This window comes from Girardinichthys multiradiatus, chromosome 14, assembly GCF_021462225.1.
Source record: "Girardinichthys multiradiatus isolate DD_20200921_A chromosome 14, DD_fGirMul_XY1, whole genome shotgun sequence".
In the NCBI taxonomy this organism is placed as follows: domain Eukaryota; kingdom Metazoa; phylum Chordata; class Actinopteri; order Cyprinodontiformes; family Goodeidae; genus Girardinichthys; species Girardinichthys multiradiatus.
This window is the reverse complement of record NC_061807.1, coordinates 26813455-26883031: the sequence shown is the minus strand read 5'-3', so window position 1 is coordinate 26883031 and position 69577 is coordinate 26813455. Positions and strand designations below refer to the sequence as shown.

At 39.9% G+C, this 69577-nt stretch overlaps 6 protein-coding genes and 1 long non-coding RNA gene across 12 annotated transcripts in view; 4 read left to right on the top strand and 3 right to left on the bottom strand.

Moving 5' to 3' along the window:
• Nucleotides 1–7101, top strand: part of polr2a (RNA polymerase II subunit A) — a 16352-nt gene extending 9251 nt beyond the window's left edge. Inside the window, exons 18-29 of the mRNA XM_047385623.1 lie at nt 454–559; nt 793–998; nt 1082–1345; nt 1443–1650; nt 1749–1849; nt 1926–2030; nt 2145–2327; nt 2413–2616; nt 2715–2901; nt 2998–3111; nt 3202–3351; nt 3904–7101. Coding sequence (XP_047241579.1) covers nt 454–559; nt 793–998; nt 1082–1345; nt 1443–1650; nt 1749–1849; nt 1926–2030; nt 2145–2327; nt 2413–2616; nt 2715–2901; nt 2998–3111; nt 3202–3351; nt 3904–5054 — 2979 coding nt within the window. The 3' untranslated portion in view covers nt 5055–7101. The remainder of the gene's footprint in view (nt 1–453; nt 560–792; nt 999–1081; nt 1346–1442; nt 1651–1748; nt 1850–1925; nt 2031–2144; nt 2328–2412; nt 2617–2714; nt 2902–2997; nt 3112–3201; nt 3352–3903) is intronic.
• Nucleotides 7102–14509: 7408 nt separating this feature from the next.
• Nucleotides 14510–30677, top strand: capgb (capping protein (actin filament), gelsolin-like b). Of its 4 annotated transcripts, XM_047386942.1 has the most exons (10): nt 14521–14659; nt 14762–14952; nt 19357–19550; nt 24458–24612; nt 27558–27716; nt 27928–28077; nt 28190–28276; nt 28365–28497; nt 30098–30189; nt 30290–30677. In XM_047386942.1, exons 3-10 carry the CDS (start codon nt 19358–19360, stop codon nt 30353–30355), a joined length of 1035 nt encoding a protein of 344 aa, XP_047242898.1. In that variant the 5' UTR covers nt 14521–14659; nt 14762–14952; nt 19357; the 3' UTR covers nt 30356–30677. The 4 variants fall into 4 exon arrangements, with proteins under 4 accessions (XP_047242896.1, XP_047242898.1, XP_047242895.1 ...); XM_047386940.1 differs by lacking the exon at nt 14762–14952 and having other exon boundaries at nt 14510–14659; XM_047386939.1 differs by lacking the exon at nt 14762–14952 and having other exon boundaries at nt 14541–14659; nt 19354–19550.
• A 3329-nt stretch (nt 30678–34006) lies between these two features.
• si:dkey-219e21.2 (E3 ubiquitin-protein ligase TRIM39) lies at nt 34007–40523 on the top strand. Its single transcript, XM_047386785.1, has 10 exons — nt 34007–34147; nt 34542–34595; nt 34897–35051; nt 36273–36371; nt 36803–36937; nt 37051–37170; nt 37279–37407; nt 38183–38261; nt 38374–38400; nt 38498–40523. The coding sequence occupies exons 2-10, from the start codon at nt 34544–34546 to the stop codon at nt 39085–39087; spliced, it is 1386 nt and encodes a 461-aa protein (XP_047242741.1). The 5' UTR covers nt 34007–34147; nt 34542–34543; the 3' UTR covers nt 39088–40523.
• LOC124881242 (CD209 antigen-like protein C) lies at nt 40346–49497 on the bottom strand. Its single transcript, XM_047386786.1, has 6 exons — nt 49388–49497; nt 47130–47231; nt 43986–44105; nt 43630–43790; nt 43215–43339; nt 40346–40747 (listed from the first exon to the last, which is right to left on the bottom strand). The coding sequence occupies exons 1-6, from the start codon at nt 49437–49439 to the stop codon at nt 40630–40632; spliced, it is 678 nt and encodes a 225-aa protein (XP_047242742.1). The 5' UTR covers nt 49440–49497; the 3' UTR covers nt 40346–40629.
• On the top strand, nt 43357–44137 carry LOC124881243. Its single transcript, XR_007041584.1, has 2 exons — nt 43357–43494; nt 43641–44137. It is a non-coding gene; the product is annotated as an uncharacterized LOC124881243 (long non-coding RNA).
• Nucleotides 49498–50554: 1057 nt separating the features above from the next.
• LOC124880554 (receptor-type tyrosine-protein phosphatase H) lies at nt 50555–66949 on the bottom strand. Its single transcript, XM_047385774.1, has 12 exons — nt 66830–66949; nt 66621–66723; nt 65922–66010; nt 61558–62260; nt 59192–59443; nt 56346–56618; nt 55919–56039; nt 55396–55553; nt 55044–55310; nt 54644–54907; nt 53369–53466; nt 50555–53266 (listed from the first exon to the last, which is right to left on the bottom strand). Exons 2-12 carry the CDS (start codon nt 66670–66672, stop codon nt 53189–53191), a joined length of 2355 nt encoding a protein of 784 aa, XP_047241730.1. The 5' UTR covers nt 66673–66723; nt 66830–66949; the 3' UTR covers nt 50555–53188.
• A 70-nt stretch (nt 66950–67019) lies between these two features.
• The window catches only part of tp53 (tumor protein p53), a 9830-nt gene continuing 7272 nt past the window's right edge, over nt 67020–69577 (bottom strand). For all 3 annotated transcript variants that reach the window (XM_047385775.1, XM_047385777.1, XM_047385776.1), the window contains exon 11: nt 67020–68586. In XM_047385775.1, coding sequence (XP_047241731.1) covers nt 68508–68586 — 79 coding nt within the window. In that variant the 3' untranslated portion in view covers nt 67020–68507. The remainder of the gene's footprint in view (nt 68587–69577) is intronic.

The following is a 69577-nucleotide window of genomic DNA, read 5'->3' as shown; positions in this document are numbered from 1 at the left end:
AGCGCTCTTGAAATCACATGTAACTACAGATTAAATCAGCAACAGTTACACAGCGACAGTACACACGACAAACAGTCGGCAATATGAAATTCTAGAAACATTTCCTAATGTAAGGAAATTATGTACAAAAACAGGAGGAAAAACAATTCTCAATCAGGCTTTGCAGGTAAAGACAGTAGCAGAAATACTGAGCCACGGCGGCTGCATGCAGATCAGTTTCATATGCATGAATTCATTTTGTGAGATCAGCTTGAGATGGGTTTTGCAGTTGGATCTTAGTAAATGTTGCATGTAATTTAATGCTGCTCTCAGACGTTACACATGTGTATCTGAGTAACATCTTCTAGGTTCGCCATAAACCTCAGCTCTGTGATAAATGTCTAGTAGCCTTCTAAGCCTCAAAGCATAGTGGATCAGCTGCTCATCATCTGCATTGTTTCTCTTCGCCTGTAGGTGGTGCTGCCGTGCAACCTGGCCAGAATGATCTGGAATGCTCAGAAGATCTTCCGAATCAACACCCGAACCCCAACAGACCTGAATCCTCTGCGTGTGGTCGAAGGTAAAGTAGAAAAATATAGAACCTAGCTATCTTTGAACTTGAGAATTGTACAAGTTTCCTGTCTTTGTACTTGGAGTTGCTAAATCACATGAAAGAAGTTGTGGAACTGGAGAGGAGATTGTGACATGACTTCAAATGGCGTGTAAAGCTGTAATATAATCTGTTTAACAAATCTTTTTGAAATAGTTTGTCTCAAAGTCACTTCAATCCATATTCATGTTTACCCTCCTCAGGTGTTCAGGAGCTGAGTAAGAAGCTGGTTATCGTCAACGGTGATGATCCTCTAAGCAGGCAGGCCCAGGAGAACGCCACGCTCCTGTTCAACATCCACCTGCGGTCCACGCTCTGCTCCAGACGCATGACAGAGGAGTTTCGTCTGTCCACCGAGGCTTACGACTGGCTGCTGGGAGAGATAGAGACCAAGTTCAACCAGTCCATTGTAAGTTCAGCAGATGCTGTTAGGAGCTCTCATTTTCACCTGACCTCTGAAAACATGAAACAATTTATCCTCTCCTCCTCCAGGCCCATCCTGGTGAAATGGTCGGCGCCCTAGCTGCTCAGTCACTGGGCGAGCCGGCCACCCAGATGACTCTGAACACCTTCCACTACGCCGGAGTGTCGGCCAAGAACGTCACGCTTGGTGTGCCTCGTCTGAAAGAGTTGATCAACATCTCAAAGAGGCCCAAGACGCCCTCGCTGACAGTTTTCCTGCTGGGCCAGGCGGCACGTGACGCAGAGAGGGCCAAAGACATCTTGTGTCGACTGGAGCATACAACGCTGAGGAAGGTAACAAATCCGTAGCTTTTCTCTACCATTTTATGTGTGATGCCGTTTAAAAAAAAACAAAAAAAAAAAAGGGATTAAAGTGAGCTGTGGCTTTCAGGTGACTGCAAACACCGCCATCTACTACGACCCCAACCCGCAGAACACTGTGGTGGCCGAGGATCAGGAGTGGGTGAATGTCTACTACGAGATGCCAGACTTTGATGTGACCCGCATTTCCCCGTGGTTGCTGCGCATCGAGCTCGACCGGAAGCACATGACCGACCGCAAGCTGACCATGGAGCAGATCGCAGAGAAGATCAATGCTGGTGGGTTGGGTCACGGTTCACTCAAGGTTTTTTACAGATAAAAAAAAGCATCTCCCCTCTGCCCCTCACTCAATTACGCTGCGGTTTCCTTATCTTAGGTTTTGGAGATGACCTTAACTGCATCTTCAACGATGACAATGCTGAAAAACTGGTTCTGCGAATTCGAATAATGAACAGCGACGAGAACAAGTTTCAGGAGGTGAGCACAGATTAACAATAAAAGTAAGAGAATCCATTGTTGGTCGAGATTCTAAGAATCTGCTCTGCTTGTCCAGGATGAGGAGGTCGTGGATAAAATGGACGACGATGTGTTCCTGAGGTGCATCGAGTCCAACATGCTGACGGACATGACTCTGCAGGGCATCGAGCAGATTAGCAAGGTGAAATTATCCAGAATTCTTCTGTTTATTTATTTTGTTTCTTTAATGTAAAATAAACGTCAAAACTAAATTAAACCTCTGTACAAATGTGGTGTTTTTGCTCATCTCCTTCAGGTGTACATGCATCTGCCTCAGACTGACAATAAGAAGAAGATCATCATCACGGAGGACGGAGAGTTCAAGGCCCTGCAGGAGTGGATTCTCGAGACGGACGGCGTGAGCCTCATGAGGGTGCTCAGTGAGAAGGACGTGGACCCCGTCAGGACCACCTCCAATGACATTGTGGAGATCTTCACGGTACAAATACACTTCAATTCTTTTCATTATAAGTGTACAATTCAATTTTTGGGATATCCATTAAAAATGCTTTGCTGTTGAAAAGGTTTTGGGTATCGAAGCTGTCCGAAAAGCTCTGGAGAGGGAGTTGTATCACGTCATCTCCTTCGACGGTTCCTACGTCAACTACCGTCACTTGGCTCTGCTTTGTGACACCATGACCTGCCGCGGTCACCTGATGGCCATCACGCGTCACGGCATCAATCGTCAAGACACGGGACCCCTTATGAAGTGTTCCTTTGAGGAGACGGTACAAAGTTGTTGTTTTTTCAACGGAACTTCATCAATCCTGTTTTTCATGTTCAGTATTTACCAAAAATCCTATATTTCTTGCCATTTCTTCGGCAGGTGGATGTGCTGATGGAGGCATCATCTCACGGAGAGTGCGACCCGATGAAGGGTGTGTCAGAGAACATCATGCTTGGCCAGCTCGCCCCAGCAGGAACCGGCTGCTTTGACCTGCTGCTGGATGCTGAGAAGTGCAAGTACGGCATGGAGATCCCAACAAACATACCTGGCATCAGCGTGGCAGGACGTGAGTGAAGGAATCGTTCTTGTTTTTGGTGTTTGAATAGTAGGTAAGTTGCAAGAACAGTAGTATTTACGTTGTATGTATTGATGTTGTTTCCAGCCACTGGAATGTTCTTTGGCTCAGTGCCGAGTCCCATGAGTGGCATGTCTCCTGCCATGACGCCGTGGAACACCGGAGCTACCCCAGCCTACGGAGCATGGTCCCCCAGTATTGGTAGGTTCAAATATACACATTGCTTTGGCCCTTATGTTTATATTTTTCTTTGACATCGGCTCATTGACTCTTTGTTATTTGGTCTTCTAGGAAGCGGTATGACCCCTGGAGCTGCAGGCTTCTCTCCCAGCGCAGCATCTGATGCCAGTGGCTTCTCTCCGGGTTACTCCCCAGCCTGGTCTCCCACACCGGGGTCACCAGGGTCTCCAGGACCCGTCAGTCCATACATCCCATCTCCAGGTTAGACACATCAGAAAATGGGCTTTTACAATATTTAAAGGTTTTACACCTTGACAGTTGAAGCGTTCATATCAACCACAAATGTCAAATCCAATATGGCGCCTCTCACATAAAAACTAATGACTGCAGAAATAACCAGTTTATTTGCACCACCTAAATCAGTTGCACATACTTTACTATTCCACTATCTGTTAAGGATAGGGTTGCTATAGTTTGAAAATATAAAATGTAGGGCAGCACATATATCGCGATGTAATCACCTTGTAATCAGGCTCAGTGCAGCTTAAAATGTTTTACATAAAATTTCCTTTTTTCAACTTGTTTTGAACAAGTTGAGGTCACAAATATTGGGATGAAGTGATTTGGAAGGGGCGGCTAAAAGAATATGGGAACTGAAAACTTGGCTGATGCAACATGAAACCATGTCAATAACTCTGAGACTTAAAAAATTAATCTCGTCACTAAGGATGTTTTACTAAAGTCATAATATTAGATTTATATTTAGTTATTCATCTGTACTTTCAAATGATTTTTGTTTCCTTTCTTCCTCAGGTGGAGCCATGTCACCAAATTACTCACCCACCTCCCCTGCTTACGAGCCTCGTTCACCGGGGGGCTACACCCCACAGAGTCCAGGCTACTCTCCAACATCGCCTTCCTACTCCCCCACCTCTCCCTCTTACTCCCCCACCAGCCCCAACTACAGCCCGACGTCTCCATCGTATTCCCCCACTTCGCCCAGTTACTCTCCGACATCTCCCTCCTACTCCCCCACATCTCCCTCCTACTCCCCCACGTCCCCCTCGTACTCCCCCACGTCCCCCTCATACTCCCCGACGTCTCCTTCATATTCTCCAACCTCTCCGAGCTACAGCCCAACGTCGCCGAGCTACAGCCCGACATCACCCAGTTACTCCCCTACTTCGCCCTCCTACTCACCAACCTCGCCCTCTTACTCTCCCACGTCTCCATCCTACTCCCCCACTTCCCCCTCCTACTCCCCTACCTCACCTTCCTACTCACCGACCAGTCCGAGCTACAGCCCCACATCGCCGAACTACACCCCAACATCCCCCAGTTACTCTCCTACCTCCCCTTCATACTCTCCAACTTCACCTTCTTACTCCCCAACTTCTCCCAACTACACACCAACCAGTCCAAACTACTCCCCCACTTCCCCCTCTTATTCCCCAACATCTCCATCTTACTCTCCCTCCAGTCCACGTTACACCCCTCAGTCACCCACTTACACACCCAGCTCGCCATCGTACAGCCCCAGCTCTCCATCGTACTCCCCAACATCACCAAAATACACACCAACCTCCCCCTCATACAGCCCCAGCTCCCCAGAATACACCCCCACCTCCCCAAAATACTCCCCAACGTCGCCGAAGTACTCGCCTACATCGCCGAAGTACTCTCCCACCTCTCCTACCTATTCCCCAACGACTCCAAAATACAGCCCCACTTCCCCTACCTACTCCCCTACCTCTCCCACCTACACCCCCACCAGCCCCAAGTACTCCCCCACCTCCCCCACGTACTCCCCGACCTCGCCCAAGTACTCGCCCACATCTCCTACGTACTCGCCTACTAGCCCCAAAGGCTCCACCTACAGCCCGACCTCCCCCGGGTACAGCCCCACCTCCCCTACCTACAGCCCGGCCATCAGCCCCGACGACAGCGACGAGGAGAACAACTGAGCTGCACAGGAGGCAGTGGGGCAGCTGAGGGACAGCAGCTTTAATCGGCTTGAGAATGTGGAAACATCGTTAAGATCCCAACTGTGGGATCTGTGAATCCACCGGGAAGCTGCTTCCCACTCTGAGATGTTCAAAACTGTTTGTGAAAGACTTGAGCTGCTTTACCTGACGGGGTGAAAATGTTGCCTTTTGAAGTAGTTTCTTTATTCTTTAATTTCAAGACTGGGTGTTGAAGAAAAACTGATAATCCCCCAGAGGGAAAAAAAGTGGAGGAAGATGTGAACATTTAAATACTCTTTTTAACTTTGTTGTCCTGCATCCAGTCCCTCTCTCTCTTTCTCTCATTCTATAAATGCTGGTTGTGTAGTTGATGGTGTACATGTTGCCAAAAGCCTGAGAAGTAAAGATTGTATTCACCATAAAGACATAAACCATAAATCACAAAAAGCGTTTCTTGTTAAGCATTTAGGGAAACTTTTTTGGGGGTTTTAAGTGAAAACGTTTGTATCATCAGCATAAATGTACACCTTTAAAAAAAGAGAGAATCTGGTTTGTAAAGAAAGGCCATTAAAGTCTAAACTTACATAGACCTATGTACACATTACCCCCATCTTCCTCCTTTACACCCCAAAAACCTGAAAGATGTCACTAAACCACCCACCAGCATCCTTTTGTCTACCATTTTAGAGATTGTATGTCAAAAACCGACAGGAAAAAAAAAACACTTTTCCAGATGCTAATATTCCATAGGAACTGGGAATTTCAGATAAGAAATTGTAAAAATTATTACTCTGATTTTTTGATTCTGAATCTGATAAAATGAAGCTCCGAATAGATGAGGGATAATAGTTTAGGTCTTGCTGCTTTTGTCCTTGTTTTCAGAAGTAGTGCACGTCTATACATTTTAAAAATCCCTCCTACAGTTTGCAAATTTTTGTCCCGTTTCTAATTGCTGAAGTATACTTGTGTTCTATTCAGTTTATTTATGAAGTTGCTACTCTGTATGAGTATGAATAGAGAAAATAAGAGCTTCATTTGTTTTCCTCTTACTTGCTTTCAATGACTTTGCAGTCCTGTTAGCAGGATGTTCATCTGCTCTGGATGAAGAGGCAGGGGACAGATCTTAATTTTCTGCCTCATTCTCCTCATTTAAGGTTTTTTGCTTCAGCTAAAACAGCCTGAAAGCTCAAAGAGGGAATCATTTTCTAGCCTGCTTTCTACGCACGTCTGGGACGGTATATTTGAACCCTATTTTCAAGAAGAAATGGTCCAAAGAAACTGCACTGTTAGTCTTTGTCTTAAAAACCCACTACAGTAGTGTGAACATTTTTTTGTTATTTTTTTACATTTTCACACAGTTTGTACCCTCTGCTGGCCTGATAAATTGGGAAGTTATTTCACCCTTCCTTGTTTTTTTTTTTTTTTTTTTTGAACAAACTGGTTTCCCTACCTCTTCATCCTGGAGTGATCCTCATTTCTGAAATCAGTGTTTCTATGTATTTTATTTTTTTCTCCATGTGTTTTACCTGTGATGAGGGGAAATCGTGGGGAGGAGATGGTGTATGCGTTTGATCCGACTGGGAGTCCCCGCTGAGATAAAACGCATTCTTTAATATTTTAGGTTCGGGAACTCTTGATACAATCTAATTTTGTGGGGGAAAAACTCGGACTCAACGAGCTGTTTTTTCTGGCCTTAGACACAAAGCAGGTTTGGTGGACTTAATTTCCACACAGCGTTGCATTTAGTCTGCTACGTTTGCATCCAATGCTGTTGTCTTAACTGTGTTCTGTTCTGTCAGTCCACTACAACAAGGCTCCCATAATGAATGAATGAATGAATGAGTGAATGTATGTACGTTTGTGTGAATTGTGCGTCTGAAAGCGATGCAGGGTCTCAAGCTGAGGAAAGACTTCATCTGTCCAGTTTAAAGGAAGGTTTAACTTAAAGTTGCCACTGTATAAAAATCAAGTCATGATCTCATTCTCTGTATCTCTGTTCTGTTTGTTTTTTGACTTGGAAAAAATGAATAAAAGTTTTACTATATAATGTATGGTCTTATTTTTTTAGCATTTAGTTTTTACATACTTACAGGTCCTTCTCAAAATATTAGCATATTGTGATAAAGTTCATTATTTTCATTAATGTAATGATAAAAATTTAACATTCATATATTTTAGATTCATTGCACACTAACTGAAATATTTCAGGTCTTTTATTGTCTTAATACGGATGATTTTGGCATACAGCTCATGAAAACCCAAAATTCCTATCTCACAAAATTAGCATATTTTATCCGACCAATAAAAGAAAAGTGTTTTTAATACAAAAAACGTCAACCTTCAAATAATCATGTACAGTTATGCACTAAATACTTGGTCGGGAATCATTTGGCAGAAATGACTGCTTCAATGCGGCGTGGCATGGAGGCAATCAGCCTGTGGCACTGCTGAGGTCTTATGGAGGCCCAGGATGCTTCGATAGCGGCCTTTAGCTCATCCAGAGTGTTGGGTCTTGAGTCTCTCAACGTTCTCTTCACAATATCCCACAGATTCTCTATGGGGTTCAGGTCAGGAGAGTTGGCAGGTCAATTAAGCACAGTGATACCATGGTCAGTAAACCATTTACCAGTGGTTTTGGCACTGTGAGCAGGTGCCAGGTCGTGCTGAAAAACAAAATCTTCATCTCCATAAAGCTTTTCAGCAGATGGAAGCATGAAGTGCTCCAAAATCTCCTGATAGCTAGCTGCATTGACCCTGCCCTTGATAAAACACAGTGGACCAACATGCACCCAGCAGACCATCACTGACTGTGGGTACTTGACACTGGACTTCTGGCATTTTGGCATTTCCTTCTCCCCAGTCTTCCTCCAGACTCTGGCACCTAGATTTCCAAATGACATGCAGAATTTGCTTTCATCTGAAAAAAGTACTTTGGACCACTGAGCAACAGTCCAGTGCTGCTTCTCTGTAGCCCAGGTCAGGCGCTTCTGCCGCTGTTTCTGGTTCAAAAGTGGCTTGACCTGGGGAATGCGGCACCTGTAGACCATTTCCTGCACACACCTGTGCACGGTGGCTCTGGATGTTTCTACTCCAGACTCAGTCCACTGCTTCCGCAGGTCCCCCAAGGTCTGGAATCGGCCCTTCTCCACAATCTTCCTCAGGGTCCGGTCACCTCTTCTCGTTGTGCAGCGTTTTCTGCCACACTTTTTCCTTCCCACAGACTTCCACTGAGGTGCCTTGATACAGCACTCTGGGAACAGCCTATTTGTTCAGAAATGTCTTTCTGTGTCTTACCCTCTTGCTTGAGGGTGTCAATAGTGGCCTTCTGGACAGCAGTCAGGTCAGCAGTCTTACCCATGATTGGGGTTTTGAGTGATGAACCAGGCTGGGAGTTTTAAAGGCCTCAGGAATCTTTTGCAGGTGTTTAGAGTTAACTTGTTGATTCAGATGATTAGGTTCATAGCTCGTTTAGAGACCCTTTTAATGATATGCTAATTTTCTGAGATAGGAATTTTGGGTTTTCATGAGCTGTATGCCAAAATCATCCGTATTAAGACAATAAAAGACCTTAAATATTTCAGTTAGTGTGCAATGAATCTAAAATATATGAATGTTAAATTTTCATCATGACATTATGGAAAATAATGAACTTTATCACAATATGCTAATATTTTGAGAAGGACCTGTATGTCTGGTTCAACAAGGTTCTTTGCGGTTTAAGGGTAATGACATGGAAAATGGAAAAGTTCATTAGGAATTATAAACCAAGTCTTCTTTACTTTAGTCTCAGCTGTTTTTCCAGTGTTGTGCTTCAGTCATATGCATCTTCACAAACTCAAATCGTGCTGCCATATTTTCTTTGGAGAGAAGATACTTTCTCCTGGCAACTCCTCCAAACAGGCTGTCCTGGTTCTGGTTGTACTGAGATATTTCACCCGCTGGCTGAAGCTTAACAGCTGTAATGAAATCTAGGATTCATTAATGTCTGGATTATACTGAAGCAAGGTTAACAGAGGTCCCCCATTCTGTTTACTTGTGAATATTTAAACATTTTCCTGGTTCAAACTGGTTTTCATACAGGTCTCTTCTATACCATGATAATTATAAAAAAAAAAATTCTTTTTGACCGTTATGACATAAAATGCAAGTTTAATGCAAGAGTTTTTTCTACAACAAATGGAACAAAAATCTTTGCACTCTGACCTCTACGGAGTATGAGCAAAAAAAAAAAAAAAAACCTTTCTCTCCGTAGACTGATGAAGGACTGTTTGAAAATTGCCTTATAACCCTTATCCGACTGGTAGGATCAGGCCATTGCTGATGTCTTTCCATCCTGGTATTATGTTGCCTAAATGAAGCTAATCAAATGTATTTGATGTTTAATTATATGACTGTAAAGACAAATATACTTATTTTTTTAAATTTTTGACAGGTAAACATTGCCCAGCACAGATGTAGTTAGTTTATTGTCATCATATATTAAAATATAAAACATTCACTTTAGTCTTATTCATGTCAAGACCATCTTGTGACGTGTGGACAATAAAATACACTGCACCGATCTTCCTCAGGGGGGCGCTCTCACCTCGCTGACATCAATTTATCTCTTTAAACATGAAGTCATGTTTCAGGGAAAGCGGTTGGTTAATTAAACCTCCTCACTATTTCACAGGCTGTTCATAAGATGTGCTGTTTTTCTTTTTTTTCTGCTGAGCAAAACATGGAGCTGATTTTTCCTCCTCTTCAGCATAGAACAGAGGTTTAAAAAGCCAATTCGTGTTTTTATTATAGTTTTTTTTTATGTCCATTGCAATGAATGGCAAGACTATATGAGCTGAAATGAAAATTTACACAAAGGAGTCATTAATTAAATCAGGTCACTCCTGGGAAGCTATAGTTACCTTTGTAAGATAATTGCTAAGGTTTTTCCTGACAGAATGTGTGAAGGGAACTAAAGATTACAGTGATTACAAGGAGGTCAACCCCAAAGACATGGAGCTCATCACCACAGATAAAGTGACTAAACACCAGAGGAGACATAGAAAAAGCCGGTCAGCTAAGATGGCTTTGACTGCTTTAATCCTAATAAAGATGTTTCCATTGGCTATTGAAAAGGGTATACATAATTAACTTATGTTTTGGTTAAAATGTAAATAAAAGCATTTTTGTCAATTGCTACCTCTTTTATATTCGTTTATTATCTATTGAGTGATGCCTGTCACATTTCCGGTCAGAAGCAAAAGTTAATATTTGAATTAACGTACTTTTAAATGTGTATCTACCAGGGACATGGATAACTAACAACCTCTTGAAAGGGTGTAAAATTATATTTAGAGCAATGTTTTTTGGTTGTGAGTGACGGAATCTAAAACAAAAATCCAGAAAATCACATTGTGTGATTTTTATGTAATTAATTTGCATTTTATTGCATGGCATCAGTACTTGATACATCAGAAAAACAAAACTTAATATTTGGTACAGAAACCTTTGTTTGCAATAACAGATATCAGACGTTTCCTGTAGTTCTTGACAAGGTTTGCACACACTGCAGCAAGGATTTTGGACCACTCCTCCATACAGATCTTCTCCAGATCCTTCAGGTTGTCGCTGGGCAATACGGACTTTAAGCTCCATATTGAATCTATGGATTTTTGTTTCAGATTCCTTCACTCACAGTTGAAAATGAAAAATGAAAGACTTCTACATGCTTTGCAAGTGGGAAAACCTGCAAAATGTTTGTCTTGTCTGATATCTTATACCAAGTTAGAAGTCAATTATTCATTCTCATTAGATAATTAGGAACTGATCAGTGGCAAGCATTAATTTAATAATGAAATTGCATTTTTTTTTGTATTGGTTTAGACCTAGAACTACAGGTTCTGAATATGTTAAGGAACAGGTTATGTGCAGTTTTGATACACACTTTATTAAAATACAGGTGAAAAGGGACATGTGAAACAGGGTAGAATACTAAAATCTCCCAGACTGACAAAAAAATGCCTAAAAACTCCTGAGTCTCTGTATAAAGTTAAACAGCTCTTTCACTGTTTGAAAAAAATGAACTACCTAGACATTATTCTGCCTTCAGTACACACAGCTATTTCATCAAAACAACTGGACAAGACTGATAGAAATGCACACAGCAGCAACTAAATAGAAACTAAAACATCAAACATGTAAAAACAAACACATTCAGTTGAGCTTACTGAAAAACGTGCAGATATTCTCACAGCTGCAGTTACAGCTCCCTGGTTTAATGAGAAGAGACACAGACATGTCAGAACAACTATATTTACATGTGAAATTTAAAAAGCAAAGTAGCAGCCATGTTCTGATCATCACATGCATTTGATTAACTGATCAACATCAAGCAGGAGTTTGGTCAGTTTGCTGCTTTGGAGCATTCAGGTGTGTGTTAACAAAACCTCAAGATGGAAAGACATCAGCAATGATCTTACAGGAGTATCAGACTCTAAAGGCTAGGGCTGCACAATATATCTAAAATGTATCACTTCCACAATGTACACAATTTACAAAGAACTGTCTGGAACACAATAAATGTCAACTAATTATTTAAATACCATGTATTCAGGCTCGTTATACCTGTTTGAGGACACTTGTTCAATGCAACATTAAAACCTTTTAAAGGTAAAGAGGGGATGAACTAGTCAAGTCATTAAGAAACTGAGTTGTTTCAAATCCAAAAAAGCAGATGCAACTTTTCAATAAAAACTTGCAGTGTTTTTTTTTCCAGTAACTGGATTGACCACTCTTTATAAGGGGTCTATGTTTGCTATGAACCCAAAGCAGAAAGACATGAACTCTTTTAATTATTTGCTTATTTATCACAAGTCATATCGTCATTGCAGTGTTAAATAATATTATCACATATCATGTGTTTTCTTAATATCATGCAGCCCTACTACAGGCCTCAGATAGCATGGCAAATGTTAAACTGAATGAACACTACAATCATTGCAAAATAACCACAAGACTTCTAGAACAACGTCTATTTGCAGATGAGAATAAAATAGAGATACTTTGTCATAAAATGCAGTTCTATGTCTGGAGAAAGAGCATATCCTCTCAAAAATCTTATACCAGCTGATAAGCAGGGTGGAGGAGGGGTGATGACGTGGGCTTGTTTCTGCAGCACCTTGCACTCACTGAGTTCACCATAAACTCCTCTGTATACCAAAGTATTGTAGAGTCAAGTGTAATACCATCCATCTGACAGCTGGATCTTGTTCAAAATGGGTCCTCAGGAGGACAATGATCCTAAACTCAGCAGTAATTCTTGACCAGAACGGCTAAAAACAGAAGTCTTGGAATAACCCGGTCAAAGTCCAGACCAGTGAAATGTTGTGGTGGGACCTTAGAAGAGCTGTGCAGAAACACATGCTCAGGAACCTCAATGATCTGAGGCAATGTTGTAAATAAGACTGGGTGTATGAGGTGTCCTTAGTTGGTTATGTTGCTTCACGATTGTTTCATAAATATCAACAGTGGGTTTTTGTACATTTGAGGTTAAATTTAAATCATTTCAAAACCTAGTAAAGACTAGATCATTGTATGACGCCCTCTTACATAAACCTAAGCATCATTTTACTGTAATCATCAGTTAAAGTACAACCATGGCAATTCTCTGTCAGGCTGACTTGAAGGAAGTGTGCTACCCAGCAGCGATGTGTCCGTTCACTTTTAACTGATAAGTCTACACCCTTTCACACATGGACCTCTCCAGGACAGCTTCACCGTTGTCAGAAAGGAAGGGTGGAGCTGCTCAAAGGGACCCCACCAGTAGAGAAGCAGGATTAAATATACATACAGTTGAAACCAGAATTTAAATAACACCGTGTAAAAAGACACAACCTTTTTTTTCTCGCTGTCTGACATTAAATCAGACAAATGTTTTCCTGTTTTTATGATTTTCTTAAATTCAGAAGTTCACATACACTGAATGCCCAACTATCATACGATTCACAGAGGAGACAGGTTCTTCTTCCCAGAGATGTTTTAGTACGAAATGTGGATGTCAATCCCAGAAGAGTAGGCCACTCAGAGAGGAAGAAGCCATTGTTCCAAAAGCCAGAATACAGTTTGCAAATTTAATCAGAGACAAAGATCATGTTTTTGCAGTCATATCCTGTGGTGTAATAAAATTAAAACAGTTTGGTCCTAAACCACCATTGTTAACCATTTAAAGGGAAACAGGAAAAGCTTGAAAACCTGTAAACCCGACCCCAGCTGTAAGAACGGGCTTGACAATGTAAAGTCTGGATGCTGAAGGGAGAACTGATGTACCAAATAGATGACATCGTCAGGAAAGAACATTATCTAGAAATACTGAAGCAACATCTGAAGACTCAGCCAGGAAATGAAAGCTTGGCTGCTAATTGATCTTACAGATGGACCATGATCCTAATCATACCGCCAAATTAGTTACAACGTGGTTTAAGGACAACAAAGTCAATGTCGCGCAGTGGCCATCACAAAACGCTGATCTCAGTCCAACAGAAAATATTGTGGGCAGAGCTGAAAAGGTGTGTGTGAGAATGGAGGCCCGTCAGGAGGAATGTGCCGAACCTCCAGCAGTAATTGTGAGAAACTTGAGGATATTTTGGTAACCCTAACTGACGTGAAACAGGAAACGGTTTTTCTGATTTAATGTTTGGTAGAGTAAAAAAGCTATCTGTCTTTTTACACAGTGTATGTACATATCTGGTTAAGGTTGTGGCCGTAGTAGCCAACTGAACACAGACAAAACCCAACAAAAATGGCAAAAACTACATAAAATTTTAATAATAGTGACCACTAAGTATGTGCTATATTGCACAATACATAAAGCGTTAGTTTCTTTATTATTTATTAAGCAAACAAACAAGAGGGTAATGGATTCAGGGAACTCTGAGTAGTTTTATTGCGATGATAAAATCAACTTTTTATTATACAATCTCAAGCTGGGCTAAAATTAATCATACTTTTTTTTCTAAATCAGAGCTTTTGGTGTGAGCTCACACAGGCAAAACTGTGCAGGAGGGCATGTATGGAAACCCAGGATAAATCCCTGCAGACTGCACTGCAGGGTGTGTTCTCAGTCTTTGTTAACGTCTGGGTGAATCACTGCATGACTAAAGACTGTTTCGACCTGTTTCTATGGTGGAATTTACCAACAGCAGAGAAACTGGACCTTTTTATAGTTTCATGTTTAATTGTAAGACGAAATTAAGTGTAAGAAGAAAAATGCTGATTTTTTTATTTTATTCTCTTAAACTGTCCCACAAAAGACTTTTTCGATTAAAACCTGAAGATTGTTGCATCAGCTTAACCTTTTCGTTTAGCTTGAGGAGGATTTTCCAAAATAAATGTAGCTTGCATTTGAGTACTTCTCAGTTTAGGCGCTGATTCAATAAAGTTTCAGGTGTTTCTCACAGCTTCTGTGGTTGCTTCAGAGGGCCGGGCTTTAGGCGACCACAGGCTGAGGCAGGAAATAGTTTGTGAATGTGTGTGTGTGTGTTTCCGTGCTTAAATACGTGTTTCTTCTTGCATTGCTGCGTTCTTCCCTGTCAGACGTGTTTGGTACCTGCATCGTCACCCTGTCTAACGTAAGTCTAACTTATTTCTATTCTTGGCATTTTTTGTCTTTTGATCACTCAGCTTCCTTTCATGACTTTCCCACGTTGTCTCCTTCTTTTTCCTTGCTCTAGCCCATTTTCCCCCTGACTGCTTGCTCATCACACTCCTTTTCCTGAAAGCAGCTGAACAATCTCAGACCAGGACAAGAAAGCTTCAGTCTTCTTTCAGCCCGGATCCACCCTGTCTGTCCAGCAATCCTTATTCCCTGCAATGCTCCTGTTATCAACGGGGAAAACCCTCATTTATGTGCCACATTTTCCATGTATGTGAAGCTGTTTTACAACTTCCTGAAAGTTGGAAGTGATTATCGGAACACACATTTATGAGCAGGAAGCTCGGTTACAACTTATTTATTTGTGATTTTCAACCACAAATTGTAATTTTACAAAATTCTTCTCTGTCCTGTAGATTTGATTCTTAACCAAACGTGATGTTTTTCATTTCAACGCTCACTCACAGGTCTCTCTGCTGCTATATCTCTATTGCTATTTGCTCAGCAAGGCACGACTGACTAATTGGGTCAATAACCCAGCAGCCTCGGGTCTTCACCTGAGTGGCTTCCCTGTCCTTCATCTAACCACACACCGTTTAAGAGGCCATACCTTTTTTATTAACTGAACTATTTTTGTTTTGTTTATTAAAACTCACATTTGCAGCCTTCGTTCCTGCTGTGTCAGCAGATTGATTGAGTTACAGACATGAATTGGATTAAATATTTAATTACCTTCAGCTGGATTAAATAGGATGTCAAGTGAAGAATATTTGCCCAAATTTACTAACAGTGCATTGCAAATGCCACACCCTAACGTTTCAACATTTTGTACCGTAACAACTGAAAACTTCAAGTTATTTTATTAGGATTTTATGTGATGGATCAACACAAAGTAGTACAAAATTGTGAAGGGGAAAGAAAATGAAACCTCAATTTGAAATTGTTTTACAACTAGAAATCTGATTCCTTAAATCAAATCCAGTTCAGCCAACTGTCCTTAGAAGTCAACCAATTAGTAAATAATGTGGTGAGCGTTTGTCTTCGGCCCCCTGAGTCAATATTTTGTAGAACCACCCTTCGCTGCAGTTAAACCTGCAGATCTTTTGGGATATGTCAAACTGAACATAGCATCTTCTACATGTAATCTATGTCCCCTTTTTGGCATGCGTCAAAGAATGGGACATTTTCTGTCTTTCTTTCTGCAATGACTTTCTTCTCTTCCTTAAAGGTCTCATGATCTACATCTGTTTGTGATTTTCTTCTCCCTTATGTTTGTATTTAGATCCATTCTGTGCCCATTAGCCTACCTTTCCTCAGTTCCCTGCTTATATTTTCCCTCAGCTCGTCCACATTCTGTTGATTGTACTCACCTGGTTTTCATGTAGCTCATTATCATCTCCACAGGATTTAAGTTCCTGGTTTCTGTTCCCTCTTTGCTGGATTCTCCTGTTACTCTGTTGCTGTCTCGCTGGTGTGTTTCCATGTATCTTGTAAGATTTCAGTTTTGTTATTAAAGGGTATCCTTATCATACGTTTGCCTCAGTCTGTTGCAATTTGCGTCTGCAACAACCTCAAAACATGACAAAAGGTCAGATTTGTGGAGTGCATGGCTAATAATTGTCCTGTTGACAGATTGTCTAACCTGATCTGTGGATCTCTGCAGCTCCTCCAGAGTTACCATTGGCCTCTTGGCTTCTCTGATAAATGCTCTCCTTAGGGGACCTGACAGTTTAGGAGGGCAGCCATGTCTTGCTAGGTTTGCTGTTGTGCCATAAACTTTCCATTTTCTTATGATGAATTATACAAATCTCTATGAGACGTTCAAAGCCTGGGGGAATTTTTTTATAATCTTTGAACTTTTCCACAGCCCTGACCTGTTTGCCGTGTTCCTTGATCTTCATGACGCCGTTTGTTTTCTAATGTTCTCCAAGAAACCTCTGAGGCCTTCACAGAACAGCTGAGTTATAGCGAAAAGAAATTAACACAGGGGCATTGATTTTATTTAGGGTTATCAGAGTAAAGGTGGTCTGTATACAATAGCAAGCTACATGTTTCAGATTTTTACCATTTTATTGTTATTCATCCCCTCATAATTATTGCACTACTTTGTCTTGATCAAGCACATAAGTTAACACTAAAATACACTGACATTTGTGGTTGCAACGTGACTAAATGTGAAAAAACATTGAACACTTTAATGCACTTAAATCCAGTTTATCCAGTTACTGTTAAAAGCGTATCTGTCTGAGAAAACCCAACTGATTGCAGTGACCTTTTTACTTTGCAGCAGTCCATCACCTGGGGCATTAGTACAAAGGGTCCAGTGCCAGACTGTCTACATGCCTGCTTAGTCAGTTTTGGTGTTAAGGTTTAGAAACTCATTCTTGTATACATAACGTAAACCTCATATATTATGGATAATTTAGAAAACAAGGAAGTTGTTTCATTTCCATCAGGACTTGCTTCCTGTAATGTGTTGACTCTTGCGAGAGCAGACTAGTTATCTGCAATTGTGGCTGTGAAGCATAAGTTTAGCTTTTTATACTTAGAAACATGGATGCTTATGTATATTTATGTTAAACGGGCAAATATCCTTCCAAATCCAAATTTTTGAATAAAAATATTTTGTTGGATAGGATACAATAGATATAGGAGCTTGCTCTTACAGTAATTATCAGCCTTGGTGCTTAGCTATAGCCAGGGTCCAGGAACCCGATTCTGCTCCCCCACCCTCTTTTCTCTGCACGCCGGGCGGCCTATCCACAGGCCGCAGGTAGGCTTTCATCACTGCGGCTCCAGTTTCCTCCCACATATAAGCTAACCGGGCCAGGTGAGCTCAAACACTCCTCCTCGGCAGGCTGCTTGATACCTAACAGCTTCCAAACACAACAAACAAACACACACTCCAGTGGGCACGCAGAATGGAGCCGGAGGCAGACAGCATGCCTGAGGCACCAGAGGATATCATACAGTTAAGTGGAGAGGGGCCTTCTTTCTTTGCTCTTACAGCGTCTCGTCCAGCACTGTAACCTTAACCCTGGGGCCTTTGTATGTGCTGCTCTGGGTCCTCTCTGTTTCCCTGCTCTCTTTGCTTCTCTGCTCCATCTCTACCATGTTTTATACTTTCATATATCCACTTTAGTGCACTGTCTCGCTCTCTTTCTGGGCTGATTTGGTCAGTGATAAGCGAGGGGCGATGGAGCTGCAATGGCATCCTGTTTATCAGACTACAAAGTTGATAACCAATTCTCTGTAATTTCACTGTTTCCACCTAATGAGATGTCTTCAAATATTACAGCAGAGGTTGTTTCCCTGTCTTCATGTGACTCTAAACATCATTTTCAAAATAAATATTTATTTCCCAGCCCTTCTTTATCTGTTTATAGTAGAAGCGTGATGCCTTTTTGGTAGCAAAACTGAACCATAAAGTTCTGACTTTTATAGTGACAGATATTGTTGTGTTTGTTGCTCCGCCTACAATATGTTTATTTCAACCTGTACTCTGTCATTATTGTAAAACTGTCTAAATATCTATAAATCAGCGGAGGAGCTCTAACCTAAGCAGTTAAATGTGGCTACAGCATACTCTTGATAAAGAGTCTGATTTCTTTCTGCGGAAGAAAACCTATATTTTTCCATATATATTATTGTCCATATTTACAATCAGAGCAATAATTTCAACCCATTCTGACAAATTAATGATTAAATTTAAAACACACAAACTTTGCATCTTGCACACCGCTGCCTATGTTTCTGGACTGCAGATACAACAGCCTTGCAATCAGCCAGTGGCATTACTGTTTATTCGGGCAGTAATGTTAAATTGGTGTTAAAACTGGGTCAGCAAAGCAGCAGCAGTTTTACTCTCTGCACCAGGTAGGGTGGCGCTAAGTTTCTAGCTTGTTTTTATTTAAATGACATCAGTTTCAACATGACATTTGGTGCAGAAGGGAGAAAAGATATAAAGGTTGATATGTACTGATTCATTTGTACAAATAAGGTAAACCAACAGCAAACAGGAAAAGGGTAGGCTTGTGGTTAGTTGGCCCAGTTACCGTTTTAGCATCTAAAGGCACTGCAGTAATTTTTTTCATCTTTTGCATTAACATGTTGAGTTAAAGAGGAGTGTGAGTGACACATCTGTCACAATCTGGTGCTACACTTGAGAAAGTGACCAGGTGAAGCTGTAGTTACTGCAGCAACGTCAGTCAGTCAGTCATTTTCTACCACTTATTCCATAGTGGGTTGCGGGGGAGCTGGTGCCTATCATCAGTAGTCTATGGGTCGAGAGGTGGGGTACACCCTGGACAGGTCGCCAGTCCATTGCAGGGCAACACACAAACTACTGCAGCAACGTGAGCTCTCATTTTATATCCAGTCTACTCTGTTGCTCTGAAATCAAATTGAATGTTTCTGCCTCTGGTTGATGGATGTTCAGTAAAAATCACAAGGAATTGGCTCTTTAAGGCTTAGGTCCTTCTTTCACTTCCTCTTTTTTCAACGTCTACATCTTTCCTAATAGAAACAGTAACTCAAAGCCACTTTTTTTAAGCTTCCTCTTCAGGTGGCCAACAATGTCTGACTCACCCATCAGATGAGTATCACATGAAGCTTCACTTAAATGCCTCTTTCCCTTTTTTTGCCTTAACAGTCTGGTCTCCTCTCTCCTAGCAGAATGTTCCCGCTCCAGCCAGTACCGGGTCAGTTCGGCCCAGAGGTCCGCAACCCTGGCCTTTGGGTGTGGAGGGTGGAGAAAATGAAGGCGGTGCAGCTGAATGCCTCCGAGGTGGGAGCCTTTTATAATGGAGACTCCTACTTGGTGCTGGAGAACCGGGGCGAGAAGGGAGCTGACCTCCACATGTGGATTGGTGAGAGATTGGATGGGGACTCGTTTTGCTTTTGTTACATGCATCAGTCATTCAGTTATTATAGGGTTGCAGCAATGTGCAGAAGTTTTAAACCATACCCAGACTTTCCTGGAATCTTTTAAAGTGGTTTTAATCAGCATGTTTTTAAGAGATTTCAATGTCTTTATATTACTTTTTTTGGAACCCCATTTTTGTAGCAATTTAAAACAAGTACTCACACTGAAATGGAAAGGTATGGGCGCTGTGTGGTGTAGCGGCGTCCCCGTCTTTTGAAAGATGCCTCTCTCATTTTCTGTCAGAAACAAGCTTCTTGGTTGAATGAAAATCAATTTTAGGTTTAAATACTTCAGGGGTGTGAAGAACTTTGGCCTTAACTGTATATACAGTGTTGTAAAAAAGTGTTTGCCCTATTTCTTATTTCTTTTTTTTTTTTTTTTTTTTGGGATGTTTGTCTCACTTAAGTCTTTCCATAATCAAACAAATTGAAATATTAGTCAAAGGCAAGTAAACACAAAATGCAGTTTTTGAATGAAGGTTGTTATTATTAAGGGAGAAAATAAATCCAACCCTACATGGCCCTGTGTGAAAGTAATCTCCCCCTAAACCTAATAACTGGTTGGGCTTGTTGTTGCTGGTTGAGCAAGTGGTTGCGCTAACTTGCAATGAGTCTTTTAGGCACTGTGGAGGACTTTTGGCCCATTCATCTTTGCAGAATTGATGTAATTTAGCCAGATTGGAGGATGTTTGAGCATAAACAGCCTTTCTAAGGTCATACCACAGCATCTCAATAGGATTGAGGTCAGGACTAGGCCACTCCAAAGCATTCATTTTATTTTTCTTCAGCTATTCAGAGGTGAACCTGCTGGTGTGTTTTGGATCACTGTCCTACTGCAGAACCAAAGCCGGTTTGAGCTTAAGGTCATGAACTGATGGTCGGACATTCTCCTTCAGGATTTTTTGATAGGCAGCAGGGTTCCATTTATCACAGCAAGTCTTCCCGGTCCTGAAGCAGCAAACAGCCCCAGACCATCACACTACCACCACCATATTTTACTGTTGGTATGATGTTCTTTTTCTGAAACGCATTTTTACTCCAGATGTAATGGGACACACACCTTCCAAAAGGTTCAACGTTTGTCTTGACAGACCACAGAGTATTTTCCCAAAAGCCTCTGTGGATCATCAAGATGTTTTCTGGAGAAACTGAGATGAGCCTTAATGTTCTTTTTGCTCAGCAGTGGTTTTCGTCTTGGAACTTGGTTGTGCTGGCCATTTTTGCCCAGTCTCTTTCTTAATGTGGATACATGAACATTGACCTTAACTGAGTCAAGTGAGGCCTGCAGTTCTTTGGATGCTGTTGTGGGGTCTTCTGTGACCTCTTGGATGCAACGCCCTTTGGGTAATTTTGGCTGGCCGACGACTCGTGAGAAGGTTCACCGTGTTTTCTCCATTTGTGGATAATGGCTCTCACTGTGGTTTGCTGTCCCAAAGCTTTAGAAATGCCTTCATAACCTTTTCCAGACTGATAGATCTCAATTGCTTTCTTTCTCGTTTGTTCCTGAATTTCTTTGGGTCTCGGCATGATGTCTGGCTTTTGAGGATTTTTTGGTCTACTTCACTTTGTTAGGCAGGTCCTACTTAAATGATTTCTTGATTGAGAACAGGTGTGGCAGTAATCAGGCCTGGGTGTGGCTAGAGAAAGCGAACTCAGGTGTGATTAACCACTGTTAAGTTTTAAGGGGTGGGGACAATCACTTTTTCACACAGGGCCATGTAGGTCTGGATTTGTTTTCCATTAATAATAATAATAATAATAAAAACCTTAAGTTAAAAACTGAATTCTATGTTTACTTGTGTAGTCTTTGATTGGTATTTCAATTTGTTTGATTATCTGAAACACTTAAGTGTGACAAACATGCAAAAAGTAAGAAATCAAGAACGGGACAAACAAAGTTTTTCACATCACTGTACTTGTACCAATACATGATGCACTATATTTCTTATGTTCTTCTTTTTTTACTTCTTTGTTTAAAAGGATCAGGAAGAAGTATAAACCTCTGATTCTAATCTGATCTTCCAATACATTTATTTACACAAATATACACAGGCAAACCTTAGCTGTCTTAGTCAGTCTGTATAGTTTTTTGAACTGATTTGCAGGAGCTGCATGAGAGTCTAAACATTTGCACCTGGTTGTGGTTCCTTCTCCAGTTTCCAGTTTCTGTTTTACTCCATCCTACAAAAGAGCTGACCAATGTGCGTTGCTTACTGCACACCTCAGCCTGGTCCAAGTGCTGCGGCTGAATAACCGATGACCCCTGGCAGCGCTGGTGATGACACATGAGCCACCACGCTGACCTGCCGCAGCAGTCAGGCTTCATGCACAGGGACAATGGGAGGGAGAGAAGGATGGGGAAGAAGTGGGGGGGAATACAGGGAAGGTTTTTGAGTGGCTCTCATTATAAATGCAGGAGGAACGTTACAGTTCTCAAATGTGGCCATTGTTCCCAGCATGTATCCGGTGCTTAGGTAACACTAAGCTGTCTGTCACAGCTCAGAGAGCGCTCTGTTTGTTCAAGCATGTGTTTCTGTAAGAACTGCCCTTCTTCACTTGTTTACAGATAAACACTAAAGTTTCTCATTATTCAGTTTTCAACCATTTAACTGCATGACCAGTGACAGATTAGGTGCAATTTCCAGTATGCAATTTTACACCTGTTTTTGTTTCTATTTCCTTCCCTTCTATTTAACCCCATTTAAATAAACAATCGATCTTTGAAACAAGCGTTTATTCAGTTCACAGAGATAAAAGGGATATAATCCTGATAAAACAGGCAGCATAAACACATATAATGATCTTTATACTGAGGTCACGATCTAGCTGCATGATGAACCATGTGATGACACAGTTTTCAAGTTACCGCAGTACTCCTTTCTGCTTTAGGATGCACATGAAAAGATTTGGTTGAAGCTTGCAGAGAGTGATGGACTTAGTAATAGGACCCATTTTCAATTCTCTAGCAGAGTTTTTTGGATTATCGTTAAAGATATATAGTTTAAAGAGTTAATGAAGTGATGTGCTCAAACAAAGCTCATTGGGCTTTTGGAAGAGAACCAGGCCCGTAATGTCACAGATCCTCCATCGTTCTTGCATGTTTTCTGCACTAAAAGTTGAATTTTTCTTTAATTTTCAGTGTTATTTGTTTATTATGTTTTTCAGTTTTACTTCCACAGGTAAAAGCATATAATCAGTTATCATGAGCTTCCCCCGATCACTTGGACTGCTTAATATTCTGACCAGAGCACCTTCTTCCACATGTTTGCTCTGTCCTCTACATCTGCATGACGACGAAATTTCCAACTGCGTTTGTTTTTGAGTAAATTAGTTAGGGATATCTGAGTAAAAGGGCCCAGATTCCAGATACTCAGCACAGTATACTTTGTAAACCTTTGTTATAATAAAAAATGAAACAAGGCAACACTTTACTTACTACTCTTCACAGTTATACACTGATTTGTGGTGTTCTGTCAAATATAAAAACAATATTGATGTTTATGATTTTCAACATGATGAAAGGTGAAAAAAGTAAAAAAAAAAAAAGACACCTTCAGCTTTTTCCAAAAGTCCAAAACTTTTGTTTTTTGCTTTTGCAATGAACGTGAAAGAAAATATTTCTGCTTAGAGCACGAGTTTGTCTTGGTGTTGAGCTGACAACACTCTTAGAGTTTCAACCCATTCTGACAAATTAATGATTAAATTTAAAACACACAAACTTTGCATCATGCACACCGCTGCCTATGTTTCTGGACTGCAGATACAACAGCCTTGCAATCAGCCAGTGGCATTACTGTTTATTCGGGCAATAATGTCAAATTGGTGTTAAAACTGGGTCAGCAAAGCAGCAGCAGTTTTACTCTCTGCACCAGGTAGGGTGGCGCTAAGTTTCTAGCTTGTTTTTATTTAAATGACATCAGTTTCAACATTACATTTGGTGCAGAGGGGAGAAAAGATATAAAGGTTGATATGTACTGATTCATTTGTACAAATAAGGTAAACCAACAGCAAACAGGAAAAGGGTAGGCTTGTGGTTAGTTGGCCCAGTTACCGTTTTAGCATCTAAAGGCACTGCAGTAATTTTTTTCATCTTTTGCATTAACATGTTGAGTTAAAGAGGAGTGTGAGTGACACATCTGTCACAATCTGGTGCTACACTTGAGAAAGTGAGCAGGTGAAGCTGTAGTTACTGCAGCAACGTCAGTCAGTCAGTCATTTTCTACCGCTTATTCCATAGTGGGTTGCGGGGGAGCTGGTGCCTATCTTCAGTAGTCTATGGGCGAGAGGTGGGGTACACCCTGGACAGGTCGCCAGTCCATTGCAGGGCAACACACAAACTACTGCAGCAACGTGAGCTCTCATTTTATATCCAGTCTACTCTGTTGCTCTGAAATCAAATTGAATGTTTCTGCCTCTGGTTGATGGATGTTCAGTAAGATAAGAGGTTGTCTACATTTTTACAGGCTGTGTCATGGTTCAGTAACATTGACCTACTCCCAATAATCAAACAGCTCCTACATTTTAAGCAGCTCTTTGCATGTCTCTGTGGTCACCTCCCCTCATCTGTAATCATCTCTGGGCCTTTCTGGTTAGAAAGCTTCTTACCATGAAACCTCTTTAGTTTCCAGGACCTTCAGAGAAATTTAGGCCCAGGTTCCGAAATGTTAATGTTGTTTAAAGAAAAACGTTTTTGACATCTTTGGTTATTATATTGAACGACTCTTGATCCTGAAGAAACATAGTTGAAGCAGAACAGATCATTGCTGTTCCTGAGAACAAAACCAAAAAACAACAGGCCTGATAACATTTTAATTATTCTCCCCTCTCTGACTGTTTCCCTCCCTGTCTTCAGGAGAGAAGTCCTCTCGGGACGAGCAGGTAGCCTGTGCCATGTTGGCCACCCAGCTGGACAACTTCCTTGGTGGTGATCCCATCCAGCACAGGCAGGTTCAGGGCTTCGAGACCCCTCAGTTCATGGAGCTCTTCCCCAGAGGGGTCAGCTACAAGGTGAGCCACAACTGTGGAAATACAAGTACATTATGGAATGAAACCTTTTTAATATTTGAGAACTCACAGCTGCAGAACGTTATGTGTAAAAGTGACATCTCAACAGAATATTATTCAGTTAAAAGCTTCTTTAAGACCAGAAACAGTTTTCTAGCCTTGTAGTGCAGAACAGAAGAAGAAAAGAATTGGATTTTATTGAAAAGGTCAAAATGCTTATATTAATATTTGTTTGTCCTTGGGCACTAATATCTCTCGGTTTGGCATTACCTGATCATTGAATGAGCTCTAAAATAAAAGTGTACTCAGACCCCTCATCATCAGTATGAATGTTATATTAATTTGGCTTGTAAATATTTATTCAAACTATTCTTGAATGGTAATTGAGCAAACTACTGTAATTATTTTTTATAAACAATAATTAGGTGGATGTGTTTACATTTTTTTGATTGTTTTCAAATCTTTCTGGCTCAAATACATAGATATAGGTACATGCCCCCATGATTTTGCCCATTTTGTATCCATTAACAAGCTTCTGGTAATTCTGCCTGGTTATTTGACCCCTTTTCCTACCAGAAGAGTTAAGATTGGGGCTTTGTGAAGGTTAATTTTAGCTTCCTTTATCCATTTCAAAACTAGTCTTGATATGTTTAGGATTATTTTCCAGTTTTATCCAGGTTTCAAACATGTAACTCTTGATCTGAAGTGAAGTACCCCTCCATCTTCATTATTCCATCCACAAAGTGCAATGCATGATGCTGCCACCACCATGCTTACCAGTTGGTACAGTGCTAGGTTAGGTTTGTAACTTCACCTTGACAGTTAGCTCCAGTCTGAATATGAACATTTCCCTTATCTGGGTGAACAGCTGTGATTTTCAGTCAAGCTTGAAAGTTTTGATTCTGGAGCGGGGTCTTCTGTCGTGGTCAGCACCCCTCTTTGTTCAAGCCTCTTCAAAGCTTTACCATGGACATCGACACTGGTGTTTCAACATCTTCCAGTTCATGGCAGGGTTGGTGGTTCCTTGGTTGTTTCTGAACATCCTAACCAATTTCCTGTGGTCTGACAGCGAGAGTTTGTGTAAAACTGTTTAAGCCTGGAAATAGTTGGACGTTTCAACATGCCAAAGATACCAAACCCACATCGAAGCTGGTTTTAGAATGAACAAACTAGGCTAACAATAACTATCTGAAATGGCTTCCTAACAGAACGGGTCAGTACCAATTTGAATTATTTCGATTAGGTCAGGAATCATGGTCAAATAAACATCCTAGATTATGCCAGAAGGTTGTTGCTGGACGCCAAAAATGTGGGTTGAATTGCATTTACAGTAAATTAATCAAGTGGTCAAATACATCCAAATTGTTTCTGTTTTTCTCCTTTGATTGTCACATTATGATGAGGATTATTTTTGTCTTAAAAACGTCCTATTGAATAGAAACGTTTGTAAAGTTTGTCTAAATTGGTTGTAAAGTTTACTTTTCTATCTTTTTATGGCTGGATTCTTCGTCCTGGCTCTCATAAATACAGGGGTTGGACAATGAAACTGAAACACCTGTCATTTTAGTGTGGGAGGTTTCATGGCTAAATTGGACCAGCCTGGTAGCCAGTCTTCATTGATTGCACATTGCACCAATAAGAGCAGAGTGTGAAGGTTCAATTAGCAGGATAAGAGCACAGTTTTGCTCAAAATATTGAAATGCACACAACATTATGGGTGACATACCAGAGTTCAAAAGAGGACAAATTGTTGGTGCACGTCTTGCTGGCGCATCTGTGACCAAGACAGCAAGTCTTTGTGATGTATCAAGAGCCACGGTATCCAGGGTAATGTCAGCATACCACCAAGAAGGATGAACCACATCCAACAGGGTTAACTGTGGACGCAAGAGGAAGCTGTCTGAAAGGGTTGTTCGGGTGCTAACCCGGATTGTATCCAAAAAATATAAAACCACGGCTGCCCAAATCACGGCAGAATTAAATGTGCACCTCAACTCTCCTGTTTCCACCAGAACTGTCCGTCGGGAGCTCCACAGGGTCAATATACACGGCCGGGCTGCTATAGCCAAACCTTTGGTCATTCATGCCAATGCCAAACGTCGGTTTCAATGGTGCAAGGAGCGCAAATCTTAGGCTGTGGACAATGTGAAACATGTATTGTTCTCTGATGAGTCCACCTTGTCCGTTTTCCCCACATCCGGGAGAGTTACGGTGTGGAGAAGCCCCAAAGAAGCGTACCACCCAGACTGTTGCATGCCCAGAGTGAAGCATGGGGGTGGATCAGTGATGGTTTGGGCTGCTATATCATGGCATTCCCTTGGCCCAATACTTGTGCTAGATGGGCGCGTCACTGCCAAGGACTACCGAACCATTCTTGAGGACCATGTGCATCCAATGGTTCAAACATTGTATCCTGAAGGCGGTGCCGTGTATCAGGATGACAATGCACCAATACACACAGCAAGACTGGTGAAAGATTGGTTTGATGAACATGAAAGTGAAGTTTAACATCTCCCATGGCCTGCACAGTCACCAGATCTAAATATTATTGAGCCACTTTAGGGTGTTTTGGAGGTGCGAGTTAGGAAACGTTTTCCTCCACCAGTATCACGTAGTGACCTGGCCACTATCCTGCAAGAAGAATGGCTTAAAATCCCTCTGACCACTGTGCAGGACTTGTATATGTCATTCCCAAGGCCGCAAAAGGAGGCCCTACACCACACTAATAAATTATTGTGGTCTAAAACCAGGTGTTTCAGTTTCATTGTCCAACCCCTGTATATGACTGTGATAAAACAAATTTCTGATAATTTGTATGGTTGTTTAGGTAAGCCTGGCTACAACTAACATAGACTTCCACATAATAATCTTTGATTTTCCTTTGAGTCAAAATGGCCCAAACATTAAAAACTCAATGCTTTACAGTGAAGGTTTCGGTTCTTTCACAGGAGGGTGGCATTGAGTCGGGTTTCAGGAGGCCACAGGGCAGTGGGACGGTGCAGAGGCTGTACCAGATCAAAGGGAAACGCAACATCCGTGCCAAGGAGGTGGAGCTGTCCTGGAGCAGCTTTAACAAGGGTGACTGCTTCATCCTTGACCTCGGTGAGGTAAGATAATCCAACTGAATGTGAAACATGCACATAAAAGCTGCAGCCAAAGTGCAAATTTCCTCTCTGAAATGCGAGGGAGCGGTTGGTTCACTCCAATGCAAAGCAGTCAAAATTAAACCTCAAATAATGCACATGTTGCATAAAGCCATAAGGCTTCTGCACAAAGTTTCTGCAACTTATTCTCGGATGCTGGCTTGCCGCTCTGCAGACAATCCTGTCATGGACCGGATCACAGGCCAACATGTTCGAGAAGCAGAAAGTGCGTGAGATTGCTTCGCTGATCAGAGACACGGACAGACATGGAAAAGCTCGCGTTGTGGACAGTTCTGAGGGGGAAGAGCCTGAGGAAATGCTGAAGGTACAAACAAACTGATGATTGGTTTAGTTTATGGGATTTCTGTGATCTCCAGGTCACGAGTTTCGATTAAAAACAGGTAAACTCTTTGATAACTGTCTGTGTTTTTCACCAGGTGCTGGGTCCAATGCCAGCTCTGGCAGAAAGCACGCCGGAAGAAGACAACAAAGCCGACGCTTCCAACTCTGCATCCCTCTACAAGGTTACTTCAGCCACAACCCCTCCTCACCAAACATTTGTGTTACCAAACTAGAGATATAGAGCTGAACTAGTCTTTAACCCCTCTGTAGGTATCTGATGCCACAGGCTCCATGAAGACAACTATGGTGTCAGAGAAAAGCCCATTTGCCAAGGAGCTGCTTGTCCGGGACGACTGCTTCATTCTGGACAATGGAGCAAACGGAAAAATCTTCGTCTGGAAAGGTGACAAAAAATCCTCCTGAACCCAAAAGAGGAAACATGTTTCTCCTGAAGTACATGCAGGCAAAAAGTGATATTCGGTATTTTGGAAAATTACATTTTATTGCACTTAGTGAGAAATTACATTGATTTGAGTATTTTAACAGAACAACAGCACAAAATGCACATCTGGGAGCAAGAAAACATCTACCAATTAAAAGACAATTGAAGCAGTAACTCCTGGCTTAATATATTTATCAATTGGTTTAAAGAATTTTGCAAAGAATGTCAAATTAGTGATTATCAGATTTACTTTGACTTTATTTCACTGCAGAAACAATGAACCCAAGATCAGGTTTAGCTAATAGACTTGTTATATAGGCCTATCATCAGCTTTTAAAAACATTAACAGTGAAGACGTTAATGTCATAAATTGGTGCAAAAAGATGTGATTTTGAGGTGCACAAATAAGAGGATCTACATGTGGAGATTATTCAGGTGCTGAACAGAAATGTTTTTTTAGAGATAGATCAGATCAAATTCACATATTTCTCCATCTACACTGTGTTATATCTCTATACGAGTCACAGAATCTGATAAAAGAAAAGATGGACAACAACGTGTGTGTCATCCTCGTGCATGCATGATAAATATGGTTGTCCCAACCTATTTTTATAATGTGCTGCAGGTTTGAATGGATGCACAGTGGCTTTATTTACCAGAATTACTGTGACAATTATGCTCTGCACATTCAATGGAAATGTAGAGGATATTTGTAAGCTATCAGTCAATGTTGTGTTAGATGTTTTGGGAGAGAATACCAAAAGGTAAATTTCACACAAAAAATACTGAGAATCCCCCAGAAGAACACAATACCCACAGTGATACACGGTGGTGGCGCCATCATGCTTGTTTAAATTGGAACTATGTTTTTGTCAAGATGAGTGAAATCATAAACAGTTTCAAATACTGGTCAGGTTTGATGGTGTCACCTAAAAAGGGCTGTGGCCAGAAGATCCTCTCATAATCTGATTTTTATAGACACCTATCAAAGAAAAAGAAGACTGACATTTAATCACAAGTTGCTTTGGAAAATGTTAATTTTAAAGGTGTGAAAAATTAAGCCACCAACATATTGCAGATTTTTCTTTTCTACATTCATTACTTTGAACAGATGTGTTTGTTTTTCAGTTTTATTGTGCAAGATGAATGTCATTAAAGGTGGATGAAAGTCACATCACAAAAATCTGGCATTTAAACAGGGATGTGCACAAATAAAACATTAATTTGGTGAGAAAAATAGGAAAAAAGCTGTACTTGGTTTGTTCTGTCTGTAGAGGAGTAACAGAATAAATGCAAGAATCAATACGTTTATTTTCTTTTAGATAAAACAAGTTTTAGTGAAAGTGTTACTTTGGTCACTTTGAACTTCACATACCTAAATAAGCAGACTCAAAGCACTCTTATGAAACTTTTGCTCCTCTAGGTTTTCCCAAAGCACAGTGCATATGTGATATTAATGGAAAATAAAGTAAAAAGACAGACACTCGTGGCTCCACTCTGTTCGGCTTACGGTCCTGTCTTAGAGAAATATAAGCTCTGATAGTCAACTCTTAACCATCAGGTCATGGAGCAAATGCAGAGGAGAAGACGGTGGCCATGCAGATAGCAGACAACTTCATCGACCAAATGAAGTACCCCAGAATGAAAACACAGGTGGGTTTAAACAGAAACACGGAGTGTAGATGGGAACATCATTGATGCCAGTTTTAACCCCTAAGTGCACAGTTCAAGTAAGAGTGTTATTGTCCTGCAGGTGGAGATCCTGCCTCAAGGGAAGGAGACCATCATTTTCAAGCAATTCTTCAAGAACTGGAACTAAACATCTCACTGGGAACCTTCACCAGATCCTGCAAACCTGAAATCAGACAGGATTAAACTCAAAACATGTTTTTTGTTGTTGTTGTTTTTTTTATAAAAGCATTCTGGTGTATGTACATACTTCAAGGTTAACATGCAGGTTGCTGGTTTTGAATATCTTAGAATCAGAGATTTGATGCCACTTTTATAAAAAAAAGACGTATTTCTTGTGGTGAGAGTTTGAACAAATCAAAAAAGTATTAAGAGAACTGGATAATGTACATTTGTTCAACAGTATCACAGATTTGTCTGAAGCAGAAGAATAAATCTGAAAGTTCTCACTGCTCCTGGTGTGTTTACTGTCCACAGCTTGTATCGGTTGGTTTCAAGTTGAGCTTGAAGAAGGTTTGGCATTTAAATGCTAAATGGACTGAACTTACAAAGCGTCTTTCCTGTCATATCGACCACTCAAAGCGCTTTACACTAGAATCACATTAACCCAATCGCACTTACTAATGCACAAACATTCATACACCGATACACAGATCGGTAGGCAACTTGAGATTAAGTGCTTTGCCCAGGGGCACATCGACATGTGGCAGGAGGAAGCTGGAATTCAACCCACAACTTTCAGATTGCGAAACAATTACTCTTCTCACTGACCCATAGTCGCCTTTACATAACCTGCATTCAGCTGCCACGACTGCACCGCCCTTATCTGCTCACCGAGTCACTAGGGAAGCATTCAACTGTCACACCATCCCTCTTATAAGGAGGAGGAGCTCAATGACCTTCAAAGTCAACCAGCTGATGAGCTGTAATTGTGGCAGCCCAAATTATATTGCATAACTTATCTTTATAGTTCAGGTTGAAGCAAAAACAAAAAGTAAAGAAAGACAGAAAAGACGTTTTTCTTTACGATAACTCAATGTGCATAAACTACAGTGTTAAAGGCATTACATCAGAGATGATACACCAGCAGTGAACTGTCACAGAGAGCATTTTCTGAAGAAAAGTAGCTTTGAGATATCAATTTTATGCCTTTTAATTGTAGAGAGGTGCTTGGCAGCTTTGTGGTAGAGCTGGGCGATATGGGGAAAAAAATCCTTACGATGTGATTTTAGATTCTCGTTTCAAAGTTCGTATCTGTTTCAGTAGAAACTTGAAGAACAAATTAAAATAAGCAATAACACATTAAAAATAACTGATGAGATTAACTTAAACAAAACAATAAATTCCCTTAAGAACTGTGTGATTTTATGAATTAAAAGACACTTTCTCAACTAGAAATATATATAAATATGTATATACATATATATACAGGTCCTTCTCAAAATATTAGCATATTGTGATAAAGTTCATTATTTTCCATAATGTAATGATGAAAATTTAACATTCATATATTTTAGATTCATTGCACACTAACTGAAATATTTCAGGTCTTTTATTGTCTTAATATGGATGATTTTGGCATACAGCTCATGAAAACCCAAAATTCCTATCTCACAAAATTAGCATATTTCATCCGACCAATAAAAGAAAAGTGTTTTTAATACAAAAAACGTCAACCTTCAAATAATCATGTACAGTTATGCACTCAACACTTGGTCGGGAATCCTTTTGCAGAAATGACTGCTTCAATGCGGCGTGGCATGGAGGCAATCAGCCTGTGGCACTGCTGAGGTCTTATGGAGGCCCAGGATGCTTCGATAGCGGCCTTTAGCTCATCCAGAGTGTTGGGTCTTGAGTCTCTCAACGTTCTCTTCACAATATCCCACAGATTCTCTATGGGGTTCAGGTCAGGAGAGTTGGCAGGCCAATTGAGCACAGTGATACCATGGTCAGTAAACCATTTACCAGTGGTTTTGACACTGTGAGCAGGTGCCAGGTCGTGCTGAAAAATGAAATCTTCATCTCCATAAAGCTTTTCAGCAGATGGAAGCATGAAGTGCTCCAAAATCTCCTGATAGCTAGCTGCATTGACCCTGCCCTTGATAAAACACAGTGGACCAACACCAGCAGCTGACACGGCACCCCAGACCATCATTGACTGTGGGTACTTGACACTGGACTTCTGGCATTTTGGCATTTCCTTCTCCCCAGTCTTCCTCCAGACTCTGGCACCTTGATTTCCGAATGACATGCAGAATTTGCTTTCATCCGAAAAAGTACTTTGGACCACTGAGCAACAGTCCAGTGCTGCTTCTCTGTAGCCCAGGTCTGGGGAATGCGGCACCTGTAGCCCATTTCCTGCACACGCCTGTGCACGGTGGCTCTGGATGTTTCTACTCCAGACTCAGTCCACTGCTTCCGCAGGTCCCCCAAGGTCTGGAATCAGCCCTTCTCCACAATCTTCCTCAGGGTCCGGTCACCTCTTCTCGTTGTGCAGCGTTTTCTGCCACACTTTTTCCTTCCCACAGACTTCCCACTGAGGTGCCTTGATACAGCACTCTGGGAACAGCCTATTCGTTCAGAAATTTCTTTCTGTGTCTTACCCTCTTGCTTGAGGGTGTCAATAGTGGCCTTCTGGACAGCAGTCAGGTCGGCAGTCTTACCCATGATTGGGGTTTTGAGTGATGAACCAGGCTGGGAGTTTTAAAAGCCACAGGAATCTTTTGCAGGTGTTTAGAGTTAACTCGTTGATTCAGATGATTAGGTTCATAGCTCGTTTAGAGACCCTTTTAATGATATGCTAATTTTGTGAGATAGGAATTTTGGGTTTTCATGAGCTGTATGCCAAAATCATCCGTATTAAGACAATAAAAGACCTGAAATATTTCAGTTAGTGTGCAATGAATCTAAAATATATGAATGTTAAATTTTCATCATGACCTTATGGAAAATAATGAACTTTAACACAATATGCTAATATTTTGAGAAGGACTTGTATATATATGTATATATATACATATATATATATATATATATATATATATATATATATATATATATATATATATATATATACAACTCCCATTTGCAGTGCTGTTTATAAGTGCAAGCCAGAAAAAAGAGAAAATAAGGTTTTTCCAGTTCCCACTACTGTTTGCCATAGCTTCTCCATCTTGTAAAAATGCCTAAGTCATGGTGACCTTACATACTGCCTGTTTGGTCTCATGTATCGTCTGTGTTCCTGCATTTTGAGGCCTACCTTTATTATTGTTAGATATTTTCAGTTACATAAATTATTGAAAATGTGTTATTGCCCAGCACTGATTTGTGGTATGTCTTATACATTTGTAAATTACTTCAAACTGGCCAATAATGTGTTTATCATTATGTGGAGTCTGGATTTAACACTAGGGGTGAAAACATTCACATAACCATTCATCTTTATTTTTCTAAGAACAGAGGCGTATTTATGTTGCCATGCAAAAATGACCCCCAAAAAAATCTCCATTTTAATCTTTTGGATCGAACCTGTTTTGTTTGGCTGTTTTTTATAAGAATCATATATGCATAAAATTACATTTAGTGTATTTTCATGATTTATTTAAGCCCTCACAGAGGCTTAAATAAGGGTTAACCTTTGCTCTCATTTCTCCATTGTTTGGTTTATAGTTTACAGTAACTCCAGATTTGAAACCTCAAACATCTGCGTCACTCCAACTGATAACAGGCTTTATTGCTGCTGTAAAACATCGCTCCTCTTCCATATCAGGAAGCTGACAGGGTTTGGGGAAAAAAACGACCAAGGCCATAAATGGTCCAAAGATCAGGTGCCTGAGGAGAGACAAAAAGATTGGACTTGCAGGGTTTTCTGTCCACTTCTCTCGACCATCAGAGCTCCAGCAACGCTCTGACAACACAACAGGTAACCAGCTCTAAATTCACATTTAATGCTCTGTTTATCTTCAGGTGGGGATAAAAGTTCCTAATTGAGCTATTTATTATTATCAATTACTAATTTAATTTGTATTTATTGGTATAATTATAATATCACTTTGAAAAACAAAAGAAAAAACACAAATTCATTATTAAAGCTAAAACCTTGTCTGAACATATATTTGTGTTAACAGTAACCATATAATAAGATCAATATTTGATAACTAGGATAACAAGCTGATATGTTAGCTTTTTTCCTATATTTAAATATTTTCTAATATTTGTAATCTTCTAAATTTATAATTTATATATATTTTTACACTCAGTTTTGGAAATTGTTTAACGTTTCTTTAAATAATCTTGATGTGTTTCCTTCTCCACAGCCATGAGTAAGGACGAAGGCACGGAGTTAAAAACTATCCTAAAGCGTAGCAAACGTACGTTTCTATTTTATTTTTAAAATGTTACATTGAACATCTGTGGCATGTTTCTTTCTGAATACTTACAGGCCTTGCCTGGTGCCAGCTCATGATGTGGCTTAATGGGGCAAATTAAATGTAATTATGTCTTTGTAAACATTTCCAAAGGATTATTAATGAATTCACTCCAAAACTATTTAAAATCAACAATAATAATCAGATGTTTTCCCCATGCTTCTGTTTTCTGCATTCCCTCTCTTCCATATATTTGTGAAGTTGTTGTATAAACATTTTTAACCCTGAGAAATGTTCCCTGCAGGCGTGAGCATGCTGCTAAATGATGAGGGCAGCAAAACCACCCAGAGCAGCTCCATCGGGGCCGTTCGCTGGAAGCTGCCTGATGAGAGCGTCCAGCCTCACAGTTCAGCCCCCACCGTTCACGCCAAATCAAACACCCACAGTAAGAGCTCACAGGTAAGCTCGTCTGCTCTTGTTTTGCTCCTGTTGTTTTTGTAATGGTTCCAAGTGTGTGTTTGTGTGAAATGTTTAGTCTTGTTTGTTGTAGAGGTGTAGCTTTTTCTAGAATTGTAATACAAGTCAGGTTTATAAACTTGACACATCAGTGGTAATTAAGCAAAACAAAAGTTGTAATATTTGATTTTAAAAAAGTGTATTTTATTATATGCATAATCAAATATTTTATGCTTCAAGAGGTTAACGTCTTTTATGCTCCAAATGTTTACATGCGGCAGTCGCTTAAAACTGTCTACAGGAGGAAGAATTACATTTCTTTGCTGAATTTTGCTGGGGTTTTTTTTCTCCAAAAATATAAGGAAATTAACTTGGATTCTGTCTCTAGAAGTCACAAAAGAATCTCTCTAAGAAGCATTAAAATATAGAATATTTGTTAAAAATTCCACATTATTTACATCAGTTAGCAGATAAATAATGTGTAGTGCATGCCATTTAAGTGACACATTAGTCAATTAGATTATACTGTGCAGATAATGTTGCTTTAGTTGTAAATTATAATAATGGCTCTGTTTGACGTATAAAGCATTAGTGTATGAACATGGGTGAGAGAAAGGGGAGGTTAGTGGGTTTATTTTGTATTCAAAGGTCAGAAATACAACAAAAACAGATGCTAAATTCTGACTGGGTTCATCAGAGGTCACAGAGCAGCTCCCAGTTCAATAGGCCTGCCGCAGTTAAACAGGTTAAATATTTAAGTATAAGCCATTTAGTGGCCCCATGTATCTCATTAAAGCAGTGAGCTGTGTGACTTTTTAAATTGCAAACATGTTAATTCAGTGTTTGAATACATAAAATGGAGAGAAATGCGTTGTTATCAGATTGTATTGTTAATAGTGGTTAGTGGTTACTGTGGTTTTGGTACTTCCAGCTAGAAAATGCACAACTTCCCCAGGTCAGAATGTCGACTACCAATCCAAATAATATTAGTTGAGCTGTGGAAACGGATGGCAGCTGGACAAAACTAATTCTGCTTCGGGGCTGAAACTATCTTAGACCGACCCTGTTCCAATCAAGTTACTACAAATTAGCCACAGGCTAAAAGATGAAATAATTGATGAAACATCCTAAATCTGCATTTTAAAAACCAACATTTCCTCTCTGCTGTCCTTTTCTTCCTGTTTGATTTGTTTAAAACTGAGCCGGCGTGTGTCTGTCTTGCAGCAACACGTTCGCCAGGGCAACCTGAAGGACCTGCGCAGTCTGCAGGAGTGTGTTCACTTCATTAATCACTGGAAGGAGCAAGTGGACCAAGTGTGCAAGGTAGAACCACAGAGACATCGACATGTGGTTTTGTAGTGTTTATTCACAGTACCTGGAATGGTTATCCATCAACTATGTGCTATGGTTCTTTATCCTACACTTCGTGAGACAGGGAGCATTGATCTGGAGAAATGTTGCCATGGAAACAGGGGTTTATTCATATATTATGAACAAGATATGTGGGTGGGTGGCTGCTGATTGGTCCGATTCATGTCTATGAATGCATTTACAGTCTGATTATGTGACCTTTCAGCATCCAGCTCAGATTGCAATTCAATAAACATGCAGACTTGGCATCACCTTACTGCATTTATTACCGCTTAAGTTCAATAAACAGTAACAAGTTTTGATAATCTCTTGATTATGAAACAGTTTTTAATAACTTTTCTGTATCCAATCATGCCTGAAACCATGTGTTTGCTGTGTTTTAGCAGGGTGGCACAGATCCAGGGGAGGGAACCAGTAAGGCAGAGGCCCGGAGCTCAGACCGGCGCACCGAGCGCAGCCTGGAGGAGAGCCGAAAGCTGATCCTGGAGTGGGCCGATGAGCTGCGCCATTTCGACAAGGTGAGCTGTCAGAGCAGAAATATGTAGACTGAGGGTGGTTGAAGCAGCCAAACTTACACGACAACTCCAAACTGTCAAATGCAAACGTTTTCTAATTAATCTTGCATATGTAGCTTCTAAAGGAGACCCCATGGGAATCTGACAATCATAGGAAACAGGATAAAGATCAGCCCAAAGAGGAGGGACAAGTGAGGATCATGGAGTGGGCAAAGGAGCTGCAGAAGGCGACCGAGGTGGGGCGTTACAGACATAAACTAATAGTCTTTCATTTACAACATAGCATTTTCTATTTTAAAACTAACAGACAGTAGATAGTTCATTAAAAAAATTTGCTTTTGCAGAGCTGCGGTGTCCAGAGCGAGGAGCTCGGTAAAGTTCTGCGCCTGCTGGGCATCAAAAAGAAACGTCTGTACAAGCTGCTGCCTCTACTGGAGTTCATCACCTGGTCTCTGCTCAAGGAAGACAGCACGGTGAGAAACATGACGTGTGAGGTTCCTGTGAAGCCATTAGGCTGTAAAACTGTTTTATGCAACATGAAGCCTGGGTGAACCCTGCTCTTAGTGTGCGTGTAGAAAAGCCATAAACCATTTTTACTGACCCTGAACTACTTCTGCCTGATAGCCAACAGCAGCATCTGGTTCTGATAACAGATTGTGAATGATTAATCTGATTATCTATGACCACTTTTACCTCTTACATATAAAGCAGAGCCAAAAAAGTCAAAATGATTCATTTCTCTTGACCAATAAAAAAAAAAGCAGCTCAAATGAGCCGGGTGAGCTCATTCTTAGAGGTGGCCATCTGGGGGCGTGTTGAAAGACAGAAAAACTGACCTAAGTATAAATAAACAAATTGAACAACAAATTAAAGCTCCTTCCAACCTTTCTTGAATTCATTCTACTAACATATTATGGACCAAACAAAGCTAACCCATACAATGTCAATGCTAAAGAACCCAGCGGTTTACAGAGTGCTGTGTCCAACCAAAATAATGGAAAATTGAGTGAAAGGAAAAAGTGAGTTTGAAACATTTGCACAAGCAACAGGAATAAATGTGGTTCTTGAGAGGATTGGGAACTTTTTCTCTTGGATCTGTTACCAGTGTGACCCAATCTCAAAAATTGATGGATGGATGGATGGATGGATGGATGATGTATTAACATGACAAGGCTTTGAGTAAAATCTGCAGAAATAGACAGTGGTTGCTGATGGTCAATGTTTTCATGTTATACTTGTCTTTTTCAGACAATGGTTTCCCAGATCTGGTTGCTGGCGAAGCAAAAAACCTGGAAAGCAGGAAAACCCAAATACATCCCAAACTCAGGTGTGCAGATACGTTTATTTTCAAGCAAATGGGGAAAATGAGGCTATATTGCTTCTCTACATTTTTCATTTGTGAGCTGTTTATAATTATTTGTCCACATCTCTGTTTTTAGTTTGGACCTGGATCTGCAGTGCAGCAGGTAACTAAATTTTTGCCTTGGTCTATCATCTAATATAATAGCAAAGTGACTCAAGACTGCGGTTCTGAAGGCCTAATTCTTGTGTTTTCCCTGACAGCTGATGTGATTCTCGACCCCATGACAAACCACCCCTGGCTTCATCTTTCTGATGACCAGCGTAAGGTCCAGGAGAGCATCTCGGAGTCTGACCCTCCCAATAGCTCCCATCGCTTCGACAGCTGGCCTTGCGTACTGGGCTGGGAGGGCTACAGCCATGGCCGCCACTACTGGGAGGTGGACATCGCCAACAACGGCTATTGGCGGGTCGGGCTCACCTCGGCCAACTCAGAGCGGAAGGGAAACTTCCCCATGACCCCCAAGCAGGGCTATTGGGTTCTGTGGAGAAGCACCCACAATTTCTATGCCTGCACCAAGCCAGAAACGCAACTTCCCCTTGGGGTCATCCCACGGCGCCTTGCGGTATACTTAGACTACGAGGAAGGCCAGATCTCCTTCTACAATGCTGAAACCAAATCTCACATCTACACGTTCACAGAGGACTTCAGAGAGAAGCTGTACCCTCTGTTCGTGCCCATGGACGGCCGCACACTCATGACTGTCATCAAGCCAAATAAGATCTCTGCAATCATGGAGAAGAGCCCGGACAAAGCCAGAAAGGTGGCATTGGATGACAGTACCGAGCTTTAAAAGAAACCCTAGCAATCCCAGTCAAAAGCGTGGAAAATTTTTAAAAGGTTCTCATCATGGATTTATAAGCGTATGCTGCTACAAGAGACTAATTAGGAAATCACACATTTATTCTCACAGCATTACAAGTAAATTACCCTGTAAAAAAGAAATCATGAATTGCTTGTTTTTGCCACTAAAGTAAGAGCCTGTACAGACTCCACAAGAAGAGAAAAATGTGTTCCATTCCTGGGGATGTCAAGAACAAGAACACGTTCTTCCTGGCCAGAAGCGAAGAAAACAAGAACTCGAGCGGTGACTTCCACCCTCCCACAAAAACGTTTGTTAGCATGGAAACCACACCCATTTCCAATTTCTGACCAATCACACAACAGTTGTTGGACACAAGAAAAAAGTTTGTCCCAGAAGATCGAAGAACTCCCAGCCTGGGTCAGCACGAACTGAAAAATCATTTAATCATCATCATGAAAAGGTAATTTTGTTCTTTTTCTGGGAGAGTATGCACTGGCCTTAATCTCAGGGAGGTAGAGGTAAGCAACAGAAGTAGAAGGATGAAGAGATGGAGGAGGAAGAACATCACACAGAGGAGGTGCCAGAGGATCAGGGAAAAATGGTTTTCATCATCTCTGGTCTGCAGTTGACGCGATTTGTATCCCGATGGGCTGGCAACAATCCGATTTATTTTGGATACATAGATATTCTTTCTGGAGAAGCCTGGATTGGACTATAAAGTAAACCATGTTGGCCAGGGCAACAATAGCACAAAAATAGAAATACAAAGAGCTACCTAACAAACCTTAGGTCCACTGAAATGGACACAGCCTAATTGGAACTTTTCAGTTTCATATTGATCAACATTTCTCCGATGTGGTTATATAAGCACTTGTACTTTTGCCCCTTTGTAGCCACCCTATAAATATGTAGATCCGCCCCTGAAGCAGGCACAAGCATTCGGAGGAAACTGAAGTTTAAAGTGAAATAAAAAGAGAAGTGAAGATGATCTGACTTCAGATGAAATCTGCAGGAACTGAAGAAGCAGGGGATTTCTTTAAGAAGTGATCTGATTGTTTAATTTCTATAAATGTTACCTCAATGTTACTCTCAATTTCTCTACTAAAGCAATAAAAATGTTGTGTTGTATCAAAGTGCTAATGACAATATGTTGAAAGATGCTTGTATCTAATCACTTCACTATGAATGCATTAGTCTTTAGAATAATAGAAACATATTCTTATCAGAGCATGACAGAAACAATATGTAACCATAAACCAATTATCATTTATTAAGGTAAAAGCATGCTATGCTTCTTTTTACATGCATGCACTTTAAACTGGGCTTTCAGAACAAACTGTAGTCATGAATAACTTGATGTTGTTGAAAAATCTGCATTTTTCTTAAACTGTTAAGCTCCACCAATAAAGTATTTTTTCACTGTAGCATTCTGTAGGGCTGGTTTGATGTTTCCTGGCAATATGAAACTCCACATCTCCTTCAGACTGCAATTTGTTAATAAAAGATTGATAAGAAGGGTGTGGAGGCCCGTCAGGACTCTCTCTTGCAGATCCAGGGTCCGTGCTCTTCACAGTCAGCAGCAAACAGAGTCCCACCTCCCCTCAGGTCTGCACAGTCCCTGTCATCACTGTCCCACTGCACAACCACTCTAAAAAACACACAGATGCATGTATTTATTATGAGAATGAAAAACAAAGTCAGCATTTACCATCAGAATGGTTATAAATCTCCAGAGAGGTTGTGAATTGTAAGTATGTTAATTACCGGTAAATTAATATACTTGTTACTGTAAAATGAAACAGTAACTTATTTGACAAAGCTTTTTGTCTGTATAATAATGTATATATTGTATCTTTATTGTGATCTTGTAATAAACAACATAAATAAAATATATTTTGTGCTTTGTATTTTACTCTTAGACTTTAAGTTCAGGGTTTTGTATTTGTTTTGGCTCTTCAATATATATAAAATATTATGATAAGAGGCAAAAATGAAGTGTTCTCTCCATAAATAAATAAAGTCTACAGTAGAAGAAGTAATCCAACTGTTTGTTATATTTTCAGCGCTAAATGAAAGCAGCCACTTTGTTTCAAAACAAAAAGTAATCCTCTAGTTGATGCCCTCCACATTTATTTGCGCTCCTAATTAAGATGTGTAAAAAGCCTTAAAATAAACACATCTTTCATCCCAGAGTGATGACTTCACACTGAAAACTTTAGAAAAGTTTAACCTTGAATTTAAAGTACATTTATTTTTGGGGTAAGAAATAATTTTATATTTGTTTATTTCTTGTTTTGTAAAACAACCAGTACTACAATTATTGGCAGCTCTTACAGTTTCTTTAAAATAAATATAACTGAAATATATTAATACATTTATCTTTACTCTACTTTTTAAGTTAACCAGTGTCTAGGAACTCTTGATTGGGAATCCAATTTTCTCTGGGGAACAAATATGATGTGACACTGTGGGCTACTTCTCAAAATGGAAGAGACAGGAGAGCAGGCATTCAAGTAAGGCAGATGTGTGTTGATCTTCCTAAGTTGGGACATGGTTAGAAAAAAATAGCCACTCAACTAAGCGTCTCTACAGTCGGAGCAATATTTAAAAGGTTCAACTCAAATGTGACAGACAAGCCTGGAGGAGGACATGTTTGTCTTGCAACCACACACAGTGGGGTGCGTGTCTCTAAGGTTCGCTACTAGAGAGATGCAGCAAAGAGTAGCATCTTATGGGGGTCACCAGGTCTCCATAGCAACCATTAGGCTAAGCTGAGATGAAGCTAAGCTAAGAATCAGTGTATTTTCTGTTTTTGTTGACTTCACATCCATATAGAGCTGTCATGCATTCTGTGAAATGGACTCACCTATGCCACTAATCCGTCTGTCCTTTTCACTCCCTGCAAGATGCTCTCGTTGGTTAGCCGTTCCCCTGCCCCTTAGTCACTTCAATCATGCTATCTTTTTGCCTTCAACTGGGTTCAATTTCAGTATAAAAACTGACAGATTTCCAGTGAAGCAGGGGATGAATATGTGGAAAATCATCTGATTTGTGATGCTGGGGGCCTGCTTCTCTTCCAAATGTCCCGGAAACCTTGTTAGAGCGCATGGCTTCATGGACTCCAGTGGAATTTACCAGAATGATCCAAGACATGCAATTAAATCAAGGAAGAAATGGTTCACAAGACAAAAATTTACTTTATTTGCCTTGGTTATCTAAATGTAAATCTGTTAGGTTAGCTGAAGAGAAGAAAGTATACGGGAGAAACCAGGAGGGGAGATTGTGAAAAGAGGAATAGTTATAGTTTAGTTAGTTTGTTCCAACCTCCTGAAATATATTTGGATAAGTGCTGTCCTGCCAACAAAATGAAACCCAGAAACCAAGTTTGGCACAACCAATTTTGTTACAAACGATGTTTCTACCTACTTGATAAATGTACTAAAATTCAATGTTGCATTTTGCCAACCATTTTGATTATAGGATCATCCTTCTGCAAAAGAAGAGGAAGTCATTTTAAGGTTTTTCACATCCCTTTAGCAGGAACGCCAATAACTGTGGTAGGCTCTGTATGAAGCCGCTGCAATTTCAGCATTTGTCCAACATGGCATCACTATCTTTAACAGATTTTAAATGCAATCCCTCTCAACGCCACCAGCCTAAAGGCAAACATGTTGATCATCAAATCTTCCCCCCTGCAAGGACGGAACAAGTACTTTTCCAATGTGTTTCCAGCAATGACTTTTTTTGAATGCAACACTCTGGGGTTTTATTTCCAGATTTAAAAAATATGTCACTAATTAAGGAAACGAAACCGCTGTACTATGTGTTTTCGTTGCACGTCATGCAAGGATTATTTTTAGATTTATGTTAATAGCATTTCTCCTTTTAATGAAACTAAACTCGTCCTGTCTCTCTTGATCCGTTCATGTGTATAAAAAGACCTTCTCATTGTTTTGTTTTGCGCTAGATCCTTGATGCCAAGAAGGAGGCGATCTATTCTGTAAGAGATGAACAGCTGAGTGGAATTGAAAGTGAGCTGGTCACCTGTTGCTAAAACATCTTTAAATAAATATGGATCGGATGATATTTTGTTTCAGCCAGAACTTCAGACTTACGGCAAGTGGTTCTGGACTTCGCTCCCACTCAGCCACAGCCAGCGTCCCTCCTGTTGGCCGTCCGTCAGTCCAACCCACAGGAAAGGACTTTTTGTGGCGTGTCTCATAACTCCTTGGAGAAAATCCTGCATTTCAGGCAAAAGTTAGACTACTTTATGTTTACAGTCAGGCAAAAAAATGTCAATTTGACATGAATGTACAAAAGCCCTAGTTAACGATAAGACCTGTTAAAAAAGAAAGAAGCATTGGGAGAACACATCTGCTGCATTACTTTTTAAAGGTAGTGTTAATTATTTTGTTGTGTGTTTGGTTCCTTGATAATATTTACTGATATGATTTGGTAATTTATGAGGTCTCTTGAAATCTGGACTGGATCAGGTGTGTCCCATGCCTCTCTCTTTCTCATGCTCTTTACCATCTCTGCAGAGTCTTCGATCACAACCAGGCTGCTGTTCTGCTGCCGGCAGAACTCGACGCTCTCGTTCCACCGACAGTCTTCTTGGAGTCCGACCGAGAAAAAGTAGCAGTGACTCCTCCACCACAGCCAGCCATCAGGACACAGACGGCATCTGGGGTCTCCAGACGGCAAAGACAAAAACAGAACCGCTGATGCAACTGTAGAATACGCGGCAGTAGAGCCACCAAAAGCATGCGGTGAATGCTCCATCATGACAGATCACCTGTTGATCTTTGATGCTTTTGTTTCTGCATGAAGATTATAAATACCACGGTTTTCACAGGCTTGAACCAGATAATTATTTGCAAACTCACCCTGAGTGGCAGAATGCAGCATCATTTTCAGATCATGGCACTCTCTTTGGCACTGCTGCAGATGTTCCACCTGTTTTTTGTGAAAGGTTGGATCCTCTTTTGGTGCTGCTCCCCAGTTGGCTGTCACATTGATAAACTTTAGACAACCTAAACTGTGTTGGTATGCATTTCTTGACTGCAGATGTGGTAACGGATGGAGTTCCTCAAAGCATATATTTTGGGCCTCATTAATTTATTTTATTATTCTGCCCCTGGAGTTGGTTTTTGTTTCTATTGTTTTGAAGAAGAAATCATTTTATTTGGTCAAACAGATTTTGGGATGGCCTTACTTGCTTTGATGGAAATGGAGTTTTGTAATTGTCTTCAACAAATTCAGTCCAGCTTAACTTAGTATATATATATAACACCAAATTGCAACATTTACAAAACTTTACAAGACAAATTGATCAAATTCCCTTCTAGTTATACAGAATTTAAAATGGTCAAATTTAAATGGATTGGTCCACCAATCCAATTAAATAGTAACATCCTGATCCAGTAACACATCCAGCCCGTTACATCCAGTCAGCAATCCCTTATCCCGAGCAAGCATGTGGCGACAGTGGAGACGAACCACACCCTGAAACTTGTTAAATTATGAACACATGGGCCCCGATTTTCAAAGATCCCAAATAGCGGGTGCTAATTTGCGTGTGTAATAAGTGGGCGTGTTGAGTGCGATTTTGGTTCAATGGATAAAAGGTGCAAAACAGGTACAGACCGCCCTATTTAAATGATGAAATTGCATGTGCTACCGGCTGAAACAAGAGGAAAAGCAAACAGATCCTCTGCTGTGTTGCTAGAAATATGCAGGGATTGTTACACTGCATCATTATAAATGGTCTAGTTGCTGATTTTTTCCTTTTGTTCCTCCGCCCTTGCTTTTCTGGTCTATTACAGTTAGTTAACTTTTGTTGTGCTACTCACAGCAGGTTCCTCATCTGCCCTGACAAGATTATTTCTCTTATCTTGCTCAACATAACTCACAAGAAATTGGCCAATCAATATTAACAATATAAAAGACAAATATGTCTGTTAAGTAATTTGTCTCTCTTGATCTTTTAATTCTTTTTGGAGACTCACCGGGTTCTGTAGTTTTTTTTTGAGAGTTTATGTTTTAAAAGTTTATCATAAAAATCCACAACATTTAAGCCTGAATGTAATATTAGCAACATAAAAATAGAATGTTATAGGAGTTGGCAATCTGTATGTTATAACTTCGCTCATTTTAAAACATAGCGTCACATAACTGCAAAAAACCTTAGGCAAAAAAGTTAAGTCGAACATTTATGGATGTAAAAATAAATCATTCTCCAATGATTTTACTAAATTCGTTTTGTTTGTTTTGGCAATATTTTAACGATATACAACGTGTTTGATTGTTAAATAGTTTTTTGGTGGCACAAAATAATTTTTAACTGGATAAACAAAACGCTCCCCTGGCATATGTTCCCATTTAAACAAACTGATCCAGCTCCGATTGCTCTATAACGTTACTGTCAATAAAGCGATTTGTTTTGTTTAGTGACAAGGTTAAAGCATACAGTCTTTGTCACCAATTGGAAAAGCTGCCTTAAAATGGTGATTTTTCACCTGGTAAGAAGTGATTTTAGCACCCAGTTTGCATATGAAGGATTTCATCTGCCTTATAATGTCTTTACTTCTTTCCTGTTAATTATATTATCAACATCGAAGCGCAGTGGGTCTCTTGCATGATGTGTGATGTGATTACAGGCTGTGCGCGTTCAGAAGGTGATCACCGACAGCCATGTTATACTGGAATGATGTTGAATGAAATGTTGAAAGGAGTTTTACCATAGGCATATTGGCTCCAAATCAGAGCTTAGATAATCCTACATAGAATCATCTATCTTCATCTATTTTTAATAGATTTTTTTTGGCAACCCAAATCTGTTGCCACATGTACAGAAGATTCTGTCTCCCTGTCATCCGTCACTCTATCTATGCCTCTTTCTGGCCAAAGTGAAAGCAGACATATTTGCGTCACAGTTAGCACCTGCATTTCAAACGTGCCAAATCCACACGCAAAAATGGCACCCACAAACCGTTTCAGGCTTTGAAAATCGCATTGCGGGTGGTAAGGGATGACATCTACATATCCTCCTCCCACGAATTTGCACGTTTGGATCATTATCAAATGTTTTGCATATCCATGAAGGCAGACACGCTAAAAGGTTTGCGCCCGCAGTTCCGCTGGTTTTGCACACGCTATCCGATTATCACCTCGTTAGTAGATATGGTTTACTGACGCAAACAGGTTTGCGTGTGGTTTTGTAAACGCAAATCTTTTGAAGTTCAGGCCCTTAGTGTTTAATGCCTTGTTTGGTCACTGGTTATGTGAGTCTTCAGTTCCTGATGCTGAAACATCATCTTATCTGCTTTTAGAAAGAAGTGATCACGTAACACCAAATGATTTTCAGCACTAATTTAAAGTCTTCTATGCTGTTTTTTAATGAGAAGTAGGAGGAAGTGTCTTGTTTCTCTTAACCCAACAACCAAAACGCTGAAGTAGGCCAACCAGATGCTCTCTGTTCAAACATCTAGACTGGAAACAGAGGTGATGTACTTCTGGTGATTCTGCTTCTAAACTCTTACTGAGCAGATGCAATTAACACCATCTTGATTTCACCTATTGCTACTGACATTAAACTATGTATTATTGGTCTTATTTGAATTTAGTGAAAGCCTAAGCATCTTTTATATTATAACCTGACAGAGTTGCCTGTGGGACTTTGTTTCCTCAACCCAGACATGTTTCTGAGAAGCTCAATCCAAGTGATGCCTGGTGAAACCTGCAGAAGCTTCATAAATCTTTGTTTCTACTGCAGTCACTTATAGATGTTAATTAAAATTATTTTAATTAAGATTAAAGTCTTATTTTTCCAAACTCACTATGTAACCTGCATCCTGCAGCCAAGAAAAATCTGATTGCATTGAAATGTTTTTGGTCTTTAACTACTAGAAATCTGTCACATTGTTTATTTTTATGATTTTCCAACACTTTTCTGATATGTAGACATGATTTAAAGAACATCTTAACAATTACAAATGCCATATTTTTTTATTATTCATATTTCTACTTACCAAACAAAATGAAGGATAAGATGAATGTGATGAGCAGTGATATTGCTGCTATAGCAACAGCCCATCTAACTGTCGGGGGACACTTCTTGCAGGATCTCACATCTGTTTAATTAAATAAAGTTGATACTAGAACTAAAAGGCAAGAAACTGAATCTCAGAGCGATGACATAAAAGTAAAGAGCCATTTCAAATCCAGAAAAAATTGGTTATGTCTTTCCAGAATATTTAGATTTTAAGCCAATAAAACAATTGAACTGTGAAAATGTTGAAGCTTTATGCATCACATAGGGTTTTCTCTTTTTACAGAAGATAAATACTGTGGATCCAACTATTAGAGAGGTGATAAGTGACTTATGCAGTGTGGATTTAGCTATATTCAACTATCAATAAAAATTGTTGTTGCTATACAACAATCTGCAAGGTGGTTGTTGCTTGTTCTTCTGGTAATCCAGGAGTCATGGCTTGCTGTGGGACTCTGGATGAAGCTGCCAGATATCGGCAGGCCAAGCAAATAAATTCTTCAGCAGTTGTAGAAGCACAAAATCAGGTATGGATGGAGTTTGCCAAGGTTGTGTAGCTGGGCTTTTGGTGAGCCTAAAAGGTATCAAGAATGGATAAGACTCCCTGAGGATGTTGCTTGACTACCCTGGTTGACACACATTATGCAACATTGGGACACGGAAGTTGTTTCTACCTGAAGAGGGTTACATTTCTCAGCCTCTCAGAAGAAAGGTCCTGCAGGAGATAGTTCAGGAGTGTGGGGTTTCAAGGCATTTACTAAGCAAGATCATTGAGAAAACAGGTATGCGTTGTACTATCTACATATTTGGTAAGGATGGTAGTCTCTAACCAAAAAACCTGGAGCAGTAAATGCACGGTAAACCTTTTTAGAAATTACACAAAATCTTTGAGATTATTAGTTTAATACTTGACATATAAATGATTTTTCCAACTCCCAGGTTACTTAGTACCAACCACACAGTCTTTTATTAAATGTATCCACTAGTACCTTCAAAATCCAATCAGTTTGGACTGCTGTGCTCCTGGTGTAGCACTTTGACTAGTAGATCCTCTGCTCCAGTAGTTGGACCCAAATGACACTAAATATACAAAAAGGTGCAGCTAGCGGGACAAGATAAGTGACTGGTGTGACCATACGACCAGCGAGCTCAGAGAAGTTGCAAAGCAGCAGAAAAAAATTATATCCGGCATGAAGAATGTGGTTCCAACATCTAATGACCTCTCAGATGCAATTATTTTAGTACGGTCCAAACAATTTCCAAAGGATTTCTTGCTATCAAGTCACAATTTCTTTGCACCATCAGTTTTAACTGCACTGACAAAGATTTTTGGGAATGCACAAAAGATGCATGTGTGAATATGCTGCAGGATACCAGCAAAATGTAGTTTGTGCTGTTGGTGACTTGTGGTGTGATGAGCATTATCCCTTCACTGTACAACCAGTCTGCAACTGTTATCATATGTATAGTATAATGCCAAATTGGTCCCAAGTCACTGCTTCTCAGCATTGGGGTTGTTGAAAGTTAAATGTAGGGAACTCCCTGTTATTACAGACTACATGCGTTTTCAGAGGGTGTCCTCATTTCAAAAGGCAAACAGTACCTGTTAACTTCCAACAAGTCATCACTTCGTGGACTTTGAAGCAAAAGATAAGAACAATCTTGATTTGAGAGCAATTACTCTGTCAAAGCTGCTACGGACAATTAGGAGAGAAAAGGATAATGAAGAGTCTGCGTCAGCACATGTTCGTAGACAGTATGCACGACGGACAAAAAAAAAAACTTCAAAAACAGCCGTTGCACAAAACAAAGCTTTTAGGCCTGGTGAAGCTGTGGCACTCAAAGCCAAGAGAGGTTTCGTAAATGGGCAACGTGCCCATGGATGTAGGCAGCAGGGCATGCAAGCTTTCACAGACTGGAGAGCTCCCACTTGAAAACTATTTTAACTTTTGCAACTAACACAGTGGAGTGAAACTCATCTGACGTACCTGAATATACACATTTATACATCTGGTAGTCTTTGAGATGAACCAACCAGAGAAAATAAACATTCAATTTGAGTGTTTTAAATGAGTACTACTGCTATTTCATGTTGCTCAGTTTTCAAATGCATTAGGTCAGTTGTGGAGGCATGGGACTTACTTCGTGGTTATGATTTAACACTAAAGATTACTTGGTTTATATTTAAATCTCCATCTTCCTCCAACAGAGTACATTTTCATACATTTTAAAGCTTACCTTCACGCGCTGCAGTTTTCAGTGATGCCGCTGTACTGTCGTATGAAGCCATCTGTCCCTTTAGTTGTGTTTCACATGTATTTTGACTTGTATAGAATTGAATTCACACATTAACTGAACACCATGTGATAACAGGTTCTTTTTTTCAGTATGGGAGTTAAGAAAATAAATATCTGGGGCAGTTTACAGAGGAAGCAGCCAATGTGTGAACAGAACTACGCCTGGGCTGCGAATGCCAGCAGAGACTCTGGGGACTTTGTGTGTTAGTGAGACATGTCCTCATGCAGCTTTTTAACTCCATTAAGTTTAATCAGGAGTCTCCTGCAACACCTGGACTCACACATGCAAAACAGATATTTATATATACTGTAAAAACCCAGCTTTTAAAAAATTGATTCAGACGTTCACATAACTTATATTATTGGACTGACATCTGGGCTTTGTAATGGCCACCCCAAAACATTGACTTTGTTGTCATTAAGCCACTTTGTTACTAATTTGGCAGTACGACTAGGCGCTTTATCCTTTTAGAAGACCCATTTGTGCCCAAACTTTAACTTCCTGGCTGATTTCTTGATGCTTCAGTGTTTCCAGATAATGTTCTTTCCTTACAATGTAATCTATTCCTTAAAGTTCGCCAGCACCTCCTGCAGCAAAACACCCAAACAACATGATACTGGCATGTAATGATAGTCATTATAGCCAAAAACGATTGAATATAGCTGTATCAGACAACAGGACATGTACTCTTTCAAACTGTAACCTGGTTTTTAACATTCCTCTCCAAGTGGCCATGCAGCCCATGCACAGGACTTGTTTTATTGTGGGTGAGGATCCAATATTCACATAGAAATAAAACTCTTTCATCTAGCAAACTGAAATAAGTTTGATAATCTTGACTGACCTAATGCAGGAACAACTTTATCTTTTGTGTATTTTTATACATATCTGGTTTCAACTGTATATAAAGAGCAAAAAATGTAATTTTTGGCCTCATGCAAAACACTGTGATGGAAAACTAACTCAGACTCTTGCCAGACAAGTGCAGGGGTTACCCTGCATGGATGAAGGCCGGGAAACAGAAGCACATTGCTGGAGATCTGAGTATGGATGAGTTTTAGTAAAACTGAGCAAAAATTACAAACCAGGAAAGAAACAAGCTAAAAATCCAAGATAATCGGATTTAATTGTGGAAAAACAAATCTAATGGATCATCGCAACAGTAATGTCAAACTAAGCAGATGTAATCTACAAAAGCAACAGAAATACAATCATACCATCATTTTGTATTTTCACACAAATGCACCATGAATGTACAGCATAACAGTGTCAGAAATGTCAGTAAAGCAACATTTTGACTCGGAAATCTTGTCCTCTCATTTTCACATTTCAGCCATTCTTCTTCACACCAAGTCAGATGTTAACGACCCATTTTAGGTTAAGCAGAAACTATAAAACTAAAAGTAACCAAAATCACTAAGGATTTTTGTCATGTTTTATACTGACATGCAGAACTTAAATAATAGATTAAGATATGATAAATGCACAGTTATATACAGTAAACAATTTTTACACCGGTTACCACCATGTTGACAGCAAAAGAACAATTAATCAGAGTTTATTTTTATCTTTAATAACATTAACATGTTTGTGACTCATCAAAAGGAAGAAATTATTTAATATTTTGGGAAAACCAGAAAAATAAAAGTAGAAAGCTTGTGTACCAGGATCTGAGTCCATTTAAGGTCTATTTATATGGTAAATGCAAAGATAGATGACAACATATCACACTTTCCTCTATTAATACTAAAAGCTGAAGACAATACATCTTATGTCCTGTTAGGTCTTTGATGAAACATTTTCTGTTCAATAAAAACATCCCTTTTCAGAAAATGTACTTTTTACCCTTTTTTCCACTTTCAACATGTCATTTTAATCTACTTCAGCCTGAGCTATCAATCATATTTTGATTGTATTTTCTGCTAATTAAACCCTTTAAAGGCTCATATGTTTAATTAACTCCACTGTTTTAAATCATTTCACATTTCAAGTAATATATAGAATGTTTCATTAAAGTTAAGACATTTTGTTAGAGTATTTTCAGGTAGACAGACAGACAGACAGACAGATATCCTCTCTATTTTAAACCTACTTCATCCTAACAAAGATTTTAACCCTTTAAAAGGCGTCACTTATTTTATCGAATTAATAGCGCCGTCTAGTGGACAAAAATAAACAATTGCTAGCTATTAATGAAATTGTGACAAAGGAATGCATTAGTTTATGTCAAGATGAAGGTGATATCTAAATTGGCATTTTGAATGTTTGCAGTGCGACATCTTCTTTCTTGAGGAAGAAAGTATCTTAGCCATTTTAAATCAATTTAATGAACTGAGACTCCAACTCTAGAAATTTATATGTATGTCAAATTTGAGCTAATTTATTCAATACATTCAAAAAGGATGAAAATCAAAAGATAAATGTACCAAAGTACACTCCCTGGCATCACTTAGGGTTTAAGGACACACTAAAAACTAGTCAAGGTGTTAATATTTCAGCAAAGCAATATTTCAATATTTATTTGAACTCTTGCTTTGTCAGGGAGGAATTTGTATCCAGTCGTAATGAAGTGAAACAGGAAATCGCTGAGTTTATTGTGGATTTTTTTACTATCCACAAAGGGCCAAAATTATACATTCAAGCTCAGATAAATTCAGGTTCACCCACTTATGCTTGATTTATTGCCAACAAGCAAGAAGCACCTTGACCACAAATGTTAGTAACAGTAAAAACAAAATAAAAAAAAACCTTCCAGCATAATTCTGGACAGATGTTAGGGCCACTTTTTTTTTTTAATCAGAATTGGTGGAGGGTTTTTAATTTAAGTGACAACCTAAAGCTATTCCAGAAGCCTCAGATCAGCCTGCCTTCACTATTACAAAGGCAGTGTGATATGTGACTGGTACCATTTTCTTATTGGAGCAAAACTCACGTTCCTTTGAATAATTCACCCACTTTGTGCAATGCATCAGCACCACTGGCAGCAAAACAGCCCCAAAACATGATACTGCCACTACCATGCTTGATAGCTGGCACAGTGTTTTAAAGTTTGTCCATAAAACATTTCTCCAGATGGTAGAAAAAACTGGATCAAGATTTTTTAATAAATCACTGAAATCCAAAGTAAAATAAGCCTGATGCACATGATGAGTGTATATAGACTTCTCATTGAAACTAATTGTTTTTTTAGACAACTGTTTAATAATTAGGATGGAATTGAAATGTATGCAGCTGAATTTGGACCGGTCTACATAATAGGACCGATTATATATTTCTGTACTGGAACGGCTTGTCTTGCAAGGTTTTTTGTGATAAATTGAAGTAAAGCTAAGGAAACATCTAAAGATCAAAGTTAAAATGGGTTCTTCATATTCCTCAGAATAAAGTAGCCTATAAATAATGTTCCTTATTGTAAAAAGGATCTCAGTTTGTTTGGAAAAGGCATTAAGACCTGTCCTAGCTTGATGGGCAGCAATAAACTGATGTTTCCTCTACAGATTTCTGTTAACATGAACCTGAATGCCTCATCAGCTTTTATAGCAGTGGAAACTGAAAGTGTAATGGTCCGTTTTTTTTTTTTTCCATATAACAGTGACGCAGAGTAATGTGCTCTGAGTTGGCATTTCCCTAATTTGAAGATGCCTCCATATTTTAAAGCTTTTAACTAAATATTATCTTACCATGATTATACATCAAAGTTTCAAAAATACAATTTTAAAACTTCCAAAACATCTCTGTAACTCATGTTCTTTGAAAAGTATCCCCTTGGACCTCATAAACAACATTTCCATTTAGTTCATCCTTGATATAGTCTTTCAGCTGTAACAGACCACATAAGCAAATGTTAACATTTAGCAAAGCAGACATTTAACATACTTGGTTAAAACTGTAACTAACCAGCCCATGTGTTGGCTGACTTACCTCTTTAAATAAATTTTCCCTTACTTTCGTTTCATCACAATAGAGAGACTGTTTTGAAATGCACATCATTGACAGAGAGATTTCGACTTTGTCTTCAACTGCGGGACAAACAGAGACGGTGAGAAGCAGCAACTGGAAACCAAACACCAAGACATACTTTAATTCATGTGAACAATTTGCATTTTGGGAAGATAAATTCAGCCTGTGAGCAGTGTGCAAATGGCATGCTTTCAGTTTTGGTTCATCTACAAGTTGTGCACATTTATTCCAGTGATAAAGTAGATTAAAAGTTGATCATCCGTTCCTCAGACTTTCTGAAGTTCTCCCATGGACTATCAGTCAGCTGAAGCACAGAGTGAGCTGAGGACACAACGTTTCCACAGAATCGATAGCTACAAATCTCCAAACTTCATTTGATCTTCAGATTAGCTCAAGAACAGAGCGCCGAGATCTTCATGGATGCATTGTATGAAGTGTACATTTTTGGTGTAGAGCTATTTTACAGGAGTTGGGCTCAGCCTCTTTCAGTACCAGTGAAGGGAAATCCTAGATCTTCGGCAATCCAAGACATTTTGGACAACTTCAATCTTCTGGCTTAGTGGGAACAGCTTGGGGTGGTTCCTTCCTGTTCCGACTTGACGACACACCGCTATACAATGCAAGGTCCATAGAAATATCAGTGAGAGAAACTGGTGCCCTGCACAGAGTACCGACCTCAACCCAACAGAACATCTATGTGATGAATTAGGCGACTGTGGCTCATTAGGAAGAGTAGTCGTCTTGCAATCAGAAGGTTGTGGGTTCGATTCCAGCTTCCTCCTGCCATATGTCGATGTGCCCCTGGGCAAGGCACTTAACCTCAAGTTGCCTACCGATCTGCGTATCGGTGTATGAATGTGTGAGTGTTAGTGAGTGCGATTGGGTGAATGTGGCTCTAGTGTAAAGCGCTTTGAGCGGTCTGTATGACTGGAAAAGCGCTCTATAAGTTCAGTCCATTTACCATTTATGAATTAGAGAGGAAGAAACACTATTGGCAAAACAATGCATCTCCAGCAACATTAACGGTATCCGCCATCACCTCTTCTGCTTATATGGATCGGGTTGTGGGGCTGACAGGTCCATTAGGGAAACCCAGACATCCCTCTCCTCTGTCCACCCTTTAGATTCACAATCATGTTCTTCTTTGTTTTAATAAAACACACTGATGTTTGTGGGTGTAACATGACTAAATCTGACAGAGTTCAGGTGGTTTTACAAGGCACTGCAGCTTCTCACCTGTTTCACCTAAGCACCCTGTTGGTTCACTAGTCCTGCCCTCGCTCACGGTGTACACCTGAAAGCTGTAGTTGCTTCCTGAAAACAAGTTCGTAAAACAGCAGCTAGTATTATTGACATTTTGAGTTTGAAATATGTTCCAAAATGTAGAGTTGAGGGTGCAGTTGTAGTCAGTTGCTGATGAGTTTACTGGGGCTTTCCACACAAAGGTGAGGGAGTTACTAGTCCTGCTGAGGACCTTTGCCTCAGTAGGTTGCGACGGCACTGAAAAACAAAAAGAAAAGGTTTTCTCCCTTTAAAAACATGTCTGTGTTTTCATCATGGAACTTATAAAAGTAATTTTATCTGAGTGTAGTGTCCAGGCATGTCTTTATTAAGGATTAATTAAAAACACACTCACAGGTAAAAATGGAGCTCGACTTTTCTGGGCTTGTCAGATTATTAATAACTGCATATACTGCCACGGTGTAATTGGTCGCAGTTTTCAGCTTTTCAAATGTTATTTGTTTTTTTTCATCTTTTGTTTTTTTATTTTGCTCAGAAGATCCATTCAAGAAAAGTTTGGCTTGAAACTCTGAAACATTTCCGTTATTCGCATCAAAGCTCCAGCTAGCGGTTATGGAGCTTTCGTTTGCATGTAAACTCAGGTTTGAGATCGGTCCAGGAGCTGTTTAGGGAACAAAAAGTCAGATTAATGCCAGCGTATTTGCCATAAAAGAGACTAAATAAATGACTGAAGAATCAGGAGTTACCAGTGTATGTTGTGATGTTTTCAGTCTCTCCTTGCAGGCTACAATTGCTGAACGCGCTCACAAAAAACTTAATCATACTGCCTCTTGGCAGGCCTGACACACACACTTCATTCAGTTTAGAAGGATCTAGTAGACTCACTGTAGCATTCAGGTCGCTCCTGTTATGATGCAACACACTTTTAACAGAGGGCCAAGAGAGGCCTAAGTTCATTACATCACGATGCGCTTTTATGTTTAAAAACACCCCACAAGAGACTATGAATGCAGCAGATGTTTATAGACTGGGGCTGACAGGGAAAGAAATTGAAAAGTGACAAGTAAACACTAAGAATTGGACAGAGCAGTTTCCCAGCCAACAACGTAATTAGAAGAAACTAACAGGACGGCACCAATGAGCAGAAATATGGCATGATGGAATTTTAAACTTTCAACACAAACAGGCGAATGGGAAACAGGTTGATCTGTGCTGTTAGACTGAAATAATAATAATAATTTAGAAAAAGAAATACTTGTGAATTCATACATATTTCCATCCTTGACCTTCACGGTAAACTTCTTGTATTTTCCCTCTGGTGGGGTCCACTTGAGCTGCAGATACGTGTCACTATTACCAAACGCTTCCAGCTTGGTCACTTTGGCGGGTCCTGAGAGAGAGACAGCAGAACAGACAAAGATCCTCTGTGCGTTTGCTAAAGATGCAACCAAATTAAACCTGGCAGATGTCATGGTCCAGCTAAACTGCGGCTGTAATTTGCCTTCGCTGATTTGAATGTCAGATGACTAAAAAGCAAGAACTTTCCAGCTCATTTTTTACTTTAAAGCGGACCTTCATACCCTCTCGCCACCCCTCATAAAGCTGTACTTACCGTTTGGGCCACCTAGTAACTTTTAAACAGATGCATATCAAGCATAGAAACCAGTCATTTGTGTAAATTTTGATGTAAACTTACTGGTGCAGGCGAAGGTCTTTCTCTCCTGACTCCACATGGTCCTGTCTTTGACTCCGGTGATGAAAATGAACATGTAGTTGTTTCCCTGTTTCAGCTTATCAAACACTAAGTGTTCTTTTATAATGTTGTCCATAATGATTGAGTCAGGCGGATCCAATAATGATTTAGCTGTAACTTGGAAGAAGTCGTAGTTCCCATCTGGCTTCTTCCAGCTCAGACTGACGGATGTTTCTGTAAAACTGGTCACAGTGAGGTTCTCCACTTCCCCTGGTACTGTAAGGAGGAAACAAATGCAGAGTTAGTCGTTTCAGGCTGTCTTGTTTCTTAGTCGTATCAAGGTCATGTCAGATGTACTTCGAGCAGCTTTGTGTTTTCTATCAACTGTAACGATCGACATTCAGCCAATACGGTCAAGGTGTGTCAAAATTTTATAGAACAGGAATAGTATCTTATAAACCGTATAACTCTGTGTTTACACACTAAAGCAGCAGGAAACAGAAATAGGTCAGTCTTCAGCCGCTCTCATTTGTTTGACATGTGTTCCTTCATTATGTGGGAAAAAAAATGTACATTTGTGCATTTGGCTGGGCTTTAGAAGTGGCATTAAAAATAATAACTCGCCTGCTTCATATATCTACTAGTACAATGATTTCACCTCCCGAGCAGAGTGTAAAAACTCACAGTGAACAGTGCATTTCTTTATCTCAACCACACAGCTCTTAAACATAAATATAGAATGCTGTTTTCAGATAAAGATTTAATTTATTGGAGGAAAAAAAACTACGCAAGCCTTTTTTTTTTTTTTTGGAAACCTGAGTTTAATTCAGCCAGAATCAAGAAAGTGGCTACACAGAACCAGCCTGACCCTTTCCAGGTGTGGGCAGTCTACCAAAAATACTCCAAGAGGTCGTTGACGACTCAAACCAGAGGTCACAAAAGTACCTGGAACAACATTAAAAGCACTGGAGGCCTCACCGCCTAGCCTAAGGTCGGAGTTCAACAAAGAGACTGGAATAATAAATAGCACAGCCAGTTAGTAGGTTTAGGAAGCAAATATTTTTCACATAGGGCCAGGTTGGTTTGGACAGATTTTTTCACCCTACTAAATGAATTAATCAACTGCATTTTGTATTAACTTAAGTTATCCTTGTCTTTTATTAAAATTAGTTATTAAATGTGATTCAGATTTCACAGCCTCTATGGTTGACTTTAGCAGTAAAAAAAAAAAGTGACACCAATATGATCTCCTAGTGCAGCAAATCATTGAGACAGAATTTCAGCCCTTAAAACCTTGTTTTAGTTATAGAAAGTTTGCAGCCCTTTTGTCATGGGTTTCATGTGGTCCAATTGCGTGTTGACTTCTAGAGTTTCTTCCCCCAATCATTCTGTGCTAGGTTTGTTGCTCTTTTGGGCAACTGGGGCCAAGCTTCAGCAGTCAGGAACATAAAAATATAACAAGAAGGAATTTATGGTTGACTCATCGATTGTAAGATGCCTGGTTTGTGTGGCAGCAAAATAATAATAATAATCATGAGACCGAGACGACCTCACCATTGCGAGGCTGTTCTCAGACGTAAGTGTGTCATCAGCAGGTTGCTACAGAGATAGAAAGACTGGAAGAGTCACAGAAAGGCATAGAGGTGGACGTCCTTTGGCCGCAGTGAGAGAGAGGCAGCCAAGTGTCATGTCAGACCATTGGTAACTGTTTACATCACTGTGGTCCTCATGCTAGATGACCTGCAAGGGTACCTGAGCTCAACACCAGGCACAGGCATCATCTTCTTGCATGGTCCAGGGAGCATTTATGCTGGACGAGGGACCAGTGGTCCTCAGTGCTGTTCTCTGCTGAAAGTCGACTCACGCTGAGCAGAGATGATGGCTCCCAGTGATGTTGGAGACGTCAAAGAGAGTGTTATGCATCGCTACTGTGGTGTTACAGTGTAGACAGGTTTGTCTACTCAACACAGAACTGCCCTACACTTTGTGAATGGTACAGTGACAAGCCCATACTACCTGAATAACATCATTAATCCAGTCAGTGTTCCCCTGCATGAACAACACAGAGCTAGTTTCATCCTCATGGACAATAATGCTCCGGCTCATCGAGGTTGCATCATTAGGGAACGGCTGCCGGAGACTGGAGTACCTGGGATGGAGTGGCCTGCACTTTCTCCAGACAAGAATCCCATAGAAAACCTTTTGGATCAGCTGTTTAGAGGCTCGTAACTCTGACCCAGAACCTCAATGACCTGAAGGCCGCCCTTCAAGAAGAGTGGCACACCGTGCCTTGGCAGACAATAAGTCGACTAGGCTTTGTTTTAATAAATTGTTTCTACTTGTCCTACTTTCATGATATAATATCACTGTAGCATTAACCTTTTACATTTTCTTTAAATATAACCAGAAAGCCAAATATGCTTAACTAGTAGTATAAATTAAAACAAAACACCTTCAGGACCGGCAGAACTTTTCCAGTTTGTTACAAATGACTAACAAAGCAAAATCACTAGAGGGGGATGTGAATATTATGCTTCTACAGAGCAATATGCTGAACAGAGTCTGCAGAACCTGCAAAAGGCAAAATCAAGAGGATATCTTACAATAAAAAACATGTCCAAATTCTAGTAAATGAAGCAGCATATTTAATCTCCCTCATTTCATTGAACGTGCTTGTAAAAATGTTTTGGATACAATTCCAGCTAATAGTAATTTACAAAAACTATTTACTAAAAACATTGATTTAGCATTTAAAAGTTGAATGATTCTGTGGTTATTAACCCTCCAATCTTGTCTCCAGGGTAGTCAAAGCATATTAGATCTATCAACTTTAATAATCGGAAACTTACTGGTGTAGAAAGAGCTGTTCTGCGGGTTAAGGTCTCTTTTACACTTCACAGGAAATACTTGGATGTTGTAGCGGGTGCCGGCAGTGAGGTTGTTGAGTTCAAAGTTTAAATTATGCAGCTTGACTGTTAAATTCCAGTTAGCAGCAGCCACCTGTAAACGATAATGGCTGAGGTCACCGGGCCCCTGATCCCACCGCAGAGACACAGACGAGGACGTGATGTTGGACACGTTGACCCTCCCCATGAAGCGGTCTGAAAGCAAAAACACGGTGAAGATGATGAACTGGAAGATGAATGTAGCCTAAGAGGGGAATCATGAAAAAATGACAGATTTCCGATGGTTTTGATTTTTCTTTATGGAGAAGCGGTTGTACTTTTCTAGTCAGACCGACCACTCAAAGCCCCTTCACACTAGAGCCAAATTCACCCAATCACACAGTTATACAACTTGGGTTGAGATGTGACTGGAGGAAAGCTGGATTCAGACCAACAACAAGGCAACTTCTCTTCCTATTGAGCCACAATCAGGGCTTGATGAAAACTGTGCAGAAAACCTAATTCTGGAGAAGATGGAAGCTCTAAGCTGAAGTTGTTTAACTGTTTGGGTTTATGTAGTTTAATGTATTCTTTAAACCCATGAAGGAGTTTCAGTAAGAAAGACATAATATTCTTCTGTCAAGATGCAGCATCCAGAAACTATAAGTGATTAAAAGCAAGATGGGCAGACATGTTCTTACTTCTCATCACTGACTGTGAACTGTTGCTTAATCGTTATTTTCTTAATGATTTGGTTTTTCAGGACGATAATCCCATTTGTTTTAGCCAATTTGTCAATGTTTGGTCTCAAAACGGACTCTTGTTTCTTCTCAATTGCTTTTTCAGTGTCAGCAGTGACAAAAATCCCAGCTTGTTAAAGGTATGGTGGGACTGTATTAGGCAGTAATTACATACGTACATAACGTTTCCTTGGACTGATACCGGACGTTTCTCTCTGACGTACCTGTTCTAACTAATGTACTAGCAACACCAACTGGGTTTTCCTCTCGATATTAATGGAAAATCTATGTTCTGCTGGTAAATACAGTGCTGGTTAGACATTAACATCCACTCATGTGCATGACTGACGTATTTGTTTGACCTTTTAGTGATTTGTTTGAAGCATTCTTTTCAGGGTAGGCTGATGATACAACAAACAAGTTTAAAAAAGTGATTTTTAAAAGCAATTTGTTGCAAAAAATTTGGATTTATTGTCAATTTCTTTAAATCCTCACAGCTAAAATTGTACCCACAGGCTCGAATATATACATACACTGCCGCTGAGACGTGCTTAAATGTTTCTTAGTGAGTTGCCCACTGACTACATGCTTTTTTTAATGGTCATCAAAAAGCTTCTGACTCAATAGTGAGTGACGCATAGTTCATACATTTTCAATAGGGTTGAGGTGTTGATGTCTGGTTAAAAGTCATGTAATCAGGCTCAAGTCCAAACTGCCTGCTCCAAAGCCGACAACTTCAAGCTCGACTGAAATCTGCGGCTCCTCACAAGGAAATGCCTTCAGGCAGAAGGTTTTATGGTCAGTCTAGACAAAGAAAGAAGTCTGCTTGGAAAAGACAAGGTGATTTCTCTCAACAAGACAATGATCTCAAACTGGTTTTGGAATAGATTAAGTGGCTTACGTTAAGCTTCTGGAACGATCTCATAAGCTTTGAAAATTTGTGAACTACGACTAAAGGCAGAAAATCAACACATGTTCTGTCAGAAAGAATAATAAAGAAATGGCCAGAAATAATGCCAGGAGCTTGTTGATAAATACAAAAGATTGTGGTTTGCCTGCAGCTTGCTGAGGGACATGTAACCGAACATAATCTAAAGCCGGTATGTATCATTTTGACCACAAATGGGCAAAATCAGAGAAAGTCCTCAGCAAATTCTATCTCATGTATCCTCTTTCTGTTTTTTTACACTAATTGAAATTGTTCATTGTAACAAACACTTCACCACAACATGATTATTTCAAATAAATTATTTAAATGCCCGCATTGTCGCAATTCCAGTTCATGATGGGTAAAGGTAAATGCCTGACTAGAAGTTGTCATACCTATGATTTTATTCAATATCATTTATGAGATCTGAAACTTTCATACATAAAACATTCTGAAATGTGTAAAAACCTTTGAATTATTTCTTGACTGAATGTGTTGGTTCACAACTTTCCAGAAGAGAAAATAGTAAAATATGAGGAGATTTCGTCCTGAGTCCTAGTTTTCATTACCCTCAGTTTTTCTCCCCACATTATTCATTTCTGCACCATCCAGTGTCTCACACAAACCGCAGGGTGTAGGAGTCGTTCTCAGCTAACGCTTACCTTCGTAGCAAATGAAAGGCTTCTGCTCCGAGCACACCTTTTCAACCCAAGGCCCAAAGCTGAGTATGACCACACAAGAGTTTTCGATGTAGTTTTTATTATTCTCTGGTATGATGGGTGGTAACATGGGCGACCGTTCGCATGTGGATAATATAGGCAGCTGTGGCGTAGTCGTCCAGGATGAATCTGTGGCGTGAACGTTCAAAACTGCGGTGGATTTCCAGGACTGGGTGACATTGGCCTTGTTTGTGAAGTTCATCGTGTCTGTCGTCGCGTTTTCAAACTCTAGTAAGCTGGTAAAGTCTGTCATATTGTCATAAATTACTGTAGAGGTGTTTGGTCCTGTTGGTTTTTTTTGGCTGGTGACAGAGGATACTGTTGGGGGGTTCGTTGTTGTCCGGATGGGTGCCGGGCAGGTGCAGGAGCAGCTGCAGCAGTCTATCTTTGGCAGCGGGGATTTAAACACAGGGTAGCCAGGGTACCAGTTCTGGAAGACAAGGGGATCCCCGTTGGCCCACAGTGTCCAGGGTGTATCTGAGATGTTGGGTGAGATGTTGGTGGAGTTGTCGGGTTCAGTGGTGTCATTGTAGGTGCCGTTGTAGTTTATATACTTGCGAAGGCCAATCCAGTGGTCGGAGTTGATCATTCTGGCGACGATGTGGGTGTTTTCTGGAGTCAGAGTCACCATCTCCTCATAGCAGACCTGAGCAGACATGGAAGAACGATCATTTTAACTAATCATATTCTGATTAAATTGACAATAAAGCTTTAACATACAGAACAAAGTTTAGCCCTCAGGTTTGTTGGAGGACTCAGTGAGACTTTCCAGCCTAAGAACACTTTAGCAACTGTTACACATGGTGGTGGTGACCCACATGCTGAGGGCCTGCTTCACCATCAGTGGTACTGGTGCATATTATGCAAAGTCGTAGGCATAACGAACAACCTCCAGTTTCATCAATTTCGACCCAAATCAACTCTGCTACAGACTTTTTTTAGACCATGTTTAAAAAGTCAGGTCAGTACCGGGAAACAAGTTTAAATAAACTCTACATCTACTGCTATGAAGATCGGTCAAATTTCCAGCCAGAATTATGACAGCAGCTTGTTGATGGCAACTAAAACCCATAGCAACTCACAAAGGTGTATTTAAGCAAATATCACTGGGGTGGTTTGTAAATGTTTGAGCCTATAGTTATAAATCCCCAATAAATTCAAACTTCTGCAAACTTTTGTTTCAAAGGAAATAACTGAGGTTCTATTTAGTTCTATTTTAGCTGAGCTGAAAAGTCCGAACTACATCTCTGCTTCAGTCAGCTTATAATGCAAATTATATATGCAAATAGTTTTTCAAAAATGTGTCTGACACATCAGGCCAGGATAAAAAAGAACGTCAAAAGCCATCCTTTTTATGTAATGGCAGTCTAATAATAATATATTACCTGCCTAAATTTATTACTAGGAACTGGTAAAGGTTACTAATAACCAGATCGTTAATAATCAGGATTTCTCTGAAGTTCTAAGGTTTTAAAATAAAATATCTTCTCAAATTTAACTGTTCTGAAATAATGACGTCTTATACTTTAAACCACCGTCAACATATTTTAATGTGTAAGCAGAAGCTTCTCTCAGCGTTTAGGAGGATACGGTTGGATGCAGATATGACTTGGTTTTACTTTAAAGCCTCTTTCATAAAACATTTCCGTCATAAAACCGTAATGAAGCCAGCAGTGTGGGAACAGTAAGAGGTGTGATGAGGCCCTGACCACAGCATTACACATACAATCTGTGTCGGAAGTCTTCCGTGCATCAAAATGTTTTAAACTTAAATTATATGTGCACGCTTTCTCTCTTTTCTCATCAGAAACGTTAAACCCTTTTTAAATCCTGTTTCTGGATGGTCTCACGAACCATACACCATCACTACATCATCCCCTCAACATGCGAAAACAACTGGCCCTTATAGGTTTGCCGACACGTGCCAGTCACTGTCTTGCTTGGTCAGTCGGTGTGTGCAACAGGGGCAGACCTTATGGCGCAAACTCTGTTAGCGGTGTTCCTGCTGCCAGTAATGAAAGACTGTAGCCTTATAAAGCAAGACGACAAGCCGACATAGCTGTAACCTGGCCATTGCAGTAGGTTGCACATTAAACCCCAAATACACAAGAAAAAAGATCAAAAACAGCAGCAGTGGTAAACCCAGTAAGGGAATTCACAATTAAAATGAAGATGTAAAAAAAAAGCTTTAACCCTTGAGGCACCTTGGGGGTCCAAACATGTGCTTTCTGCTTATTTGGTGTTTTCAATTCTCAATATCTCAGTCAGGTTAAAGGTCAGTTCTATGAAACTTGGCCAGGATGTGCTTTTTATTTTTAAAACTTCTTTACCCTTTTGATTGCAAGGTATGTAGAATGAGAGCCATGCATTTTGCGTACAGTCTTTACCTTCGGTACCGATCTGGTCCCATGGACTCCCATTATAGCCACATGTTATTGATGTGCTGTAATCCTGGCATTTTATACCTTTTCCTTGAGCACCAAAATAATCTAAGCCTTCACCTTCAACCTACAGGGAAAACTGGCTTCAGGTGTGATGACCCCCCCTAAATTACCACAGGCGCCATCGCTTCTTCACATATAGTTTCAATGGGGGACATGGTTCTCTTACCTTTCAAAACGTGTGGCAAAAAAATATTTAACAGGACAAAAATAGTCTTGATGTGTTGGGAATGATATAAAAGAGTGGCATGAATGTGGTTTATAACATATTTTTTCTGTTTATGTGTGGATATGTTTGTGTAATAAGAAGAATCAAAAGCCAAGATGGCTTCGTTCATGTTTTCTACATCAAGAGAGCGTCCCCTCTCTCCTACTGGATATGTAGCAAGCATGATTATGAAGGTGTATCTTCTGTGAGAATAGTTTGCAGTTTGCTAGTCATTTCTCCAGGAGACAACCACGAGGAGACGACTCGCTCCAGAGGAGGCCGTTGCAGCAGTCTTGCAGTGTGAGGAGAGTAAGGAGGGGTTTTCTGAGGAGGATATTGGCAGCAGTGAGAATTCATCTGAGGGGAAGGAGGGATCGGTGGAGTAATGGCTGCCTGGCATGGGGGGACCCTGCAGCTCAAAGAAGGACCTGGAGGAAGAAGTGGAGCAATGGAGGATGGGAGATCTCATGGAGATCAAAAAATGTTTAATTCCTGTGGTCCTCCACACATGAAGAGACCCTGCCACACTTTCCTCCTCCTATCTTGACTCCAAGACCAACTCACTTCTCACTTGCTCATGATCAGAAGCCCCGAGACTGCTTTTGGCCTTGACGCCATCTTGCAGCTAATTCTGCACTTCACAAAACTACAGGTTTGTAAATGAACCACAACCAGGACCTTCCAGAAAGTGGAGACACACAGTCTCCACTTTCTGGAAGGTCCTGTGTGGAACCAGTGTACCAGATGTGGAGCACATGCATGCAAAACGCACCTTACTGTAATCTGTGATTTATGCTTTAGGTCATGAATGCATGGCAAAAATATGAAGAAACATAATAAGCTTAATATCTGTACTTTAGTCTGAAGGTACTGAAAATATTCTATGCTGTGAACGTGAACATTTTTTATCTTTAATTTTTATTACAATTTTACAAATGTACTGTTTTTTTTAACCTAAACATAAAAAAAAATCTTTTTATAGTCTTTTATAATAAACTATCATTGGAAAGATAAAGATGGATCCTTGTAGTCAGATCATATTTATACTGGAGGGATATATTCTTAGAAAGTCAAAAAAATCAGTTACATTTACTTTAAATGGATTGTTTGGGATATCAATAAAAAGCAACAGCTCACTTTATTCATAAAAAAGTACCTTCTAACATGGAGATTTTCTAAATTTACTGATTTTTTAAAATTTTTCAGTGTGAGATTAAGTTCTTACAAAAGTGAAATGATAAATAACAGTGTAATTATGATAAATATTAAGAGGCTAAGATCAGAGTTGTGCCCTGAAGGGGAGGGAAGAGAACCTGCCAGAAACTATTTCCTGGTTTTACTGACCGCACAAAGCCCTTTTATACCTAAAACCAGTAAGCAGAAAGGAAAGACTGTTTCTGGAAGATCATTCAAGTTTTTCACCTTGTGGTTTTATCATCTCCACAAATTTATTTATCTAACTCATGCTGTTATCCGTTAAATAAAAAAGTGAAACTGAAAACAAAGTTTATTTTTCCTATCTGAGTATTCATAAAACATGGCTGGTAGATTAAATTGATTGCTAGTGAGGAACAGACCAACCAACTTCCCAATCGCTAAGGAACCTGATCTCCAGGGACACTTCAGGAGGTGTCTGGACATAGATCTATGATCTGTACCTGGCAGTGGTTCCTGGCTTGCACCCAGCTGGAGTTTTGGGAAATAATGAAGTACTGCCTCTCTGCAGCCGTGTACATCAGCAGAAGACCTGAGGGGGGGACAGGAGGACAAAAACAGTTTGTCTACAGTTGTTTTTAATCCATTAAGCAGGAAATGTCATTTTCCTTTTTGTTTTTTTAGTATGCAACCAGAAATATAGTAATATTCAATAAATTAGAATTTAGAAAAGTTCATTTATTTCAGTAAATCAGTTCACCAATGAAACACATACGGTTTATGAGACACAGACGATGTTTTCATGCCTTTATTTCCATTAATCATAAAGGATTTCCAGCTTACAGCCAATGAAAACATCACATTTAAGAATATTACATCTGACCAATTAAAAAAAGCATTTCAAAAACAGAAATTTGGTCTTAATGATCATGTTTAACTCAAAGGTTATTTCCGAAATGTGCTTTTAATCTGACAAATCAGCTTCATTGGAATGCATCTTATTTATTGAATAGGATTATATTTAACTATTCCTACTGAATTCAGGTTAGAAGTTATATAATAGAAATACATCATTTATTACTCAAATATTTTATGAAATACATTTTCACCCACATGATTAATAAAATGGATTATGAAGCTACTAAAAATACACTGCCAGCAGATAAACAGCATAAATGATTTCCTAAGAGGATGATACTCACCCCAGCAAACAGAAATACAGAGTTTGCGTGTGAATGACAAGTTTCCCATCATGGCCTCCTGTTTCTGGTCAGCCTGTTGAATTTCCACCAACACACAGGCACGCTACAGCATTGAAGGATTAAAATGACTAAGAATCATAAACATAAAGCTAAATAATGTACTGAAAAGAAAAAGGATCTAAAAGTTGACCATTTGTCTCTTTTCTCACCCTGACTTTAGACGCTTTGCCTCGCTCAGAACAGAAATTACAACAGCCCCAACGTTGCCCACAGATAACAAATGACTCTCATCACAAGGCTCTATTCACCAGAAAACACCTTTTAGATGCAGCTACTTTGCATTCATGTTCCAAACATGCAAATCGCCAAATATTTGCTTTGACAGAACACAAGACCCCATTGAGAAGCAATATGTTTATTTCAGCTTAACGCTTCAGTGTAAAACAGCTAATTAGTACAAAAATACATGAAACAATGACAAAATACAAAGAAACCAAATCTAAAGCCCCAGATTATTAAAAACAAAGTTCCAGAAATGAAACGTGAGAATGCCTCTACATACTCTCTGTTGGCAGTGTTGTTTAAAGTGGTCTTTAACTCAGTAGACAGTGACCGGTCACATCAAACCAAAGTGCTTTGAAGCGGTTGAACGGGTTTGGTCAGAAACAAAAATCAATCCAACTGCTGTAAAGATGTGACTCATCAATTATGAATACAGTACAAGTAAAATATTTAGGTTTTTCAGTATTAAAAGTCAAATTGGTTTTTATAACAGGGGCACCATTTTTTTTTGGATAAATTTAATACAGTTCTGTATAAAAAAAAAACAACTCATGTTTTAGGGGTGATCCAGCCAGCCCCTCCTCTACAAACACTACTTTTAGAAAAAAAAAGTATAGAAAAATGTTCCCAAGGAGATAAAACTACTACAAAATGGAGGAAAAACAAAAAGATACTAAAACCTCCTAATATTTTAACTATGAAAAAAAAAAATACAGCTTTGTAATAAACAGTTTAACGCCACGAGGTGCAGTTTTATTTGGCTTAAACAGGAAAATGATTTCCTCCTTAATTCAATCCACTATGAACATAATTACCGGCATAGGATGGATATTAGTGACCAACGTCTTCACAGAATCCTAACTAGTTACTAAAATGAAAACCTGCAGAGTGCAACTTAATCACCTCAGGTTGGAGAAACGAGGACGCCTGGCCTACAAATCCATTTTATAAGCCTCCTCTGACATGTGCATTAGACGAATATTTAAGCTTAGGGAAGCAATAGATCCTCCACCATAATGATCCAGGCCAAACTAAAATACCATTAATTGAGTGTATTCGAGTTGCTGTCAGAAAAGGACTTAACTTCTAGGATCAGTCAGTTGGCTTGTTTCTCTGGTCTGAATGAAAGCAGCAGGAAGAGAGTAAGATCCAGCCTGCATACAACTCCATAGAACCAGACGGATTTGTAGAGAAACGGCAGTGATTTGTTTTGTAACAACATGAAACCAGTTTCAACAGGAATAGCTTAGACCTACTTCAACAAAGCGATTACAATGTTTGCAAAAAATATATATATATAAAAAAAATTAAAAATGTATTAAATGTAAATCAAACACCTAAATTGACATACATTTGTTCTGCTTGGTAAAAATCTCATTTTAGCCTCTGACTCAAACATCCTTTTAACTCCAGCATAAACATATTGATGCCATTTCGTTGGACGTTTCTAGATATTGAAGGCAGTAAGGACAGCTGCTTACAGTACAAATGGCTCTCTGTTGTTAGCATCGACGAAAACGGTGTTCAGTGATTAAAGAATACAGCCAGTATATTTCAAAAATAAAAACCTGAACATAAACCAGAGGGAAATTGAAGGGATACAGATTAGTCACTGTCGCTGCGCTCGCGTATCAGCCTCTTCCCGCTGGGGGGAGCAGGGATCTCCTGTTTTTGCTTCTTGTTCCTACAGGGAAAAAATAAAAAGGAAATTAAAATAATACCACCCTAGCAAAGATATCTGGTTTGCCTCTTCCCATGTGTCCTTGTGGCTTCTCTGTAAAAAGTAGCAGGGGCGCCCAACCCCAGTCTTCTGCAACCTTTAGATGCATCCCTGCTCTAACACACCTGAATCCCTTCACCAGCATGTCATCCAGCTCTGCAGAGTCCTGGTAACAGGCCTTTCATTTTACTTTGTGTGTTGGAGAAAGGATGCATCTATAATTTGCAGACTAGTAGCTCTCCGGGGCTGGACTTGGGCACCCCTAATCCATTCAAGTCATTCGGCTTCTTCTGAAAATGACAGTGTTATGAGTGTTCAGGTTATTCTCGCTGTGTTGCGATACATTTTAGCACATCAGCCTCTAGTGTTTGTTGAAAGAACAGCAACTAAACTAAAAAGATATGTACAGGTTTCCCTTCCAAAGCTTTCAGACATGCGGTGCAGCGTGGTGCAGCGGTAGAGCGGGCTCCCAGCATGCGCAGGCTCGACGCTGCGTTCCAGCTGTGCAGACCTCTGGGTGAGAAATTTAAACTGGAACGCCCCCTGAGACTCAGGATTACAAGAGCAACACAACCATACCAGACTTCCTGATTCAAGGCAGCTGCTCCTCACATCAGAGTAAAACCTTTACCTCGACTGTCTTTATCTGTTCCTGTGTACATCTGACTAAAATGTTACATAAACAACCTACTTTTTAGTGTTAATATGCTTCAAGTTCCTTTATATGCACGAAATAACACATAGAACGGTGTTATTGCTCTAACTAGGGGTGCACTGATAGCAATTTTCTGGCCGATCACTGATCTTTAGAAACCCTGACCTGCCAATTAAGATTTTTCCAAATAACTGACAGTCAGGTGTCGTAAGGTCACAACGCACCTGCAATGTTCTAATCTTATTTTACTGAAAGACATTGAACACCGGTGAAAAAAATGCAACTTTGTTTCAACTGAGG

Bases quoted from the DNA above. Each gene is read 5' to 3' on its own strand.
- capgb (XM_047386939.1), top strand. From the start codon at position 14,556: ATGTGTGTGTGTGTGTTTCCGTGCTTAAATACGTGTTTCTTCTTGCAT. The intron at 24,613-27,557 runs GTGAGCCACAAC...GTTCTTTCACAG, and splicing joins CCAGAGGGGTCAGCTACAAG to GAGGGTGGCATTGAGTCGGG. The intron at 27,717-27,927 runs GTAAGATAATCC...GCCGCTCTGCAG, and splicing joins TCATCCTTGACCTCGGTGAG to ACAATCCTGTCATGGACCGG.
- si:dkey-219e21.2 (XM_047386785.1), top strand. From the start codon at position 34,544: ATGAGTAAGGACGAAGGCACGGAGTTAAAAACTATCCTAAAGCGTAGC. The intron at 37,408-38,182 runs GTGAGAAACATG...TGTCTTTTTCAG, and splicing joins TGCTCAAGGAAGACAGCACG to ACAATGGTTTCCCAGATCTG. The intron at 38,401-38,497 runs GTAACTAAATTT...TTTCCCTGACAG, and splicing joins CTGGATCTGCAGTGCAGCAG to CTGATGTGATTCTCGACCCC.
- LOC124881242 (XM_047386786.1), bottom strand. From the start codon at position 49,439: ATGGCTTCATACGACAGTACAGCGGCATCACTGAAAACTGCAGCGCGT. The intron at 47,232-49,387 runs GTAAGCTTTAAA...TTAATTAAACAG, and splicing joins GAAAACTGCAGCGCGTGAAG to ATGTGAGATCCTGCAAGAAG. The intron at 43,791-43,985 runs GTGAGTTTGCAA...TGCCGTCTGGAG, and splicing joins GCTGCATTCTGCCACTCAGG to ACCCCAGATGCCGTCTGTGT.
- LOC124880554 (XM_047385774.1), bottom strand. From the start codon at position 66,672: ATGATGGGAAACTTGTCATTCACACGCAAACTCTGTATTTCTGTTTGC. The intron at 66,011-66,620 runs GTGAGTATCATC...TCCCCCCCTCAG, and splicing joins CTGTATTTCTGTTTGCTGGG to GTCTTCTGCTGATGTACACG. The intron at 56,040-56,345 runs GTAAGTTTACAT...TCTCTCTCTCAG, and splicing joins AAAGACCTTCGCCTGCACCA to GACCCGCCAAAGTGACCAAG.